Source organism: Urtica dioica, chromosome 2 (genome assembly GCF_054948205.1).
Source record: "Urtica dioica subsp. dioica isolate 48M chromosome 2, U.dioica_male_clone48M_v1_H2, whole genome shotgun sequence".
NCBI lineage: Eukaryota > Viridiplantae > Streptophyta > Magnoliopsida > Rosales > Urticaceae > Urtica > Urtica dioica.
Genome location: NC_142757.1, coordinates 11,137,344 through 11,209,032, shown reverse-complemented (window position 1 = coordinate 11,209,032; position 71,689 = coordinate 11,137,344).

The window sequence follows — 71,689 nt, the reverse complement described above, 5'->3', positions numbered from 1 at the left end:
TACTCGGCATCATGAGCTCAACCTCCACTCGGCCTCGTGAGCTCGACCTCCACGTCTCAGAGGCGTCCCTCGCCTCCAGGGCCGCCTCAGAGGCGTCCCTCGCCTCCATGGCCGCCTCAGAGGCATCCCTCGCCTCCATGACCGTCTCAGAGGAGTCCCTCGCCTCCATGGCCGCCTCAGAGGCGTCCCTCGCCTCCATGGCCGCCTCAGAGGCGTCCCTCGCCCCCATGGGCGCCTCAGAGGCGTCCCTCGCTTCCATGGCCGCCTCAGAGGCGTCCCTCGCCTCCATGGCCGCCTCAGAAGCGTCCCTTGCCTCCATGGCCGCCTCAGAGGCATCCCCTGCCTCCATGGCCGTCTCAGAGGCGTCCCCTGCCTCCATGGCCGCCTCAGAGGCGTCCCCTGCCTCCATGGCTGCCTCAGAGGTGTCCCTCGGCCAAGGGTATGCCCCTAAAGCCCCTTTGGTCGCCTATAAATACCGGGGTACCCCCCCGGTCCAGGTAATCCGAATTTGAGTACTGAAACGCTGTCGAACTCTTATCTCGCTCGTTTCTCTCAAGTCTCGACCCCTAAACACTTAAACCCTCTACAAACCACCTCAATCCTACTAATGTTGAGCATCGGAGAGGAAAACAGGGGCAACCCACCTATTTTCCCTTTGTAGTTCACACCTTCTTGCTTGCTTTTCAGGTGCCTGGACGAAATAGACATCACTAATAGCTAAGGGACGACTTGAGATATCAAGTCCGACACGCTCATGTTAAGACGAGACCACTTGGTCCGGCCTTGGGTCTAACCGCCTTTGACTCCTAAATCGTTGTCCGAAAACCTGCGACAACATTTTGGCCCTAGAAGGAGGGGCATCTCTCGACCAAAGGCTCAACTCTCGAAGGGATGCGCTCCCCGCCGAAACTCTAGGCCGGCCTCAGGCCAACGTCGTGGACCAAGCGTCCAATGAGCGCCAACCCGCAACTCCTGTGGCCCTGCTAACGGGCTTGACATGGTCACGATGATTCAGAGCCTCCAAAACCAAATCATCGAGATGAGGGAGTCAGGGAGACAAAGGCCTTACTGGGGGATCGAGGAGTCATACTCTCCATTCGCCGCTCAAATCCTCATGCAGCCTTGCGTGGGGAACTTCAAATTGCCGTCCATCCCTCCCTATGATGGACGGACTGACCCAAACTTCCACATCCAACACTACGAGACGTGGATGACAATGCAAGGGCAGACGGACGCCACTCTCTGTCAAGCCTTTAGCCTGACCCTCACAGGGTCGGGCTTTGAGTGGTTCCGAAGTTTGAGACCTGGGAGCATCCCGTCCTTCCGGGCCTTGCGAGAGGCTTTCCTTGCCCACTTCACCACGCTCATGACACAAAAGAAGTCGAAGACCCACCTCCTCTCCATTCGGCAAGGGAGAGACGAGACGTTGAGACAGTACCTCGCTCGCTTCACCGAGGAGTCTCATAAGGTCGAGGGGTTCGACGACAAGGACGCCATCATGGCGATCACCGAGGGAGTTCGCACGAGCGACTTCCTCAAGTCTATCGTTGGGAAAGTCCCGCGGGACATGGCAGAGCTAATGTCGAGGGCCCGCACATATATGGGAATCGAGGATTATCTTGATGGCCGCGACGGCCGGAAGTCAGGGGGACAAGGTAGTCGCCCCCGCGACGACCAAGACGAAGATCGTCCCGACCCCAGAAGGAAGAGGAACAAGGGAGGCCAGGCCCCTAACGGTCGCTCCATCCCCGGGCCGAGATCGTCACACATCGATAGCTTCCGAAAGTTGTCGACGTTCACCCCTCTGGACACCCCGCAAGAGCGGATCCTAGCTTTGCACCGCGACAAGCTAAGAAGTCCGACTCCTCTCACAAAGGATCCTGCGAAGAGGGATCGGAAAAAGTTCTGTGAGTACCACCAAGATCATGGGCATCTGACGTCCGAATGTTATCAACTCAAGCGTCAGATCGACGCCCTAATTCAAGACGGGAAGTTAAAAGAGTATGTCTTGAGAACGGTCGGGACGGCCGCCGCGCACGGAGAACGCCCACGGCAAGAAAGGAAGGGTCCGGCGACCGTCACAAACCAAGTGGCGAACCAACGATCGGAGAGCTCACAACTGCACGTCGTGGGCTAAATCATGGGCGGCCCAGAGTTCGGGGACTCGAGCACGCAAAGGAAGAAGTACGTGCGAGAAGTCTCCCAGGGGAAGGTAGAGCACTACATCAACCTCACATGCGAGGCTCCTTCCCCGGCCCCGTTCGAATCGATGTTCTTCACCGGCCAAGAGGCGGCACGAGTTCTCCACCCGCACAATGACGCAATAGTCGCCTCGGCCCCGGTCGCCAACAATCTCGTCCGAAGAATCCTGATTGATAACGGAAGCTCTGCCGACATTATCTTCAAATCAGCGTTGGACAGGATGAAGCTGACCGGACTGAGACCGACCCCAATCTCAACCCCACTCTTTGGCTTCTCCGGGGAGAGGGTCATGACGGAGGACACTATCGACCTCACGGTCACCTTTGGGACGCCGGGGGGGGAGGTCGAGGTCACTCGCATCGTATCATTCTTGGTCGTGGACTAACCCTCGGCGTACAACATCATCATCAGTCGCCCAACTCTCAATTGGATGAAGGCCATTACGTCCACCTACCACTTGATGATGAAGTTTCTGACTGACAAGGGAATTGCCATAATGTTGGGAGACCAATCGATGGCAGGGATGTGCTACATCCAGGGCGTGGACGAGAAAGTCAAGGGAAAGATGGTGAGCACCATCTTCCAACTCGAAAACAAGGTCGAACCTCGGCTACCCACAGAAGCCCACTCCCGTCTTCTTTATGCCTGATTGTTGTCATTTTATTTCCGGTTTTAAGACTATTTCAAATAAGGCCAATTACCTGGGAATGTAATTTTTTTTTACTATTTTGACGTGGTAATCAGGTTGCATTTTCACATCGAAACCGTTATCCAATTGCATTATAATTTCCAGTCTCCTCTACGAGTACGCAAGAAACTCGGGGGGCTAATGGGGATCAATAACCAATCAACTAAACAACTCAAAAAGAAAAAAAAAGTAAAAACATAACAAAGTCTCATGGGGCCGATGGTTAGGCCGGAGGTCCCAGAGAGAGACGGTCTACATTTCTCCTAGAGTTGAGTTTACTCCTCGAGTCGAGTACCGAGTCCATGAGTCGACTACCTACTCCTCGTGCCGACTCTAGATTTCTCCTCGAGTTGAGTTTACTCCTCGAGTCGAGTACCGAGTCCACGAGTCGACTAGCTACTCCTCGTGCCGACTCTACATTTCTCCTCGGGTTGAGTTCACTCCTCGAGTCGAGTACCGAGTCCACGAGTCGACTAGCTACTCCTCGTGCCGACTCTACATTTCTCCTCGGGTTGAGTTCACTCCTTGAGTCGAGTACCGAGTCCACGAGTCGACTAGCTACTCCTCGGGCCGACTCTACATTTCTCCTCGAGTTGAGTTCACTCCTCGAGTCGAGTACCGAGTCCACGAGTCGACTAGCTACTCCTCGTGCCGACTCTACATTTCTCCTCGAGTTGAGTTCACTCCTCGAGTCGAGTACCGAGTCCACGAGTCAACTAGCTACTCCTCGTGCCGACTCTACATTTCTCCTCGGGTTGAGTTCACTCCTCGAGTCGAGTACCGAGTCCTAGAGTCGACTAGCTACTCCTCGTGCCAACTCTACATTTCTCCTCGAGTTGAGTTCGCTCCTCGAGTCGAGTACCGAGTCCACGAGCCGACTAGCTACTCCTCTTGCCGACTCTACATTACTCCTCGAGTCAAGTACCGAGTTCATGAGTCGACTAGCTACTCCTCGTTCCGACTCTACATTTCTCCTCGAGTTGAGTTCACTCCTGGAGTCGAGTACCGAGTCCACGAGTCGACTAGCTACTCCTCGTGCCGACTCTACATTTCTCCTCGAGTTGAGTTTACTTCTCGAGTCGAGTACCGAGTCCACGAGTCGACTAGCTACTCCTCGTGCCAACTCTACATTTCTCCTCGGGTTAAGTTCACTCCTCGAGTATTGTACCGAGTCCACGAGTCGACTAGCTACTCCTCGTGCCGACTCTATATTTCTCCTCGAGTTGAGTTTACTCCTCGAGTCGAGTACCGAGTCCAAGAGTCGACTAGCTACTCCTCGTGCCGACTCTACATTTCTCCTCGGGTTGAGTTCACTCCTCGAGTCGAGTACCGAGTCCACGAGTCGACTAGCTACTCCTCGTGCCGACTCTACATTTCTCCTCGAGTTGAGTTCACTCCTCGAGTCGAGTACCGAGTCCACGGGTCAACTAGCTACTCCTCGTGCCGACTCTACATTTCTCCTCGGGTTGAGTTCACTCCTCGAGTCGAGTACCGAGTCCACGAGTCAACTAGCTACTCCTCGTGCCGACTCTACATTTCTCCTCGGGTTGAGTTCACTCCTCGAGTCGAGTACCGAGTCCTAGAGTCGACTAGCTACTCCTCGTGCCGACTCTACATTTCTCCTCGAGTTGAGTTCACTCCTCGAGTCGAGTACCGAGTCCACGAGTCAACTAGCTACTCCTCTTGCCGACTCTACATTACTCCTCGAGTTGAGTTCACTCCTCGAGTCGAGTACCGAGTCCACGAGTCGACTAGCTACTCCTCGTACCGACTCTAAATTTCTCCTCGGGTTGAGTTCACTCCTCGAGTCGAGTACCGAGTCCACGAGTTGACTAGCTACTCCTCGTGCCGACTCTACATTTTGCCTCGAGTTGAATTCACTCCTCGAGTCGAGTACCGAGTCCACGAGTCGACTAGCTACTCCTCGTGCCGACTCTACATTTCTCCTCGGGTTGAGTTCACTCCTCGAGTAGAGTACCGAGTCCACGAGTCGACTAGCTACACCTCGTGCCGACTCTACATTTCTCCTCGAGTTGAGTTCACTCCTTGAGTCGAGTACCGAGTCCACGAGTCGACTAGCTACTCCTCGGGCCGACTCTACATTTCTCCTCGAGTTCAGTTCACTCCTCGAGTCTAGTACCGAGTCCACGAGTCGACTAGCTACTCCTCGTGCCGACTCTACATTTCTCCTCGAGTTGAGTTCACTCCTCGAGTCGAGTACCGAGTCCACGAGTCAACTAGCTACTCCTCGTGCCGACCCTACATTTCTCCTCGGGTTGAGTTCACTCCTCGAGTCGAGTACCGAGTCCTAGAGTCGACTAGCTACTCCTCGTGCCGACTCTACATTTCTCCTCGAGTTGGGTTCACTCCTCGAGTCGAGTACCGAGTGCACGAGCCGACTAGCTACTCCTCGTGCCGACTCTACATTACTCCTCGAGTCAAGTACCGAGTTCACGAGTCGACTAGCTACTCCTCGCTCCGACTCTACATTTCTCCTCGAGTTGAGTTCACTCCTCGAGTCGAGTACCGAGTCCACGAGTCGACTAGCTACTCCTCGTGCCGACTCTACATTTCTCCTCGAGTTGAGTTTACTTCTCGAGTCGAGTACCGAATCCACGAGTCGACTAGCTACTCCTCGTGCCGACTCTACATTTCTCCTCGGGTTGAGTTCACTCCTCGAGTCGAGTACCGAGTCCACGAGTTGACTAGCTACTCCTCGTGCCGACTCTACATTTTGCCTCGAGTTGAATTCACTTCTCGAGTCGAGTACCGAGTCCACGAGTCGACTAGCTACTCCTCGTGCCGACTCTACATTTCTCCTCAGGTTGAGTTCACTCCTCGAGTCGAGTACCGAGCCCACGAGTCGACTAGCTACTCCTCGTGCCGACTCTACATTTCTCCTCGAGTTGAGTTTACTTCTCGAGTCGAGTACCGAGTCCACGAGTCGACTAGCTACTCGTCGTGCCGACTCTACATTTCTCCTCGGGTTGAGTTCACTCCTTGAGTCGAGTACCGAGTCCACGAGTCGACTAGCTACTCCACGTGCCGACTCTACATTTCTCATCGAGTTGAGTTCACTCCTTGAGTCGAGTACCGAGTCCACGAGTCGACTAGCTACTCCTCGGGCCGACTCTATATTTCTCCTCGAGTTGAGTTCACTCCTAGAGTCGAGTACCGAGTCCATGAGTCGACTAGCTACTCCTCGTGCCGACTCTACATTTCTCCTCGAGTTGAGTTCACTCCTCGATTCGAGTACCGAGTCCACGAGTCAACTAGCTACTCCTCGTGCCGACTCTACATTTCTCCTCGGGTTGAGTTCACTCCTCGAGTCGAGTACCGAGTCCTAGAGTCGACTAGCTACTCCTCGTGCCGACTCTACATTTCTCCTCGAGTTGAGTTCACTCCTTGAGTCGAGTACCGAGTCCACGAGTCGACTAGCTACTCCTCGGGCCGACTCTACATTTCTCCGCGAGTTCAGTTCACTCCTCGAGTCTAGTACCGAGTCCACGAGTCGACTAGCTACTTCTCGTGCCGACTCTACATTTCTCCTCGAGTTGAGTTCACTCCTCGAGTCGAGTACCATGTCCACGAGTCAACTAGCTACTCCTCGTGCCGACCCTACATTTCTCCTCGGGTTGAGTTCACTCCTCGAGTCGAGTACCGAGTCCTAGAGTCGACTAGCTACTCCTCGTGCCGACTCTACATTTCTCCTCGAGTTGGGTTCACTCCTCGAGTCGAGTACCGAGTGCACGAGCCGACTAGCTACTCCTCGTGCCGACTCTACATTACTCCTCGAGTCAAGTACCGAGTTCACGAGTCGACTAGCTACTCCTCGTTCCGACTCTACATTTCTCCTCGAGTTGAGTTCACTCCTCGAGTCGAGTACCGAGTCCACGAGTCGACTAGCTACTCCTCGTGCCGACTCTACATTTCTCCTCGTGTTGAGTTTACTTCTCGAGTCGAGTACCGAATCCACGAGTCGACTAGCTACTCCTCGTGCCGACTCTACATTTCTCCTCGGGTTGAGTTCACTCCTCGAGTCGAGTACCGAGTCCACGAGTTGACTAGCTACTCCTCCAGCCGACTCTACATTTTGCCTCGAGTTGAATTCACTTCTCGAGTCGAGTGCCGAGTCAACGAGTCGACTAGCTACTCCTCGTGCCGACTCTACATTTCTCCTCGGGTTGAGTTCACTCCTCGAGTCGAGTACCGAGTCCACGAGTCGACTAGCTACTCCTCGTGCCGACTCTACATTTCTCCTCGAGTTGAGTTTACTCCTCGAGTCGAGTACCGAGTCCACGAGTCGACTAGCTACTCCTCGTGCCGACTCTACATTTCTCCTCGAGATGAGTTCACTCCTTGAGTCGAGTACCGAGTCCACGAGTCGACTAGCTACTCCACGTGCCGACTCTACATTTCTCATCGAGTTGAGTTTACTCCTTGAGTCGAGTACCGAGTCCACGAGTCGACTAGCTACTCCTCGGGCCGACTCTATATTTCTCCTCGAGTTGAGTTCACTCCTCGAGTCGAGTACCGAGTCAACGAGTCGACTAGCTACTCCTCGTGCCGACTCTACATTTCTCCTCGAGTTGAGTTCACTCCTCGATTCGAGTACCGAGTCCACGAGTCAACTAGCTACTCCTCGTGCCGACTCTACATTTCTCCTCGGGTTGAGTTCACTCCTCGAGTCGAGTACCGAGTCCTAGAGTCGACTAGCTACTCCTCGTGCCGACTCTACATTTCTCCTCGAGTTGAGTTCACTCCTCGACTCGAGTACCGAGTCCACGAGCCGACTAGCTACTCCTCGTGCGGACTCTACATTACTCCTCGAGTCAAGTACCGAGTTCACGAGTCGACTAGCTACTCCTCGTTCCGACTCTACATTTCTCCTCGAGTTGAGTTCACTCCTCGAGTCGAGTACCGAGTCCACGAGTCGACTAACTACTCCTCGTGCCGACTCTACATTTCTCCTCGAGTTGAGTTTACTTCTCGAGTCGAGTACCGAGTCCACGAGTCGACTAGCTACTTCTCGTGCCGACTCTACATTTCTCCTCGGGTTGAGTTCACTCCTCGAGTCGAGTACCGAGTCCACGAGTCAACTAGCTACTCCTCGTGCCGACTCTACATTTCTCCTCGAGTTGAGTTTACTCCTCGAGCCGAGTACCGAGTCCACGAGTCGACTAGCTACTCCTCGTGCCGACTCTACATTTCTCCTCGGGTTGAGTTCACTCCTCGAGTCGAGTACCGAGTCCACGAGTCGACTAGCTACTCCTCGTGCCGACTCTACATTTCTCCTCGACTTGAGTTCACTCCTCGAGTCGAGTACCGAGTCCACGAGTCAACTAGCTACTCCTCGTGCCGACTCTACATTTCTCCTCGGGTTGAGTTCACTCCTCGAGTCGAGTACCGAGTCCTAGAGTCGACTAGCTACTCCTCGTGCCGACTCTACATTTCTCCTCGAGTTGAGTTCACTCCTCGAGTCGAGTACCGAGTCTACGAGCCGACTAGCTACTCCTCGCGCCGACTCTACATTACTCCTCGAGTCAAGTACCGAGTTCACGAGTCGACTAGCTACTCCTCGTTCCGACTCTACATTTCTCCTCGAGTTGAGTTCACTCCTCGAGTCGAGTACCGAGTCCACGAGTCGACTAGCTACTCCTCGTGCCGACTCTACATTTCTCCTCGGGTTGAGTTCACTCCTTGAGTCGAGTACCGAGTCCACGAGTCGACTAGCTACTCCTCGGGCTGACTCTACATTTCTCCTCGAGTTGAGTTCACTCCTCGAGTCGAGTACCGAGTCCACGAGTCGACTAGCTACTCCTCGGGCCGACTCTACATTTCTCCTCGAGTTGAGTTCACTCCTCGAGTCGAGTACCGAGTCCACGAGTCGACTAGCTACTCCTCGTGCCGACTCTACATTTCTCCTCGAGTTGAGTTCACTCCTCGAGTCGAGTACCGAGTCCACGAGTCGACTAGCTACTCCTCGTGGCGACTCTATATTTCTCCTCGGGTTGAGTTCACTCCTCGAGTCGAGTACCGAGTCCACGAGTTGACTAGCTACTCCTCGTGCCGACTCTACATTTTGCCTCGAGTTGAATTCACTTCTCGAGTCGAGTACCGAGTCCATGAGTCGACTAGCTACTCCTCGTGCCGACTCTACATTTCTCCTCGGGTTGAGTTCACTCCTCGAGTCGAGTACCGAGTCCATGAGTCGACTAGCTACTCCTCGTGCCGACTCTACATTTCTCCTCGAGTTGAGTTTACTTCTCGAGTCGAGTACCGAGTCCACGAGTCGACTAGCTACTCGTCGTGCTGACTCTACATTTCTCCTCGGGTTGAGTTCACTCCTTGAGTCGAGTACCGAGTCCACGAGTCGACTAGCTACTCCACGTGCCGACTCTACATTTCTCCTCGAGTTGAGTTCACTCCTTGAGTCGAGTACCGAGTCCACGAGTCGACTAGCTACTCCTCGGGCCGACTCTACATTTCTCCTCGAGTTGAGTTCACTCCTCGAGTCGAGTACCGAGTCCACGAGTCGACTAGCTACTCCTCGTGCCGACTCTACATTTCTCCTCGAGTTGAGTTTACTTCTCGAGTCGAGTACCGAGTCCACGAGTCGACTAGCTACTCGTCGTGCCGACTCTACATTTCTCCTCGGGTTGAGTTCACTCCTTGAGTCGAGTACCGAGTCCACGAGTCGACTAGCTACTCCACGTGCCGACTCTACATTTCTCCTCGAGTTGAGTTCACTCCTTGAGTCGAGTACCGAGTCCACGAGTCGACTAGCTACTCCTCGGGCCGACTCTACATTTCTCCTCGAGTTGAGTTCACTCCTCGAGTCGAGTACCGAGTCCACGAGTCGACTAGCTACTCCTCGTGCCGACTCTACATTTCTCCTCGAGTTGAGTTCACTCCTCGAGTCGAGTACCGAGTCCACGAGTCAACTAGCTACTCCTCGTGCCGACTCTACATTTCTCCTCGGGTTGAGTTCACTCCTCGAGTCGAGTACCGAGTCCTAGAGTCGACTAGCTACTCCTCGTGCCGACTCTACATTTCTCCTCGAGTTGAGTTCACTCCTCGAGTCGAGTACCGAGTCCACGAGCCGACAAGCTACTCCTCGTGCGGACTCTACATTACTCCTCGAGTCAAGTACCGAGTTCACGAGTCGACTAGCTACTCCTCGTTCCGACTCTACATTTCTCCTCGAGTTGAGTTCACTCCTCGAGTCGAGTACCGAGTCCACGAGTCGACTAACTACTCCTCGTGCCGACTCTACATTTCTCCTCGAGTTGAGTTTACTTCTCGAGTCGAGTACCGAGTCCACGAGTCGACTAGCTACTTCTCGTGCCGACTCTACATTTCTCCTCGGGTTGAGTTCACTCCTTGAGTCGAGTACCGAGTCCACGAGTCGACTAGCTACTCCTCGTTCCGACTCTACATTTCTCCTCGGGTTGAGTTCACTCCTTGAGTCGAGTACCGAGTCCACGAGTCGACTAGCTACTCCACGTGCCGACTCTACATTTCTCATCGAGTTGAGTTCACTCCTTGAGTCGAGTACCGAGTCCACGAGTCGACTAGCTACTCCTCGGGCCGACTCTATATTTCTCCTCGAGTTGAGTTCACTCCTCGAGTCGAGTACCGAGTCCACGAGTCGACTAGCTACTCCTCGTGCCGACTCTACATTTCTCCTCGAGTTGAGTTCACTCCTCGATTCGAGTACCGAGTCCACGAGTCAACTAGCTACTCCTCGTGCCGACTCTACATTTCTCCTCGGGTTGAGTTCACTCCTCGAGTCGAGTACCGAGTCCTAGAGTCGACTAGCTACTCCTCCTGCCGACTCTACATTTCTCCTCGGGTTGAGTTCACTCCTCGAGTCGAGTACCGAGTCCACGAGTTGACTAGCTACTCCTCGTGCCGACTCTACATTTTGCCTCGAGTTGAATTCACTTCTCGAGTCGAGTACCGAGTCCACGAGTCGACTAGCTACTCCTCGTGCCGACTCTACATTTCTCCTCGGGTTGAGTTCACTCCTCCAGTCGAGTACCGAGTCCACGAGTTGACTAGCTACTCCTCGTGCCGACTCTACATTTTGCCTCGAGTTGAATTCACTTCTCGAGTCGAGTACCGAGTCCACGAGTCGACTAGCTACTCCTCGGGCTGACTCTACATTTCTCCTCGAGTTGAGTTCACTCCTCGAGTCGAGTACCGAGTCCACGAGTCGACTAGCTACTCCTCGGGCCGACTCTACATTTCTCCTCGAGTTGAGTTCACTCCTTGAGTCGAGTACCGAGTCCACGAGTCGACTAGCTACTCCTCGTGCCGACTCTACATTTCTCCTCGAGTTGAGTTCACTCCTCGACTCGAGTACCGAGTCCACGAGTCGACTAGCTACTCCTCGTGCCGACTCTACATTTCTCCTCGGGTTGAGTTCACTCCTCGAGTCGAGTACCGAGTCCACGAGTTGACTAGCTACTCCTCGTGCCGACTCTACATTTTGCCTCGAGTTGAATTCACTTCTCGAGTCGAGTACCGAGTCCACGAGTCGACTAGCTACTCCTCGTGCCGACTCTACATTTCTCCTCGGGTTGAGTTCACTCCTCGAGTCGAGTACCGAGTCCACGAGTTGACTAGCTACTCCTCGTGCCGACTCTACATTTTGCCTCGAGTTGAATTCACTTCTCGAGTCGAGTACCGAGTCCACGAGTCGACTAGCTACTCCTCGTGCCGACTCTACATTTCTCCTCGGGTTGAGTTCACTCCTCGAGTCAAGTACCGAGTCCACGAGTCGACTAGCTACTCCTCGTGCCGACTCTACATTTCTCCTCGAGTTGAGTTTACTTCTCGAGTCGAGTACCGAGTCCACGAGTCGACTAGCTACTCGTCGTGCCGACTCTACATTTCTCCTCGGGTTGAGTTCACTCCTTGAGTCGAGTACCGAGTCCACGAGTCGACTAGCTACTCCACGTGCCGACTCTACATTTCTCCTCGAGTTGAGTTCACTCCTTGAGTCGAGTACCGAGTCCACGAGTCGACTAGCTACTCCTCGGGCCAACTCTACATTTCTCCTCGATTTGAGTTCACTCCTCGAGTCGAGTACCGAGTCCACGAGTCGACTAGCTACTCCTCGTGCCGACTCTACATTTCTTTTCGAGTTGAGTTCACTCCTCGAGTCGAGTACCGAGTCCACGAGTCAACTAGCTACTCCTCGTGCCGACTCTACATTTCTCCTCGGGTTGAGTTCACTCCTCGAGTCGAGTACCGAGTCCTAGAGTCGACTAGCTACTCCTCGTGCCGACTCTACATTTCTCCTCGAGTTGAGTTCACTCCTCGAGTCGAGTACCGAGTCCACGAGTCGACTAGCTACTCCTCGTGCCGACTTTACATTTCTCCTCGGGTTTAGTTCACTCCTCGAGTCGAGTACCGAGTCCACGAGTTGACTAGCTACTCCTCGTGCCGACTCTACATTTTGCCTCGAGTTGAATTCACTTCTCGAGTCGAGTACCGAGTCCACGAGTCGACTAGCTACTCCTCGTGCCGACTCTACATTTCTCCTCGGGTTGAGTTCACTCCTCGAGTCGAGTACCGAGTCCACGAGTTGACTAGCTACTCCTCGTGCCGACTCTACATTTTGCCTCGAGTTGAATTCACTTCTCGAGTCGAGTACCGAGTCCACGAGTCGACTAGCTACTCCTCGTGCCGACTCTACATTTCTCCTCGGGTTGAGTTCACTCCTCGAGTCGAGTACCGAGTCCACGAGTCGACTAGCTACTCCTCGTGCCGACTCTACATTTCTCCTCGAGTTGAGTTTACTTCTCGAGTCGAGTACCGAGTCCACGAGTCGACTAGCTACTTCTCGTGCCGACTCTACATTTCTCCTCGGGTTGAGTTCACTCCTTGAGTCGAGTACCGAGTCCACGAGTCGACTAGCTACTCCTCGTTCCGACTCTACATTTCTCCTCGGGTTGAGTTCACTCCTTGAGTCGAGTACCGAGTCCACGAGTCGACTAGCTACTCCACGTGCCGACTCTACATTTCTCATCGAGTTGAGTTCACTCCTTGAGTCGAGTACCGAGTCCACGAGTCGACTAGCTACTCCTCGGGCCGACTCTATATTTCTCCTCGAGTTGAGTTCACTCCTCGAGTCGAGTACCGAGTCCACGAGTCGACTAGCTACTCCTCGTGCGGACTCTACATTTCTCCTCGAGTTGAGTTCACTCCTCGATTCGAGTACCGAGTCCACGAGTCAACTAGCTACTCCTCGTGCCGACTCTACATTTCTCCTCGGGTTGAGTTCACTCCTCGAGTCGAGTACCGAGTCCTAGAGTCGACTAGCTACTCCTCGTGCCGACTCTACATTTCTCCTCGGGTTGAGTTCACTCCTCGAGTCGAGTACCGAGTCCACGAGATGACTAGCTACTCCTCGTGCCGACTCTACATTTTGCCTCGAGTTGAATTCACTTCTCGAGTCGAGTACCGAGTCCACGAGTCGACTAGCTACTCCTCGTGCCGACTCTACATTTCTCCTCGGGTTGAGTTCACTCCTCCAGTCGAGTACCGAGTCCACGAGTTGACTAGCTACTCCTCGTGCCGACTCTACATTTTGCCTCGAGTTGAATTCACTTCTCGAGTCGAGTACCGAGTCCACGAGTCGACTAGCTACTCCTCGGGCTGACTCTACATTTCTCCTCGAGTTGAGTTCACTCCTCGAGTCGAGTACCGAGTCCACGAGTCGACTAGCTACTCCTCGGGCCGACTCTACATTTCTCCTCGAGTTGAGTTCACTCCTTGAGTCGAGTACCGAGTCCACGAGTCGACTAGCTACTCCTCGTGCCGACTCTACATTTCTCTTCGAGTTGAGTTCACTCCTCGAGTCGAGTACCGAGTCCACGAGTCGACTAGCTACTCCTCGTGCCGACTCTACATTTCTCCTCGGGTTGAGTTCACTCCTCGAGTCGAGTACCGAGTCCACGAGTTGACTAGCTACTCCTCGTGCCGACTCTACATTTTGCCTCGAGTTGAATTCACTTCTCGAGTCGAGTACCGAGTCCACGAGTCGACTAGCTACTCCTCGTGCCGACTCTACATTTCTCCTCGGGTTGAGTTCACTCCTCGAGTCGAGTACCGAGTCCACGAGTTGACTAGCTACTCCTCGTGCCGACTCTACATTTTGCCTCGAGTTGAATTCACTTCTCGAGTCGAGTACCGAGTCCACGAGTCGACTAGCTACTCCTCGTGCCGACTCTACATTTCTCCTCGGGTTGAGTTCACTCCTCGAGTCAAGTACCGAGTCCACGAGTCGACTAGCTACTCCTCGTGCCGACTCTACATTTCTCCTCGAGTTGAGTTTACTTCTCGAGTCGAGTACCGAGTCCACGAGTCGACTAGCTACTCGTCGTGCCGACTCTACATTTCTCCTCGGGTTGAGTTCACTCCTTGAGTCGAGTACCGAGTCCACGAGTCGACTAGCTACTCCACGTGCCGACTCTACATTTCTCCTCGAGTTGAGTTCACTCCTTGAGTCGAGTACCGAGTCCACGAGTCGACTAGCTACTCCTCGGGCCGACTCTACATTTCTCCTCGAGTTGAGTTTACTTCTCGAGTCGAGTACCGAGTCCACGAGTCGACTAGCTACTCCTCGTGCCGACTCTACATTTCTTTTCGAGTTGAGTTCACTCCTCGAGTCGAGTACCGAGTCCACGAGTCAACTAGCTACTCCTCGTGCCGACTCTACATTTCTCCTCGGGTTGAGTTCACTCCTCGAGTCGAGTACCGAGTCCTAGAGTCGACTAGCTACTCCTCGTGCCGACTCTACATTTCTCCTCGAGTTGAGTTCACTCCTCGAGTCGAGTACCGAGTCCACGAGTCGACTAGCTACTCCTCGTGCTGACTCTACATTTCTCCTCGGGTTTAGTTCACTCCTCGAGTCGAGTACCGAGTCCACGAGTTGACTAGCTACTCCTCGTGCCGACTCTACATTTTGCCTCGAGTTGAATTCACTTCTCGAGTCGAGTACCGAGTCCACGAGTCGACTAGCTACTCCTCGTGCCGACTCTACATTTCTCCTCGGGTTGAGTTCACTCCTCGAGTCGAGTACCGAGTCCTAGAGTCGACTAGCTACTCCTCGTGCCGACTCTACATTTCTCCTCGAGTTGAGTTCACTCCTCGAGTCGAGTACCGAGTCCACGAGTCGACTAGCTACTCCTCGTGCCGACTTTACATTTCTCCTCGGGTTTAGTTCACTCCTCGAGTCGAGTACCGAGTCCACGAGTTGACTAGCTACTCCTCGTGCCGACTCTACATTTTGCCTCGAGTTGAATTCACTTCTCGAGTCGAGTACCGAGTCCACGAGTCGACTAGCTACTCCTCGTGCCGACTCTACATTTCTCCTCGGGTTGAGTTCACTCCTCGAGTCGAGTACCGAGTCCACGAGTTGACTAGCTACTCCTCGTGCCGACTCTACATTTTGCCTCGAGTTGAATTCACTTCTCGAGTCGAGTACCGAGTCCACGAGTCGACTAGCTACTCCTCGTGCCGACTCTACATTTCTCCTCGGGTTGAGTTCACTCCTCGAGTCGAGTACCGAGTCCACGAGTCGACTAGCTACTCCTCGTGCCGACTCTACATTTCTCCTCGAGTTGAGTTTACTTCTCGAGTCGAGTACCGAGTCCACGAGTCGACTAGCTACTTCTCGTGCCGACTCTACATTTCTCCTCGGGTTGAGTTCACTCCTTGAGTCGAGTACCGAGTCCACGAGTCGACTAGCTACTCCTCGTTCCGACTCTACATTTCTCCTCGGGTTGAGTTCACTCCTTGAGTCGAGTACCGAGTCCACGAGTCGACTAGCTACTCCACGTGCCGACTCTACATTTCTCATCGAGTTGAGTTCACTCCTTGAGTCGAGTACCGAGTCCACGAGTCGACTAGCTACTCCTCGGGCCGACTCTATATTTCTCCTCGAGTTGAGTTCACTCCTCGAGTCGAGTACCGAGTCCACGAGTCGACTAGCTACTCCTCGTGCGGACTCTACATTTCTCCTCGAGTTGAGTTCACTCCTCGATTCGAGTACCGAGTCCACGAGTCAACTAGCTACTCCTCGTGCCGACTCTACATTTCTCCTCGGGTTGAGTTCACTCCTCGAGTCGAGTACCGAGTCCTAGAGTCGACTAGCTACTCCTCGTGCCGACTCTACATTTCTCCTCGGGTTGAGTTCACTCCTCGAGTCGAGTACCGAGTCCACGAGATGACTAGCTACTCCTCGTGCCGACTCTACATTTTGCCTCGAGTTGAATTCACTTCTCGAGTCGAGTACCGAGTCCACGAGTCGACTAGCTACTCCTCGTGCCGACTCTACATTTCTCCTCGGGTTGAGTTCACTCCTCCAGTCGAGTACCGAGTCCACGAGTTGACTAGCTACTCCTCGTGCCGACTCTACATTTTGCCTCGAGTTGAATTCACTTCTCGAGTCGAGTACCGAGTCCACGAGTCGACTAGCTACTCCTCGGGCTGACTCTACATTTCTCCTCGAGTTGAGTTCACTCCTCGAGTCGAGTACCGAGTCCACGAGTCGACTAGCTACTCCTCGGGCCGACTCTACATTTCTCCTCGAGTTGAGTTCACTCCTTGAGTCGAGTACCGAGTCCACGAGTCGACTAGCTACTCCTCGTGCCGACTCTACATTTCTCTTCGAGTTGAGTTCACTCCTCGAGTCGAGTACCGAGTCCACGAGTCGACTAGCTACTCCTCGTGCCGACTCTACATTTCTCCTCGGGTTGAGTTCACTCCTCGAGTCGAGTACCGAGTCCACGAGTTGACTAGCTACTCCTCGTGCCGACTCTACATTTTGCCTCGAGTTGAATTCACTTCTCGAGTCGAGTACCGAGTCCACGAGTCGACTAGCTACTCCTCGTGCCGACTCTACATTTCTCCTCGGGTTGAGTTCACTCCTCGAGTCGAGTACCGAGTCCACGAGTTGACTAGCTACTCCTCGTGCCGACTCTACATTTTGCCTCGAGTTGAATTCACTTCTCGAGTCGAGTACCGAGTCCACGAGTCGACTAGCTACTCCTCGTGCCGACTCTACATTTCTCCTCGGGTTGAGTTCACTCCTCGAGTCAAGTACCGAGTCCACGAGTCGACTAGCTACTCCTCGTGCCGACTCTACATTTCTCCTCGAGTTGAGTTTACTTCTCGAGTCGAGTACCGAGTCCACGAGTCGACTAGCTACTCGTCGTGCCGACTCTACATTTCTCCTCGGGTTGAGTTCACTCCTTGAGTCGAGTACCGAGTCCACGAGTCGACTAGCTACTCCACGTGCCGACTCTACATTTCTCCTCGAGTTGAGTTCACTCCTTGAGTCGAGTACCGAGTCCACGAGTCGACTAGCTACTCCTCGGGCCGACTCTACATTTCTCCTCGAGTTGAGTTTACTTCTCGAGTCGAGTACCGAGTCCACGAGTCGACTAGCTACTCCTCGTGCCGACTCTACATTTCTTTTCGAGTTGAGTTCACTCCTCGAGTCGAGTACCGAGTCCACGAGTCAACTAGCTACTCCTCGTGCCGACTCTACATTTCTCCTCGGGTTGAGTTCACTCCTCGAGTCGAGTACCGAGTCCTAGAGTCGACTAGCTACTCCTCGTGCCGACTCTACATTTCTCCTCGAGTTGAGTTCACTCCTCGAGTCGAGTACCGAGTCCACGAGTCGACTAGCTACTCCTCGTGCTGACTCTACATTTCTCCTCGGGTTTAGTTCACTCCTCGAGTCGAGTACCGAGTCCACGAGTTGACTAGCTACTCCTCGTGCCGACTCTACATTTTGCCTCGAGTTGAATTCACTTCTCGAGTCGAGTACCGAGTCCACGAGTCGACTAGCTACTCCTCGTGCCGACTCTACATTTCTCCTCGGGTTGAGTTCACTCCTCGTGTCGAGTACCGAGTCCACGAGTTGACTAGCTACTCCTCGTGCCGACTCTACATTTTTCCTCGAGTTGAATTCACTTCTCGAGTCGAGTACCGAGTCCACGAGTCGACTAGCTACTCCTCGTGCCGACTCTACATTTCTCCTCGGGTTGAGTTCACTCCTCGAGTCGAGTACCGAGTCCACGAGTCGACTAGCTACTCCTCGTGCCGACTCTACATTTCTCCTCGAGTTGAGTTTACTTCTCGAGTCGAGTACCGAGTCCACGAGTCGACTAGCTACTCGTCGTGCCGACTCTACATTTCTCCTCGGGTTGAATTCACTCCTTGAGTCGAGTACCGAGTCCACGAGTCGACTAGCTACTCCACGTGCCGACTCTACATTTCTCCTCGAGTTGAGTTCACTCCTTGAGTCGAGTACCGAGTCCACGAGTCGACAAGCTACTCCTCGGGCCGACTCTACATTTCTCCTCGAGTTGAGTTCACTCCTCGAGTCGAGTACCGAGTCCACGAGTCGACTAGCTACTCCTCATGCCGACTCTACATTTCTCCTCGAGTTGAGTTCACTCCTCGAGTCGAGTACCGAGTCCACGAGTCAACTAGCTACTCCTCGTGCCGACTCTACATTTCTCCTCGGGTTGAGTTCACTCCTCGAGTCGAGTACCGAGTCCTAGAGTCGACTAGCTACTCCTCGTGCCGACTCTACATTTCTCCTCGAGTTGAGTTCACTCCTCGAGTCGAGTACCGAGTCCACGAGCCGACAAGCTACTCCTCGTGCGGACTCTACATTACTCCTCGAGTCAAGTACCGAGTTCACGAGTCGACTAGCTACTCCTCGTTCCGACTCTACATTTCTCCTCGAGTTGAGTTCACTCCTCGAGTCGAGTACCGAGTCCACGAGTCGACTAACTACTCCTCGTGCCGACTCTACATTTCTCCTCGAGTTGAGTTTACTTCTCGAGTCGAGTACCGAGTCCACGAGTCGACTAGCTACTTCTCGTGCCGACTCTACATTTCTCCTCGGGTTGAGTTCACTCCTCGAGTCGAGTACCGAGTCCACGAGTCAACTAGCTACTCCTCGTGCCGACTCTACATTTCTCCTCGAGTTGAGTTTACTCCTCGAGCCGAGTACCGAGTCCACGAGTCGACTAGCTACTCCTCGTGCCGACTCTACATTTCTCCTCGGGTTGAGTTCACTCCTCGAGTCGAGTACCGAGTCCACGAGTCGACTAGCTACTCCTCGTGCCGACTCTACGTTTCTCCTCGACTTGAGTTCACTCCTCGAGTCGAGTACCGAGTCCACGAGTCAACTAGCTACTCCTCGTGCCGACTCTACATTTCTCCTCGGGTTGAGTTCACTCCTCGAGTCGAGTACCGAGTCCTAGAGTCGACTAGCTACTCCTCGTTCCGACTCTACATTTCTCCTCGAGTTGAGTTCACTCCTCCAGTCGAGTACCGAGTCTACGAGCCGACTAGCTACTCCTCGTGCCGACTCTACATTACTCCTCGAGTCAAGTACCGAGTTCACGAGTCGACTAGCTACTCCTCGTTCCGACTCTACATTTCTCCTCGAGTTGAGTTCACTCCTCGAGTCGAGTACCGAGTCCACGAGTCGACTAGGTACTCCTCGTGCCGACTCTACATTTCTCCTCGGGTTGAGTTCACTCCTTGAGTCGAGTACCGAGTCCACGAGTCGACTAGCTACTCCTCGGGCTGACTCTACATTTCTCCTCGAGTTGAGTTCACTCCTCGAGTCGAGTACCGAGTCCACGAGTCGACTAGCTACTCCTCGGGCCGACTCTACATTTCTCCTCGAGTTGAGTTCACTCCTCGAGTCGAGTACCGAGTCCACGAGTCAACTAGCTACTCCTCGTGCCGACTCTACATTTCTCCTCGGGTTGAGTTCACTCCTCGAGTCGAGTACCGAGTCCTAGAGTCGACTAGCTACTCCTCGTGCCGACTCTACATTACTCCTCGAGTTGAGTTCACTCCTCGAGTCGAGTACCGAGTCCACGAGCCGACAAGCTACTCCTCGTGCGGACTCTACATTACTCCTCGAGTCAAGTACCGAGTTCACGAGTCGACTAGCTACTCCTCGTTCCGACTCTACATTTCTCCTCGAGTTGAGTTCACTCCTCGAGTCGAGTACCGAGTCCACGAGTCGACTAACTACTCCTCGTGCCGACTCTACATTTCTCCTCGAGTTGAGTTTACTTCTCGAGTCGAGTACCGAGTCCACGAGTCGACTAGCTACTTCTCGTGCCGACTCTACATTTCTCCTCGGGTTGAGTTCACTCCTCGAGTCGAGTACCGAGTCCACGAGTCAACTAGCTACTCCTCGTGCCGACTCTACATTTCTCCTCGAGTTGAGTTTACTCCTCGAGCCGAGTACCGAGTCCACGAGTCGACTAGCTACTCCTCGTGCCGACTCTACATTTCTCCTCGGGTTGAGTTCACTCCTCGAGTCGAGTACCGAGTCCACGAGTCGTCTAGCTACTCCTCGTGCCGACTCTACATTTCTCCTCGACTTGAGTTCACTCCTCGAGTCGAGTACCGAGTCCACGAGTCAACTAGCTACTCCTCGTGCCGACTCTACATTTCTCCTCGGGTTGAGTTCACTCCTCGAGTCGAGTACCGAGTCCTAGAGTCGACTAGCTACTCCTCGTTCCGACACTACATTTCTCCTCGAGTTGAGTTCACTCCTCCAGTCGAGTACCGAGTCTACGAGCCGACTAGCTACTCCTCGTGCCGACTCTACATTACTCCTCGAGTCAAGTACCGAGTTCACGAGTCGACTAGCTACTCCTCGTTCCGACTCTACATTTCTCCTCGAGTTGAGTTCACTCCTCGAGTCGAGTACCGAGTCCACGAGTCGACTAGGTACTCCTCGTGCCGACTCTACATTTCTCCTCGGGTTGAGTTCACTCCTTGAGTCGAGTACCGAGTCCACGAGTCGACTAGCTACTCCTCGGGCTGACTCTACATTTCTCCTCGAGTTGAGTTCACTCCTCGAGTCGAGTACCGAGTCCACGAGTCGACTAGCTACTCCTCGGGCCGACTCTACATTTCTCCTCGAGTTGAGTTCACTCCTCGAGTCGAGTACCGAGTCCACGAGTCGACTAGCTACTCCTCGTGCCGACTCTACATTTCTCCTCGAGTTGAGTTCACTCCTCGAGTCGAGTACCGAGTCCATGAGTCAACTAGCTACTCCTCGTGCCGACTCTACATTTCTCCTCGGGTTGAGTTCACTCCTCGAGTCGAGTACCGAGTCCACGAGTCGACTAGCTACTCCTCGGGCTGACTCTACATTTCTCCTCGAGTTGAGTTCACTCCTCGAGTCGAGTACCGAGTCCACGAGTCGACTAGCTACTCCTCGGGCCGACTCTACATTTCTCCTCGAGTTGAGTTCACTCCTCGAGTCGAGTACCGAGTCCACGAGTCGACTAGCTACTCCTCGTGCCGACTCTACATTTCTCCTCGAGTTGAGTTCACTCCTCGAGTCGAGTACCGAGTCCACGAGTCAACTAGCTACTCCTCGTGCCGACTCTACATTTCTCCTCGGGTTGAGTTCACTCCTCGAGTCGAGTACCGAGTCCTAGAGTCGACTAGCTACTCCTCGTGCCGACTCTACATTTCTCCTCGAGTTGAGTTCACTCCTCGAGTCGAGTACCGAGTCCACGAGCCGACTAGCTACTCCTCGTGCCGACTCTACATTACTCCTCGAGTCAAGTACCGAGTTCACGAGTCGACTAGCTACTCCTCGTTCCGACTCTACATTTCTCCTCGAGTTGAGAGTACCGAGTCCACGAGTCGACTAACTACTCCTCGTGCCGACTCTACATTTCTCCTCGAGTTGAGTTTACTTCTCGAGTCGAGTACCGAGTCCACGAGTCGACTAGCTACTTCTCGTGCCGACTCTACATTTCTCCTCGGGTTGAGTTCACTCCTCGAGTAGAGTACCGAGTCCACGAGTCAAGTAGCTACTCGTCGTGCCGACTCTACATTTCTCCTCGAGTTGAGTTTACTCCTCGAGCCGAGTATCGAGTCCACGAGTCGACTAGCTACTCCTCGTGCCGACTCTACATTTCTCCTCGGGTTGAGTTCACTCCTCGAGTCGAGTACCGAGTCCACGAGTCGACTAGCTACTCCTCGTGCCCACTCTACATTTCTCCTCGACTTGAGTTTACTCCTCGAGTCGAGTACCGAGTCCATGAGTCAACTAGCTACTCCTCGTGCCGACTCTACATTTCTCCTCGGGTTGAGTTCACTCCTCGAGTCGAGTACCGAGTCCACGAGTCGACTAGCTACTCCTCGTGCCGACTCTACATTTCTCCTCGGGTTGAGTTCACTCCTCGAGTCGAGTACCGAGTCCACGAGTCGACTAACTACTCCTCGTGCCGACTCTACATTTCTCCTCGAGTTGAGTTAACTTCTCGAGTCGAGTACCGAGTCCACGAGTCGACTAGCTACTTCTCGTGCCGACTCTACATTTCTCCTCGGGTTGAGTTCACTCCTTGAGTCGAGTACCGAGTCCACGAGTCGACTAGCTACTCCACGTGCCGACTCTACATTTCTCCTCGAGTTGAGTTCACTCCTTGAGTCGAGTACCGAGTCCACGAGTCGACTAGCTACTCCTCGGGCTGACTCTACATTTCTCCTCGAGTTGAGTTCACTCCTCGAGTCGAGTACCGAGTCCACGAGTCGACTAGCTACTCCTCGTGCCGACTCTACATTTCTCCTCGAGTTGAGTTTACTTCTCGAGTCGAGTACCGAGTCCACGAGTCGACTAGCTACTCGTCGTGCCGACTCTACATTTCTCCTCGGGTTGAGTTCACTCCTTGAGTCGAGTACCGAGTCCACGAGTCGACTAGCTACTCAACGTGCCGACTCTACATTTCTCCTCGAGTTGAGTTCACTCCTTGAGTCGAGTACCGAGTCCACGAGTCGACTAGCTACTCCTCGGGCCGACTCTACATTTCTCCTCGAGTTGAGTTCACTCCTCGAGTCGAGTACCGAGTCCACGAGTCGACTAGCTACTCCTCGTGCCGACTCTACATTTCTCCTCGAGTTGAGTTCACTCCTCGAGTCGAGTACCGAGTCCACGAGTCAACTAGCTACTCCTCGTGCCGACTCTACATTTCTCCTCGGGTTGAGTTCACTCCTCGAGTCGAGTACCGAGTCCTAGAGTCGACTAGCTACTCCTCGTCCCGACTCTACATTTCTCCTCGAGTTGAGTTCACTCCTCGAGTCGAGTACCGAGTCCACGAGCCGACAAGCTACTCCTCGTGCGGACTCTACATTACTCCTCGAGTCAAGTACCGAGTTCACGAGTCGACTAGCTACTCCTCGTTCCGACTCTACATTTCTCCTCGAGTTGAGTTCACTCCTCGAGTCGAGTACCGAGTCCACGAGTCGACTAACTACTCCTCGTGCCGACTCTACATTTCTCCTCGAGTTGAGTTTACTTCTCGAGTCGAGTACCGAGTCCACGAGTCGACTAGCTACTTCTTGTGCCGACTCTACATTTCTCCTCGGGTTGAGTTCACTCCTTGAGTCGAGTACCGAGTCCACGAGTCGACTAGCTACTCCTCGTTCCGACTCTACATTTCTCCTCGGGTTGAGATCACTCCTTGAGTCGAGTACCGAGTCCACGAGTCGACTAGCTACTCCACGTGCCGACTCTACATTTCTCATCGAGTTGAGTTCACTCCTTGAGTCGAGTACCGAGTCCACGAGTCGATTAGCTACTCCTCGGGCCGACTCTATATTTCTCCTCGAGTTGAGTTCACTCCTCAAGTCGAGTACCGAGTCCACGAGTCGACTAGCTACTCCTCGTGCCGACTCTACATTTCTCCTCGGGTTGAGTTCACTCCTCGAGTCGAGTACCGAGTCCACGAGTCGACTAACTACTCCTCGTGCCGACTCTACATTTCTCCTCGAGTTGAGTTAACTTCTCGAGTCGAGTACCGAGTCCACGAGTCGACTAGCTACTTCTCGTGCCGACTCTACATTTCTCCTCGGGTTGAGTTCACTCCTTGAGTCGAGTACCGAGTCCACGAGTCGACTAGCTACTCCACGTGCCGACTCTACATTTCTCCTCGAGTTGAGTTCACTCCTTGAGTCGAGTACCGAGTCCACGAGTCGACTAGCTACTCCTCGGGCCGACCCTACATTTCTCCTCGAGTTGAGTTCACTCCTCGAGTCGAGTACCGAGTCCACGAGTCGACTAGCTACTCCTCGTGCCGACTCTACATTTCTCCTCGAGTTGAGTTTACTTCTCGAGTCGAGTACCGAGTCCACGAGTCGACTAGCTACTCGTCGTGCCGACTCTACATTTCTCCTCGGGTTGAGTTCACTCCTTGAGTCGAGTACCGAGTCCACGAGTCGACTAGCTACTCCACGTGCCGACTCTACATTTCTCCTCGAGTTGAGTTCACTCCTTGAGTCGAGTACCGAGTCCACGAGTCGACTAGCTACTCCTCGGGCCGACTCTACATTTCTCCTCGAGTTGAGTTCACTCCTCGAGTCGAGTACCGAGTCCACGAGTCGACTAGCTACTCCTCGTGCCGACTCTACATTTCTCCTCGAGTTGAGTTCACTCCTCGAGTCGAGTACCGAGTCCACGAGTCAACTAGCTACTCCTCGTGCCGACTCTACATTTCTCCTCGGGTTGAGTTCACTCCTCGAGTCGAGTACCGAGTCCTAGAGTCGACTAGCTACTCCTCGTCCCGACTCTACATTTCTCCTCGAGTTGAGTTCACTCCTCGAGTCGAGTACCGAGTCCACGAGCCGACAAGCTACTCCTCGTGCGGACTCTACATTACTCCTCGAGTCAAGTACCGAGTTCACGAGTCGACTAGCTACTCCTCGTTCCGACTCTACATTTCTCCTCGAGTTGAGTTCACTCCTCGAGTCGAGTACCGAGTCCACGAGTCGACTAACTACTCCTCGTGCCGACTCTACATTTCTCCTCGAGTTGAGTTTACTTCTCGAGTCGAGTACCGAGTCCACGAGTCGACTAGCTACTTCTTGTGCCGACTCTACATTTCTCCTCGGGTTGAGTTCACTCCTTGAGTCGAGTACCGAGTCCACGAGTCGACTAGCTACTCCTCGTTCCGACTCTACATTTCTCCTCGGGTTGAGTTCACTCCTTGAGTCGAGTACCGAGTCCACGAGTCGACTAGCTACTCCACGTGCCGACTCTACATTTCTCATCGAGTTGAGTTCACTCCTTGAGTCGAGTACCGAGTCCACGAGTCGACTAGCTACTCCTCGGGCCGACTCTATATTTCTCCTCGAGTTGAGTTCACTCCTCAAGTCGAGTACCGAGTCCACGAGTCGACTAGCTACTCCTCGTGCCGACTCTACATTTCTCCTCGAGTTGAGTTCACTCCTCGATTCGAGTACCGAGTCCACGAGTCAACTAGCTACTCCTCGTGCCGACTCTACATTTCTCCTCGGGTTGAGTTCACTCCTCGAGTCGAGTACCGAGTCCTAGAGTCGACTAGCTACTCCTCGTCCCGACTCTACATTTCTCCTCGAGTTGAGTTCACTCCTCGAGTCGAGTATCGAGTCCACGAGTCGACTAGCTACTCCTCTTGCCGACTCTACATTTCTCCTCGGGTTGAGTTCACTCCTCGAGTCGAGTACCGAGTCCACGAGTTGACTAGCTACTCCTCGTGCCGACTCTACATTTTGCCTCGAGTTGAATTCACTTCTCGAGTCGAGTACCGAGTCCACGAGTCGACTAGCTACTCCTCGTGCCGACTCTACATTTCTCCTCGGGTTGAGTTCACTCCTCCAGTCGAGTACCGAGTCCACGAGTTGACTAGCTACCCCTCGTGCCGACTCTACATTTTGCCTCGAGTTGAATTCACTTCTCGAGTCGAGTACCGAGTCCACGAGTCGACTAGCTACTCCTCGGGCTGACTCTACATTTCTCCTCGAGTTGAGTTCACTCCTCGAGTCGAGTACCGAGTCCACGAGTCGACTAGCTACTCCTCGGGCCGACTCTACATTTCTCCTCGAGTTGAGTTCACTCCTTGAGTCGAGTACCGAGTCCACGAGTCGACTAGCTACTCCTCGTGCCGACTCTACATTTCTCCTCGAGTTGAGTTCACTCCTCGAGTCGAGTACCGAGTCCACGAGTCGACTAGCTACTCCTCGTGCCGACTCTACATTTCTCCTCGGGTTGAGTTCACTCCTCGAGTCGAGTACCGAGTCTACGAGTTGACTAGCTACTCCTCGTGCCGACTCTACATTTTGCCTCGAGTTGAATTCACTTCTCGAGTCGAGTACCGAGTCCACGAGTCGACTAGCTACTCCTCGTGCCGACTCTACATTTCTCCTCGGGTTGAGTTCACTCCTCGAGTCGAGTACCGAGTCCACGAGTTGACTAGCTACTCCTCGTGCCGACTCTACATTTTGCCTCGAGTTGAATTCACTTCTCGAGTCGAGTACCGAGTCCACGAGTCGACTAGCTACTCCTCGTGCCGACTCTACATTTCTCCTCGGGTTGAGTTCACTCCTCGAGTCGAGTACCGAGTCCACGAGTCGACTAGCTACTCCTCGTGCCGACTCTACATTTCTCCTCGAGTTGAGTTTACTTCTCGAGTCGAGTACCGAGTCCACGAGTCGAGTAGCTACTCGTCGTGCCGACTCTACATTTCTCCTCGGGTTGAGTTCACTCCTTGAGTCGAGTACCGAGTCCACGAGTCGACTAGATACTCCACGTGCCGACTCTACATTTCTCCTCGAGTTGAGTTCACTCCTTGAGTCGAGAACCGAGTCCACGAGTCGACTACCTACTCCTCGGGCCGACTCTACATTTCTCCTCGAGTTGAGTTCACTCCTCGAGTCGAGTACCGAGTCCACGAGTCGACTAGCTACTCCTCGTGCCGACTCTACATTTCTCCTCGAGTTGAGTTCACTCCTCGAGTCGAGTACCGAGTCCACGAGTCGACTAGCTACTCCTCGTGCCGACTCTACATTTCTCCTCGAGTTGAGTTCACTCCTCGAGTCGAGTACCGAGTCCACGAGTCAACTAGCTACTCCTCGTGCCGACTCTACATTTCTCCTCGGGTTGAGTTCACTCCTCGAGTCGAGTACCGAGTCCTAGAGTCGACTAGCTACTCCTCGTGCCGACTCTACATTTCTCCTCGAGTTGAGTTCACTCCTCGAGTCGAGTACCGAGTCCACGAGTCGACTAGCTACTCCTCGTGCCGACTCTACATTTCTCCTCGACTTGAGTTTACTCCTCGAGTCGAGTACCGAGTCCACGAGTCAACTAGCTACTCCTCGTGCCGACTCTACATTTCTCCTCGGGTTGAGTTCACTCCTCGAGTCGAGTACCGAGTCCACGAGTCGACTAGCTACTCCTCGTGCCGACTCTACATTTCTCCTCGGGTTGAGTTCACTCCTTGAGTCGAGTACCGAGTCCACGAGTCGACTAGCTACTCCTCGGGCTGACTCTACATTTCTCCTCGAGTCGAGTTCACTCCTCGAGTCGAGTACCGAGTCCACGAGTCGACTAGCTACTCCTCGGGCCGACTCTACATTTCTCCTCGAGTTGAGTTCACTCCTCGAGTCGAGTACCGAGTCCACGAGTCGACTAGCTACTCCTCGTGCCGACTCTACATTTCTCCTCGAGTTGAGTTCACTCCTCGAGTCGAGTACCGAGTCCATGAGTCAACTAGCTACTCCTCGTGCCGACTCTACATTTCTCCTCGGGTTGAGTTCACTCCTCGAGTCGAGTACCGAGTCCTAGAGTCGACTAGCTACTCCTCGTGCCGACTCTACATTTCTCCTCGAGTTGAGTTCACTTCTCGAGTCGAGTACCGAGTCCACGAGCCGACTAGCTACTCCTCGTGCCGACTCTACATTACTCCTCGAGTCAAGTACCGAGTTCACGAGTCGACTAGCTACTCCTCGTTCCGACTCTACATTTCTCCTCGAGTTGAGTTCACTCCTCGAGTCGAGTACCGAGTCCACGAGTCGACTAACTACTCCTCGTGCCGACTCTACATTTCTCCTCGAGTTGAGTTAACTTCTCGAGTCGAGTACCGAGTCCACGAGTCGACTAGCTACTTCTCGTGCCGACTCTACATTTCTCCTCGGGTTGAGTTCACTCCTTGAGTCGAGTACCGAGTCCACGAGTCGACTAGCTACTCCACGTGCCGACTCTACATTTCTCCTCGAGTTGAGTTCACTCCTTGAGTCGAGTACCGAGTCCACGAGTCGACTAGCTACTCCTCGGGCCGACTCTACATTTCTCCTCGAGTTGAGTTCACTCCTCGAGTCGAGTACCGAGTCCACGAGTCGACTAGCTACTCCTCGTGCCGACTCTACATTTCTCCTCGAGTTGAGTTTACTTCTCGAGTCGAGTACCGAGTCCATGAGTCGACTAGCTACTCGTCGTGCCGACTCTACATTTCTCCTCGGGTTGAGTTCACTCCTTGAGTCGAGTACCGAGTCCACGAGTCGACTAGCTACTCCACGTGCCGACTCTACATTTCTCCTCGAGTTGAGTTCACTCCTTGAGTCGAGTACCGAGTCCACGAGTCGACTAGCTACTCCTCGGGCCGACTCTACATTTCTCCTCGAGTTGAGTTCACTCCTCGAGTTGAGTACCGAGTCCACGAGTCGACTAGCTACTCCTCGTGCCGACTCTACATTTCTCCTCGAGTTGAGTTCACTCCTCGAGTCGAGTACCGAGTCCACGAGTCAACTAGCTACTCCTCGTGCCGACTCTACATTTCTCCTCGGGTTGAGTTCACTCCTCGAGTCGAGTACCGAGTCCTAGAGTCGACTAGCTACTCCTCGTGCCGACTCTACATTTCTCCTCGAGTTGAGTTCACTCCTCGAGTCGAGTACCGAGTCCACGAGCCGACAAGCTACTCCTCGTGCGGACTCTACATTACTCCTCGAGTCAAGTACCGAGTTCACGAGTCGACTAGCTACTCCTCGTTCCGACTCTACATTTCTCCTCGAGTTGAGTTCACTCCTCGAGTCGAGTACCGAGTCCACGAGTCGACTAACTACTCCTCGTGCCGACTCTACATTTCTCCTCGAGTTGAGTTTACTTCTCGAGTCGAGTACCGAGTCCACGAGTCGACTAGCTACTTCTTGTGCCGACTCTACATTTCTCCTCGGGTTGAGTTCACTCCTTGAGTCGAGTACCGAGTCCACGAGTCGACTAGCTACTCCTCGTTCCGACTCTACATTTCTCCTCGGGTTGAGTTCACTCCTTGAGTCGAGTACCGAGTCCACGAGTCGACTAGCTACTCCACGTGCCGACTCTACATTTCTCATCGAGTTGAGTTCACTCCTTGAGTCTAGTACCGAGTCCACGAGTCGACTAGCTACTCCTCGGGCCGACTCTATATTTCTCCTCGAGTTGAGTTCACTCCTCAAGTCGAGTACCGAGTCCACGAGTCGACTAGCTACTCCTCGTGCCGACTCTACATTTCTCCTCGAGTTGAGTTCACTCCTCGATTCGAGTACCGAGTCCACGAGTCAACTAGCTACTCCTCGTGCCGACTCTACATTTCTCCTCGGGTTGAGTTCACTCCTCGAGTCGAGTACCGAGTCCTAGAGTCGACTAGCTACTCCTCGTCCCGACTCTACATTTCTCCTCGAGTTGAGTTCACTCCTCGAGTCGAGTATCGAGTCCACGAGTCGACTAGCTACTCCTCGTGCCGACTCTACATTTCTCCTCGGGTTGAGTTCACTCCTCGAGTCCAGTACCGAGTCCACGAGTTGACTAGCTACTCCTCGTGCCGACTCTACATTTTGCCTCGAGTTGAATTCACTTCTCGAGTCGAGTACCGAGTCCACGAGTCGACTAGCTACTCCTCGTGCCGACTCTACATTTCTCCTCGGGTTGAGTTCACTCCTCCAGTCGAGTACCGAGTCCACGAGTTGACTAGCTACCCCTCGTGCCGACTCTACATTTTGCCTCGAGTTGAATTCACTTCTCGAGTCGAGTACCGAGTCCACGAGTCGACTAGCTACTCCTCGGGCTGACTCTACATTTCTCCTCGAGTTGAGATCACTCCTCGAGTCGAGTACCGAGTCCACGAGTCGACTAGCTACTCCTCGGGCCGACTCTACATTTCTCCTCGAGTTGAGTTCACTCCTTGAGTCGAGTACCGAGTCCACGAGTCGACTAGCTACTCCTCGTGCCGACTCTACATTTCTCCTCGAGTTGAGTTCACTCCTCGAGTCGAGTACCGAGTCCACGAGTCGACTAGCTACTCCTCGTGCCGACTCTACATTTCTCCTCGGGTTGAGTTCACTCCTCGAGTCGAGTACCGAGTCCACGAGTTGACTAGCTACTCCTCGTGCCGACTCTACATTTTGCCTCGAGTTGAATTCACTTCTCGAGTCGAGTACCGAGTCCACGAGTCGACTAGCTACTCCTCGTGCCGACTCTACATTTCTCCTCGGGTTGAGTTCACTCCTCGAGTCGAGTACCGAGTCCACGAGTTGACTAGCTACTCCTCGTTCCGACTCTACATTTTGCCTCGAGTTGAATTCACTTCTCGAGTCGAGTACCGAGTCCACGAGTCGACTAGCTACTCCTTGTGCCGACTCTACGTTTCTCCTCGGGTTGAGTTCACTCCTCGAGTCGAGTACCGAGTCCACGAGTCGACTAGCTACTCCTCGTGCCGACTCTACATTTCTCCTCGAGTTGAGTTTACTTCTCGAGTCGAGTACCGAGTCCACGAGTCGACTAGCTACTCGTCGTGCCGACTCTACATTTCTCCTCGGGTTGAATTCACTTCTCGAGTCGAGTACCGAGTCCACGAGTCGACTAGCTACTCCTCGTGCCGACTCTACATTTCTCCTCGGGTTGAGTTCACTCCTCCAGTCGAGTACCGAGTCCACGAGTTGACTAGCTACCCCTCGTGCCGACTCTACATTTTGCCTCGAGTTGAATTCACTTCTCGAGTCGAGTACCGAGTCCACGAGTCGACTAGCTACTCCTCGGGCTGACTCTACATTTCTCCTCGAGTTGAGATCACTCCTCGAGTCGAGTACCGAGTCCACGAGTCGACTAGCTACTCCTCGGGCCGACTCTACATTTCTCCTCGAGTTGAGTTCACTCCTTGAGTCGAGTACCGAGTCCACGAGTCGACTAGCTACTCCTCGTGCCGACTCTACATTTCTCCTCGAGTTGAGTTCACTCCTCGAGTCGAGTACCGAGTCCACGAGTCGACTAGCTACTCCTCGTGCCGACTCTACATTTCTCCTCGGGTTGAGTTCACTCCTCGAGTCGAGTACCGAGTCCACGAGTTGACTAGCTACTCCTCGTGCCGACTCTACATTTTGCCTCGAGTTGAATTCACTTCTCGAGTCGAGTACCGAGTCCACGAGTCGACTAGCTACTCCTCGTGCCGACTCTACATTTCTCCTCGGGTTGAGTTCACTCCTCGAGTCGAGTACCGAGTCCACGAGTTGACTAGCTACTCCTCGTGCCGACTCTACATTTTGCCTCGAGTTGAATTCACTTCTCGAGTCGAGTACCGAGTCCACGAGTCGACTAGCTACTCCTTGTGCCGACTCTACATTTCTCCTCGGGTTGAGTTCACTCCTCGAGTCGAGTACCGAGTCCACGAGTCGACTAGCTACTCCTCGTGCCGACTCTACATTTCTCCTCGAGTTGAGTTTACTTCTCGAGTCGAGTACCGAGTCCACGAGTCGACTAGCTACTCGTCGTGCCGACTCTACATTTCTCCTCGGGTTGAGTTCACTCCTTGAGTCGAGTACCGAGTCCACGAGTCGACTAGATACTCCACGTGCCGACTCTACATTTCTCCTCGAGTTGAGTTCACTCCTTGAGTCGAGAACCGAGTCCACGAGTCGACTACCTACTCCTCGGGCCGACTCTGTTGTCGCACGAAAATGAACAACTATTTAAAACCTCGGGTGGTTCGATCCAAGGCCGGACCAAGTGATCGCACCCGGGCCAAGAGTGTGAACTCGATAGTCTCGAGCTAGGGTTCTCTCCGATCAACCCGCCTCTCGGGAGAGGTAGGGGGTGAGGAGGATGAGTGACCGTGCCTTGGTTGTCGGTTGCCTACGTACCCGTGCGTGGGATCAGGTCAGAACGTAGTTCAAGCGTGTAGGACGCAGTATGAGGCGCGGAGCCTTGGCGGAGAAACGTGCTCGACGAAGGAGACGGGTCTCGAGGAGTCCTCGGCGGCGTCCCAGGACTTCGGAGATCGCGTATGCGAGAGAGAATGTGTGTTTTCTCTCTTTTGGAGACGTGGAAGACTCTAAGTCAAGAGTTCCTTGTTGTGGCGGAGATTCCGGACGCGTGGGCGATTCCTAGTCGGAAATGCAGGACGCGTAGGCGATTTCTTGTCAGAAATGGCGGACGCGTCTAGGGTGCTTGACGCGTAGGCGATTTTCAGTCGAAAACCGTTAGAGCACTCGTGGGCTCAAGATTAATCGCTCGATCAAGAGAGGCGGCACTCGGGAGTCCCCGGAAAGCGCTTCAGAATCTCCGAGAGCGAGAAATCGTGGAGAATCCACTTCAGGCCAAGGATGGCATCTAGAGAAGCGGAGAGAAGTCTCAAGTTCCTTGAGAAAGAATGGGATGGCTTTCCCCTCAATGGGAGGGGGTATTTATAGGTGTTTGGGGGCCTTAGAAGGCTTCTTTTTCGTCCATGTGGGACTAAGAACGCATGTGGCATCAAGTGGAGGCGCACGGCGCGCGCGGCGCACAAAGTGCGGCGCACAACGCGCGGCGCGCGGCGAGCGGGACACCAGGCGCGGCGCGCGATGCGCGGCGCTGGATGTGCGGCGCGGGATGCGCGGCGCGGGTGTGTCATCGCGCGGCGCGCGGTCTGCCTGGCGCGGCGCGCGGCCTATCTGGCGCGGCGCGCGGGTTGCTGCGCTTGGTTGGCCGGCGCGGCTGCGCGCGCGGCGCATGGCCCGTCTTGTCGGGCTCTTGCGGGCCTTCGAATACCATTCTTGCCACATGAAATATGAAGGTTTCCACTTGGCGAGAGTGACTCGATTCGAGGAGCGACTCGAGGCTCGACTCGAGGAGCGAAGCTCGACTCGAGGAGTCAAGAGTTTAGGCGAGGGCTTGAAGACCTGCCGCTCTTCAGGACCTCCGGCCTGACCATCGGCCCTTTGAGCGACGTGCCTTCTTGGCGTCTCGGGTTTTCCGAAAACGACCGACAACATTAGCCCCCCAAGTTCGTCGCTCGGGAGGCGTCCCAGCGATGAAGTTTTTGTTCTTCTAGTTGGGTGTTTGAGGAAAATAGACTTTCCAGAGCTTCACTGTTGCGAAGCCTTTGTGATTATAAAGAATACTCTCACAATTGCAAGTGCTCTTTCTCGCTTTTCCGTCTTTCTCGACACGAGTGTGTGATCGACACGTGGAGGAGGATCCAAGCGGATAAGAGACGTAGCTCGACGTGGACGAGGCAAACGCGCTTGCGTCCGTCGCTCTAGCCCCGGAGCAAATGGGATATGCATGCGCAAGTGGGGCGTGCTTTTGTGTAGAGGCGTGCCGGCGTGTCGCGACTTATTGATCTTTTGGCAATGTTACGCCCGAGTTAACCTTCGATGGCGTTTTGTTTGATAATATCATCAATCCGGAGTCCATGGGACTCGACGGTGACTAGCAGGGTGACGATTGTGTAATCGTGACCTATTAGGGGAAGATCATGGCTTCTGTCTCGGCCAGCTTGGAAGGCGACTGCGCTTTTGCATTTTGTAAAGGCGTGCTCATTCCGAGGTCTCGAAGACGGAGGTTGATGCTTCGGGCTGATACTTCGAGAAGACGGAGTGGCACCTGGTGGAAGGCTCTTCCGCACCGGAGGGCTTCGACTGCTTGGGGATAAACGCTAAAAGTTTTACCACGCATCTAGCATAAGTCGGCCTCACGGGGCATCCGCCATCCAGCTTTGGTGACGCTTCCCCGTCTGCATTCGGAAGATCGGTCCTTATTCCCCAGACGTGAGTGCGGGTCTCTGCTTTGGCTAACCTGTTCTTCAGGTTGTTACAGGTGCTTGCTCAAGGAGCGGGGCTCGACTTGAGGAGACTGACTCAAGGCTCTATTCGAGGAGCGAAGCTCGACTCGAGGAGACTGACTCAAGGCTCGACTCGAGGAGCGAAACTCGACTTGAGGAGACTGAATCAAGTCTCGACTCAAGGACCGAAGCTCAACTCGGGGAGCCGACTCAAGTCTCAACTCGAGGGGCTAGGCTCGATTCGAGGAGATTGGCTGGATTTTAAGGAATATGACTCTACTCGAGGAGCGATGCTCGACTCGAGGAGCGATGCTCGACTCGAGGAGTATGACTCGATTCGAGGAGCAAGACTCAACTCGGGGAGAATGACTTGATGAGTGATGCTCGACTCGAGAGGGATGACCCGAGGAGAGTGACTCGACTCGAGGAGCATGGCTCGACTCGAGGAGGGTGTGATTCGGCTTGAGGAGGATGTCTTGACCCGAGGAGCCGTGCTCGACTCAAGGAGAATGATTGGACTCAAGGAGCAGGACTCGACTCAAGGAGCGTGACTCGACTTTGAGGAGCGATGCTCGACTTGAGGAGAATGGTTCGATTTGAGGAGCAAGGCTCGACTCGAGGAGAATGACTCGACTCGGGGAGCGAAGCTCTACTCGAGGAGAATGACTTGTCTCGAGGAGCAAAACTCGACTCGAGGAGGTTTAGGTGCGCCTTGTGGCGGCTTCAAGTGCATTGCGATTTTAGTCACCACATGCAACACCTTGTGGCGACTCGGAGCGTGTCGTTTAGCCGTCTAGGCAAGTCGCGAGGGATGGCCTAGATATGCCATGAAGGCTTCTGAAGTGCGCCATGTAGGCGTCTTAGGGTCGTCGTGAGGGACGACTTGGTTGCGCCATGTGGGCGTCTTAAGTGCGCCATGCGGGCGTCTTAGGTTGCGCCATGTAGGCGTCTTACGTGCGCCATGTAGGCGTCTTAGGCTGCGCCATGTAGGCGTCTTACGGGCTGCGCCTTTACGCGACTTACGTGCGCCATGTAGGCGTCTTAGGTTGCGCCATGTAGGCGTCTTACGGGTTGCGCCTTTACGCGACTTACGTGCGCCATGTAGGCGTCTTAAGTTGCGCCATGTAGGCGTCTTATGGGCTGCGCCTTTACGCGACTTACATGCGCCATGTAGGCGTCTTAGGTTGCGCCATGTAGGCGTCTTACGGGCGGCGCCTTTACGCGACTTACGTGCGCCATGTAGGCGTCTTAGGTTGCGCCATGTAGGCGTCTTACGGGCTGCGCCTTTACGCGACTTACGTGCGCCATGTAGGCGTCTTAGGTTGCGCCATGTAGGCGTCTTACGGGTTGCGCCTTTACGCGACTTACGTGCGCCATGTAGGCGTCTTAAGTTGCGCCATGTAGGCGTCTTATGGGCTGCGCCTTTACGCGACTTACATGCGCCATGTAGGCGTCTTAGGTTGCGCCATGTAGGCGTCTTACGGGCGGCGCCTTTACGCGACTTACGTGCGCCATGTAGGCATCTTAGGTGTCTTACGGGCTGCGCCTTTACGCGACTTACGTGCGCCATGTAGGCGTCTTAGGTTGCGCCATGTAGGCGTCTTACGTGCGTCGCGAGGGACGACTTTAGCCTGCATCTCTGGGATGTCTCTTGGGCGCGCCGCGGGGGCGTCTTTAGCCTGCATCTCGGGGATGTCTCGTGGGCGCGCCGCGGGGGCGTCTTTAGCCTGCATCTCGGGGATGTCTCTTGGGCACGCCGCGGGGGCGTCTTTAGCCTGCATCTCGGGGATGTCTCGTGGGCGCGCCGCGAGGGCGTCTTTAGCCTGCATCTCGGGGATGTCTCGTGGGCGCGCCGCGGGGGCGTCTTTAGCCTGCATCTCGGGGATGTCTCGTGGGCGCGCCGCGGGGGCGTCTTTAGCCTGCATCTCGGGGATGTCTCGTGGGCGCGCCGCGGGGGCGTCTTTAGCCTGCATCTCGGGGATGTCTCGTGGGCGCGCCGCGGGGGCGTCTTTAGCCTGCATCTCGGGGATGTCTCGTGGGCGCGCCGCGGGGGCGTCTTTAGCCTGCATCTCGGGGATGTCTCGTGGGCGCGCCGCGGGGGCGACTTTAGCCTGCATCTTGGGGATGTCTCATGGGCGCGCCGCGGGGGCGTCTTTTGCCTGCATCTCCGGGATGTCTTATGGCGCGCCGCGGAGGCGTCTTCACCCTGCATCTCGTGGATGTCTTACGGCGCGCCGCGAAGGCGTCTTGGTTTGAACGCTCGTTCCCGTTTGTGTTCGGGTGTTTTGTTTTCGTGGAGCGTGCTTTCTGTCATGTATGACTTGGCAGACTCTGTGGGTCCCTCCCTGTTCGGGATAAGGACGTTGGCACCTTGCACTTGGGTGTCATGCGGATGTCTTCATGGACTTTGCGGAGGACCTTGGTCGACTCGACGCTATCTCTGAGCTAGGAGACTGTGTTAACCGTCTTTCTAGCAGTTTTTCCATCGATTCCTTGGATGTAGCATACTCTGGCTTGGGATTGATCTCCAGCCATGATGCCGATTCCATCCTCGGTAGGGAACTTCACCAGCAGGTGGTATGTTGAAGTGATTGCCCTTAGCTGGTTCAACGTGGGTCGCCCAACGATTACGTTGTAGGGGGACTCTTGGTCGACCACTAGGAATGGGACCATGTGAACGGCTTCAATGCCTCCGGGAGTTCCGAAGGTGACTGGTAGATCGATGATGCCTTCGGTCATGACTCTCTCCCCAGTGAACCCGAATAGAGGCGTTTGGGTCGGAGTTGGGCGTAGCCCCCCGAGCTTCATGCGCTATAGGGTGGACTTGAAGATTACGTCGGCTACACTGCCGTTGTCGATGAGAACTCTTTTCACCAAGTTATTAGCTACTTGGGCTTTGAGCACAATTGCGTCATTGTGCGGATGCACAACTCGCCGGCCTCTTTGTTGGTGAAATACATCGTCTCGTGAGGCACGAACGGACGTTCTTCATGCGCAAAGTTTAAGGCTCGACTCGAGGAGCGGAGCCCGATTCGAGGAGAGTGACTCGTCTCGAAAAGCAAGGCTCGACTCGAGGAGTGTGAATCGTCTCGAAGAGCGAAGCTCGAGTTGAAGAGAAGGACTCGACTCGAGGAGCGAGGCTCGACTCGAGGAGAATGACTCGTCTCGAGGAGCAAGGCTCGACTCGAGGAGAATGACTCGTCTCGAGGAGCAAGGCTCGACTCGAGGAGAATGACTCATCTTGAGCAGCAAGGCTCGACTCGAGGAGAATGACTCGTCTCGAGGAGCAAGGCTCGACTCGAGGAGTGTGACTCGACTCGAGGAGCGAGGCTCGACTCAAGGAGAATGACTCGTCTCGAGGAGCAAGGCCCGACTCGAGGAGAATGACCCGTCTCGAAGAGCATGGCTCGGCTCGAGGAGTATGACTCGGTTCGAGGAGCAAGGCTCGACTCGAGGAGAATGACTCGACTCGAGGAGCGATGCTCGACTCGAGGAGAATGACTCGACTCGAGGAGAATGACTCGACTCGAGGAGCAGGGCTCGACTCGAGGAGAATGACTCGACCCGAGGAGAATGACCTGTCTCGAGGAGTAAGGCTCGACTCGAGGAGGATGACTCGACTCGAGGAGCGACGCTTGACTCGAGGAGAATGACTCGACTCGAGGAGCAAGGCTCGACTCGAGGAGGATGACTCAACTCGAGGAGCGATGCTCGACTCGAGGAGAATGACTCGACTCGAGGAGCAAGGCTCGACTTGAGGAGAATGACTCGACTCGAGGAGCGATGCTCGACTCGAGGAGAATGACTCGACTCGAGGAGCAAGGCTCGACTCGAGGAGGATGACTCGACTCGAGGAGCGATGCTCGACTCGAGCAGAATGACTCGACTCGATGAGCAAGGCTCGAGTCAAGGAGAATGACTTATCTCGAGGAGCGAAGCTCGACTCGAGGAGAATGACTCGACTCGAGGAGCGATGCTTGACTCGAGGAGAATGACTCGACTCGAGGAGCAAGGCTCGATTCGAGGAGAATGACTCGGTTCGAGGAGAGCGACTCGACTCGAGGAGAATGACTCGTCTCGAGGAGCAAGGCTCGACTCGAGGAGTGTGACTCGACTCGAGGAGCGAAGCTCGACTCGAGGAGAATGTGAATCGTATCGAGGAGCAAGGCTCGACTCGAGGAGAATGACTCATCTCGAGGAGCGAAGCTCGACTCGAGGAGAATGACTCGACTCGAGAAGCAAAGCTCGACTCGAGGAGAATAGTTCGGTTTGAGGAGCAAGGCTCGACTCAAGGAGAATGACTCGGTTCGAGGAGCGAGGCTCGACTCGAAGAGAATGACTCGTCTCGAGGAGCAAGGCTCGACTCGAGGAGTGTGACTCGACTCGAGGAGCGAAGCTCGACTCGAGGAGAATGTGAATCGTATCGAGGAGCAAGGCTTGACTCGAGGAGAATGACTCGTCTCGAGGAGCGAAGCTCGACTCGAGGAGAATGACTCGACTCGAGAAGCAAAGCTCGACTCGAGGAGAATAGTTCGGTTTGAGGAGCAAGGCTCGACTCAAGGAGAATGACTCGGTTCGAGGAGCGAGGCTCGACTCGAAGAGAATGACTCGTCTCGAGGAGCAAGGCTCGACTCGAGGAGAATGACTCGACTCGAGGAGCGAGGCTCGACTTCGAGAAGAATGACTCGACTCGAGGAAAATGACTTGACTCGAGGAGCGATGCTCGACTCGAGGAGAATGACTCGACTCGAGGAGCGATGCTCGACTCGAGGAGAATGACTCGACTCGAGGAGAATGACTCGACTCGAGGAGCAGGGCTCGACTCGAGGAGAATGACTCGACCCGAGGAGAATGACCTGTCTCGAGGAGTAAGGCTCGACTCGAGGAGGATGACTCGATTCGAGGAGCGACGCTTGACTCGAGGAGAATGACTCGACTCGAGGAGCAAGTCTCGACTCGAGGAGGATGACTCAACTCGAGGAGCGATGCTCGACTCGAGGAGAATGACTCGACTCGAGGAGCGATGCTCGACTCGAGGAGAATGACTCGAGTCGAGGAGAATGACTCGACTCGAGGAGCAGGGCTCGACTCGAGGAGAATGACTCGACCCGAGGAGAATGACCCGTCTCGAGGAGCAAGGCTCGACTCGAGGAAAATGACTTGACTCGAGGAGCGATGCTCGACTCGAAGAGAATGACTCGACTCGAGGAGCGATGCTCGACTCGAGGAGAATGACTCGACTCGAGGAGAATGACTCGACTCGAGGAGGATGACTCAACTCGAGGAGCAATGCTCGACTCGAGGAGAATGACTCGACTCGAGGAGCAAGGCTCGACTCGAGGAGAATGACTCGACTCGAGGAGCGATGCTCGACTCGAGGAGAATGACTCGACTCGAGGAGCAAGGCTCGACTCGAGGAGGATGACTCGACTAGAGGAGCGATGCTCGACTCGAGGAGAATGACTCGTCTCGAGGAGCGAAGCTCGACTCGAGGAGAATGACTCGTCTCGAGGAGCAAGGCTCAACTCGAGGAGTGTGACTCGTCTCGAAGAGCAAGGCTCGACTCGAGGAGTATGACTTGACTCGAGGAGCGATGCTCGACTCGACCTTGCAGCCAGTCAGTTGTGATACCTCGCGTTCTTCGCCTTTAGTTGGCGGATACTCTCCTCCAACTCCATGATGCGGTTGTCCCTGCTATCAGGAGATGGAGATGGTGAGCGGGTCGAGCTCTCTTCGTGGAGCGACTCTTCGTCACCATGCGCTTGGGAGCGCAATAAGTATTTCTTGGTCCCGGTGACGTTTTTGGGGTTGTTAACGCCCTCAGAACGTACGGGTGGTTGGATACTCATCGTTTCTCAAGTTCGAGAAAGTTGAGATTGTAGAAGAAAAGAAGAAGATGAACAGAAGGGATTTCGGGCTGAATAGGTCGGGAGGTCCCCTCCTTCTAGCGCCAAAATGTTGTCGCACGAAAATGAACAACTATTTAAAACCTCGGGTGGTTCGATCCAAGGCCGGACCAAGTGATCGCACCCGGGCCAAGAGTGTGAACTCGATAGTCTCGAGCTAGGGTTCTCTCCGATCAACCCGCCTCTCGGGAGAGGTAGGGGGTGAGGAGGATGAGTGACCGTGCCTTGGTTGTCGGCTGCCTACGTACCCGTGCGTGGGATCAGGTCAGAACGTAGTTCAAGCGTGTAGGACGCAGTATGAGGCGCGGAGCCTTGGCGGAGAAACGTGCTCGACGAAGGAGACGGGGCTCGAGGAGTCCTCGGCGGCGTCCCAGGACTTCGGAGATCGCGTATGCGAGAGAGAATGTGTGTTTTCTCTCTTTTGGAGACGTGGAAGACTCTAAGTCAAGAGTTCCTTGTTGTGGCGGAGATTCCGGACGCGTGGGCGATTCCTAGTCGGAAATGCAGGACGCGTAGGCGATTTCTTGTCAGAAATGGCGGACGCGTCTAGGGTGCTTGACGCGTAGGCGATTTTCAGTCGAAAACCGTTAGAGCACTCGTGGGCTCAAGATTAATCGCTCGATCAAGAGAGGCGGCACTCGGGAGTCCCCGGAAAGCGCTTCAGAATCTCCGAGAGCGAGAAATCGTGGAGAATCCACTTCAGGCCAAGGATGGCATCTAGAGAAGCGGAGAGAAGTCTCAAGTTCCTTGAGAAAGAATGGGATGGCTTTCCCCTCAATGGGAGGGGGTATTTATAGGTGTTTGGGGGCCTTAGAAGGCTTCTTTTTTGTCCATGTGGGACTAAGAACGCATGTGGCATCAAGTGGAGGCGCACGGCGCGCGCGGCGCACAACGCGCGGCGCGCGGCGAGCGGGACACCAGGCGCGGCGCGCGATGCGCGGCGCTGGATGTGCGGCGCGGGATGCGCGGCGCGGGTGTGTCATCGCGCGGCGCGCGGTCTGCCTGGCGCGGCGCGCGGCCTATCTGGCGCGGCGCGCGGGTTGCTGCGCTTGGTTGGCCGGCGCGGCTGCGCGCGCGGCGCATGGCCCGTCTTGTCGGGCTCTTGCGGGCCTTCGAATACCATTCTTGCCACATGAAATATGAAGGTTTCCACTTGGCGAGAGTGACTCGATTCGAGGAGCGACTCGAGGCTCTACTCGAGGAGCGAAGCTCGACTCGAGGAGTCAAGAGTTTAGGCGAGGGCTTGAAGACCTGCCGCTCTTCAGGACCTCCGGCCTGACCATCGGCCCTTTGAGCGACGTGCCTTCTTGGCGTCTCGGGTTTTCCGAAAACGACCGACAACAGACTCTACATTTCTCCTCGAGTTGAGTTCACTCCTCGAGTCGAGTACCGAGTCCACGAGTCGACTAGCTACTCCTCGTGCCGACTCTACATTTCTCCTCGGGTTGAGTTCACTCCTCGAGTCGAGTACCGAGTCCTAGAGTCGACTAGCTACTCCTCGTGCCGACTCTACATTTCTCCTCGAGTTGAGTTCACTCCTCGAGTCGAGTACCGAGTCCACGAGTCGACTAGCTACTCCTCGTGCCGACTCTACATTTCTCCTCGGGTTGAGTTCACTCCTCGAGTCGAGTACCGAGTCCACGAGTTGACTAGCTACTCCTCGTGCCGACTCTACATTTTGCCTCGAGTTGAATTCACTTCTCGAGTCGAGTACCGAGTCCACGAGTCGACTAGCTACTCCTCGTGCCGACTCTACATTTCTCCTCGGGTTGAGTTCACTCCTCGAGTCGAGTACCGAGTCCACGAGTTGACTAGCTACTCCTCGTTCTGACTCTACATTTTGCCTCGAGTTGAATTCACTTCTCGAGTCGAGTACCGAGTCCACGAGTCGACTAGCTACTCCTCGCGCCGACTCTACATTTCTCCTCGGGTTGAGTTCACTCCTCGAGTCGAGTACCGAGTCCACGAGTCGACTAGCTACTCCTCGTGCCGACTCTACATTTCTCCTCGAGTTGAGTTTACTTCTCGAGTCGAGTACCGAGTCCACGAGTCGACTAGCTACTCGTCGTGCCGACTCTACATTTCTCCTCGGGTTGAGTTCACTCCTTGAGTCGAGTACCGAGTCCACGAGTCGACTAGCTACTCCACGTGCCGACTCTACATTTTTCCTCGAGTTGAGTTCACTCCTTGAGTCGAGTACCGAGTCCACGAGTCGACTAGCTACTCCTCGGGCCGACTCTACATTTCTCCTCGAGTTGAGTTCACTCCTCGAGTCGAGTACCGAGTCCACGAGTCGACTAGCTACTCCTCATGCCGACTCTACATTTCTCCTCGAGTTGAGTTCACTCCTCGAGTCGAGTACCGAGTCCACGAGTCAACTAGCTACTCCTCGTGCCGACTCTACATTTCTCCTCGGGTTGAGTTCACTCCTCGAGTCGAGTACCGAGTCCTAGAGTCGACTAGCTACTCCTCGTGCCGACTCTACATTTCTCCTCGAGTTGAGTTCACTCCTCGAGTCGAGTACCGAGTCCACGAGCCGACAAGCTACTCCTCGTGCGGACTCTACATTACTCCTCGAGTCAAGTACCGAGTTCACGAGTCGACTAGCTACTCCTCGTTCCGACTCTACATTTCTCCTCGAGTTGAGTTCACTCCTCGAGTCGAGTACCGAGTCCACGAGTCGACTAACTACTCCTCGTGCCGACTCTACATTTCTCCTCGAGTTGAGTTTACTTCTCGAGTCGAGTACCGAGTCCACGAGTCGACTAGCTACTTCTCGTGCCGACTCTACATTTCTCCTCGGGTTGAGTTCACTCCTCGAGTCGAGTACCGAGTCCACGAGTCAACTAGCTACTCCTCGTGCCGACTCTACATTTCTCCTCGAGTTGAGTTTACTCCTCGAGCCGAGTACCGAGTCCACGAGTCGACTAGCTACTCCTCGTGCCGACTCTACATTTCTCCTCGGGTTGAGTTCACTCCTCGAGTCGAGTACCGAGTCCACGAGTCGACTAGCTACTCCTCGTGCCGACTCTACATTTCTCCTCGACTTGAGTTCACTCCTCGAGTCGAGTACCGAGTCCACGAGTCAACTAGCTACTCCTCGTGCCGACTCTACATTTCTCCTCGGGTTGAGTTCACTCCTCGAGTCGAGTACCGAGTCCTAGAGTCGACTAGCTACTCCTCGTTCCGACTCTACATTTCTCCTCGAGTTGAGTTCACTCCTCGAGTCGAGTACCGAGTCTACGAGTCGACTAGCTACTCCTCGTGCCGACTCTACATTACTCCGCGAGTCAAGTACCGAGTTCACGAGTCGACTAGCTACTCCTCGTTCCGACTCTACATTTCTCCTCGAGTTGAGTTCACTCCTCGAGTCGAGTACCGAGTCCACGAGTCGACTAGGTACTCCTCGTGCCGACTCTACATTTCTCCTCGGGTTGAGTTCACTCCTTGAGTCGAGTACCGAGTCCACGAGTCGACTAGCTACTCCTCGGGCTGACTCTACATTTCTCCTCGAGTTGAGTTCACTCCTCGAGTCGAGTACCGAGTCCACGAGTCGACTAGCTACTCCTCGTGCCGACTCTACATTTCTCCTCGAGTTGAGTTTACTTCTCGAGTCGAGTACCGAGTCCACGAGTCGACTAGCTACTCGTCGTGCCGACTCTACATTTCTCCTCGGGTTGAGTTCACTCCTTGAGTCGAGTACCGAGTCCACGAGTCGACTAGCTACTCCACGTGCCGACTCTACATTTTTCCTCGAGTTGAGTTCACTCCTTGAGTCGAGTACCGAGTCCACGAGTCGACTAGCTACTCCTCGGGCCGACTCTACATTTCTCCTCGAGTTGAGTTCACTCCTCGAGTCGAGTACCGAGTCCACGAGTCGACTAGCTACTCCTCATGCCGACTCTACATTTCTCCTCGAGTTGAGTTCACTCCTCGAGTCGAGTACCGAGTCCACGAGTCAACTAGCTACTCCTCGTGCCGACTCTACATTTCTCCTCGGGTTGAGTTCACTCCTCGAGTCGAGTACCGAGTCCTAGAGTCGACTAGCTACTCCTCGTGCCGACTCTACATTTCTCCTCGAGTTGAGTTCACTCCTCGAGTCGAGTACCGAGTCCACGAGCCGACAAGCTACTCCTCGTGCGGACTCTACATTACTCCTCGAGTCAAGTACCGAGTTCACGAGTCGACTAGCTACTCCTCGTTCCGACTCTACATTTCTCCTCGAGTTGAGTTCACTCCTCGAGTCGAGTACCGAGTCCACGAGTCGACTAACTACTCCTCGTGCCGACTCTACATTTCTCCTCGAGTTGAGTTTACTTCTCGAGTCGAGTACCGAGTCCACGAGTCGACTAGCTACTTCTCGTGCCGACTCTACATTTCTCCTCGGGTTGAGTTCACTCCTCGAGTCGAGTACCGAGTCCACGAGTCAACTAGCTACTCCTCGTGCCGACTCTACATTTCTCCTCGAGTTGAGTTTACTCCTCGAGCCGAGTACCGAGTCCACGAGTCGACTAGCTACTCCTCGTGCCGACTCTACATTTCTCCTCGGGTTGAGTTCACTCCTCGAGTCGAGTACCGAGTCCACGAGTCGACTAGCTACTCCTCGTGCCGACTCTACATTTCTCCTCGACTTGAGTTCACTCCTCGAGTCGAGTACCGAGTCCACGAGTCAACTAGCTACTCCTCGTGCCGACTCTACATTTCTCCTCGGGTTGAGTTCACTCCTCGAGTCGAGTACCGAGTCCTAGAGTCGACTAGCTACTCCTCGTGCCGACTCTACATTTCTCCTCGAGTTGAGTTCACTCCTCGAGTCGAGTACCGAGTCCACGAGCCGACTAGCTACTCCTCGTGCCGACTCTACATTACTCCTCGAGTCAAGTACCGAGTTCACGAGTCGACTAGCTACTCCTCGTTCCGACTCTACATTTCTCCTCGAGTTGAGTTCACTCCTCGAGTCGAGTACCGAGTCCACGAGTCGACTAGGTACTCCTCGTGCCGACTCTACATTTCTCCTCGGGTTGAGTTCACTCCTTGAGTCGAGTACCGAGTCCACGAGTCGACTAGCTACTCCTCGGGCTGACTCTACATTTCTCCTCGAGTTGAGTTCACTCCTCGAGTCGAGTACCGAGTCCACGAGTCGACTAGCTACTCCTCGTGCCGACTCTACATTTCTCCTCGAGTTGAGTTTACTTCTCGAGTCGAGTACCGAGTCCACGAGTCGACTAGCTACTCGTCGTGCCGACTCTACATTTCTCCTCGGGTTGAGTTCACTCCTTGAGTCGCGTACCGAGTCCACGAGTCGACTAGCTACTCCACGTGCCGACTCTACATTTTTCCTCGAGTTGAGTTCACTCCTTGAGTCGAGTACCGAGTCCACGAGTCGACTAGCTACTCCTCGGGCCGACTCTACATTTCTCCTCGAGTTGAGTTCACTCCTCGAGTCGAGTACCGAGTCCACGAGTCGACTAGCTACTCCTCATGCCGACTCTACATTTCTCCTCGAGTTGAGTTCACTCCTCGAGTCGAGTACCGAGTCCACGAGTCAACTAGCTACTCCTCGTGCCGACTCTACATTTCTCCTCGGGTTGAGTTCACTCCTCGAGTCGAGTACCGAGTCCTAGAGTCGACTAGCTACTCCTCGTGCCGACTCTACATTTCTCCTCGAGTTGAGTTCACTCCTCGAGTCGAGTACCGAGTCCACGAGCCGACAAGCTACTCCTCGTGCGGACTCTACATTACTCCTCGAGTCAAGTACCGAGTTCACGAGTCGACTAGCTACTCCTCGTTCCGACTCTACATTTCTCCTCGAGTTGAGTTCACTCCTCGAGTCGAGTACCGAGTCCACGAGTCGACTAACTACTCCTCGTGCCGACTCTACATTTCTCCTCGAGTTGAGTTTACTTCTCGAGTCGAGTACCGAGTCCACGAGTCGACTAGCTACTTCTCGTGCCGACTCTACATTTCTCCTCGGGTTGAGTTCACTCCTCGAGTCGAGTACCGAGTCCACGAGTCAACTAGCTACTCCTCGTGCCGACTCTACATTTCTCCTCGAGTTGAGTTTACTCCTCGAGCCGAGTACCGAGTCCACGAGTCGACTAGCTACTCCTCGTGCCGACTCTACATTTCTCCTCGGGTTGAGTTCACTCCTCGAGTCGAGTACCGAGTCCACGAGTCGACTAGCTACTCCTCGTGCCGACTCTACATTTCTCCTCGACTTGAGTTCACTCCTCGAGTCGAGTACCGAGTCCACGAGTCCACTAGCTACTCCTCGTGCCGACTCTACATTTCTCCTCGGGTTGAGTTCACTCCTCGAGTCGAGTACCGAGTCCTAGAGTCGACTAGCTACTCCTCGTTCCGACTCTACATTTCTCCTCGAGTTGAGTTCACTCCTCGAGTCGAGTACCGAGTCTACGAGCCGACAAGCTACTCCTCGTGCCGACTCTACATTACTCCTCGAGTCAAGTACCGAGTTCACGAGTCGACTAGCTACTCCTCGTTCCGACTCTACATTTCTCCTAGAGTTGAGTTCACTCCTCGAGTCGAGTACCGAGTCCACGAGTCGACTAGGTACTCCTCGTGCCGACTCTACATTTCTCCTCGGGTTGAGTTCACTCCTTGAGTCGAGTACCGAGTCCACGAGTCGACTAGCTACTCCTCGGGCTGACTCTACATTTCTCCTCGAGTTGAGTTCACTCCTCGAGTCGAGTACCGAGTCCACGAGTCGACTAGCTACTCCTCGGGCCGACTCTACATTTCTCCTCGAGTTGAGTTCACTCCTCGAGTCGAGTACCGAGTCCACGAGTCGACTAGCTACTCCTCGTGCCGACTCTACATTTCTCCTCGGGTTGAGTTCACTCCTCGAGTCGAGTACCGAGTCCTAGAGTCGACTAGCTACTCCTCGTGCCGACTCTACATTTCTCCTCGACTTGAGTTCACTCCTCGAGTCGAGTACCGAGTCCACGAGTCCACTAGCTACTCCTCGTGCCGACTCTACATTTCTCCTCGGGTTGAGTTCACTCCTCGAGTCGAGTACCGAGTCCTAGAGTCGACTAGCTACTCCTCGTTCCGACTCTACATTTCTCCTCGAGTTGAGTTCACTCCTCGAGTCGAGTACCGAGTCTACGAGCCGACTAGCTACTCCTCGTGCCGACTCTACATTACTCCTCGAGTCAAGTACCGAGTTCACGAGTCGACTAGCTACTCCTCGTTCCGACTCTACATTTCTCCTCGAGTTGAGTTCACTCCTCGAGTCGAGTACCGAGTCCACGAGTCGACTAGGTACTCCTCGTGCCGACTCTACATTTCTCCTCGGGTTGAGTTCACTCCTTGAGTCGAGTACCGAGTCCACGAGTCGACTAGCTACTCCTCGGGCTGACTCTACATTTCTCCTCGAGTTGAGTTCACTCCTCGAGTCGAGTACCGAGTCCACGAGTCGACTAGCTACTCCTCGGGCTGACTCTACATTTCTCCTCGAGTTGAGTTCACTCCTCGAGTCGAGTACCGAGTCCACGAGTCAACTAGCTACTCCTCGTGCCGACTCTACATTTCTCCTCGGGTTGAGTTCACTCCTCGAGTCGAGTACCGAGTCCTAGAGTCGACTAGCTACTCCTCGTGCCGACTCTACATTTCTCCTCGAGTTGAGTTCACTCCTCGAGTCGAGTACCGAGTCCACGAGCCGACTAGCTACTCCTCGTGCCGACTCTACATTACTCCTCGAGTCAAGTACCGAGTTCACGAGTCGACTAGCTACTCCTCGTACCGACTCTACATTTCTCCTCGAGTTGAGTTCACTCCTCGAGTCGAGTACCGAGTCCACGAGTCGACTAACTACTCCTCGTGCCGACTCTACATTTCTCCTCGAGTTGAGTTTACTTCTTGAGTCGAGTACCGAGTCCACGAGTCGACTAGCTACTTCTCGTGCCGACTCTACATTTCTCCTCGGGTTGAGTTCACTCCTCGAGTAGAGTACCGAGTCCACGAGTCAAGTAGCTACTCGTCGTGCCGACTCTACATTTCTCCTCGAGTTGAGTTTACTCCTCGAGCCGAGTACAGAGTCCACGAGTCGACTAGCTACTCCTCGTGCCGACTCTACATTTCTCCTCGGGTTGAGTTCACTCCTCGAGTCGAGTACCGAGTCCACGAGTCGACTAGCTACTCCTCGTGCCGACTCTACATTTCTCCTCGACTTGAGTTCACTCCTCGAGTCGAGTACCGAGTCCACGAGTCAACTAGCTACTCCTCGTGCCGACTCTACATTTCTCCTCGGGTTGAGTTCACTCCTCGAGTCGAGTACCGAGTCCACGAGTCGACTAGCTACTCCTCGTGCCGACTCTACATTTCTCCTCGGGTTGAGTTCACTCCTTGAGTCGAGTACCGAGTCCACGAGTCGACTAGCTACTCCTCGGGCTGACTCTACATTTCTCCTCGAGTTGAGTTCACTCCTCGAGTCGAGTACCGAGTCCACGAGTCGACTAGCTACTCCTCGGGCTGACTCTACATTTCTCCTCGAGTTGAGTTCACTCCTCGAGTCGAGTACCGAGTCCACGAGTCGACTAGCTACTCCTCGTGCCGACTCTACATTTCTCCTCGACTTGAGTTCACTCCTCGAGTCGAGTACCGAGTCCACGAGTCAACTAGCTACTCCTCGTGCCGACTCTACATTTCTCCTCGGGTTGAGTTCACTCCTCGAGTCGAGTACCGAGTCCTAGAGTCGACTAGCTACTCCTCGTGCCGACTCTACATTTCTCCTCGAGTTGAGTTCACTCCTCGAGTCGAGTACCGAGTCCACGAGCCGACTAGCTACTCCTCGTGCCGACTCTACATTACACCTCGAGTCAAGTACCGAGTTTACGAGTCGACTAGCTACTCCTCGTTCCGACTCTACATTTCTCCTCGAGTTGATTTCACTCCTCGAGTCGAGTACCGAGTCCACGAGTCGACTAACTACTCCTCGTGCCGACTCTACATCTCTCCTCGAGTTGAGTTTACTTCTCGAGTCGAGTACCGAGTCCACGAGTCGACTAGCTACTTCTCGTGCCGACTCTACATTTCTCCTCGGGTTGAGTTCACTCCTCGAGTAGAGTACCGATTCCACGAGTCAACTAGCTACTCCTCGTGCCGACTCTACATTTCTCCTCGAGTTGAGTTTACTCCTCGAGCCGAGTACCGAGTCCACGAGTCGACTAGCTACTCCTCGTGCCGACTCTACATTTCTCCTCAGGTTGAGTTCACTCCTCGAGTCCAGTACCGAGTCCACGAGTCGACTAGCTACTCCTCGTGCCGACTCTACATTTCTCCTCGTCTTGAGTTCACTCCTCGAGTCGAGTACCGAGTCCTAGAGTCGACTAGCTACTCCTCGTGCCGACTCTACATTTCTCCTCGAGTTGAGTTCACTCCTCGAGTCGAGTACCGAGTCCACGAGCCGACTAGCTACTCCTCGTGCCGACTCTACATTACTCCTCGACTCAAGTACCGAGTTTACGAGTCGACTAGCTACTCCTCGTTCCGACTCTACATTTCTCCTCGAGTTGAGTTCACTCCTCGAGTCGAGTACCGAGTCCACGAGACGACTAACTACTCCTCGTTCGGACTCTACATTTCTCCTCGAGTTGAGTTCACTCCTGGAGTCGAGTACCGAGTCCACGAGTCGACTAGCTACTCCTCGTGCCGACTCTACATTTCTCCTCGAGTTGACTTCACTCCTCGAGTCGAGTACCGAGTCCACGAGTCAACTAGCTACTCCTCGTGCCGACTCTAAATTTCTCCTCGGGTTGAGTTCACTCCTCGAGTCGAGTACCGAGTCCTAGAGTCGACTAGCTACTCCTCGTGCCGACTTTACATTTCTCCTCGAGTTGAGTTCACTCCTCGAGTCGAGTACCGAGTCCACGAGCCGACTAGCTACTCCTCGTGCCGACTCTACATTACTCCTCGAGTCAAGTACCGAGTTCACGAGTCGACTAGCTACTCTTCGTTCCGACTCTACATTTCTCCTCGAGTTGAGTTCACTCCTGGAGTCGAGTACCGAGTCCACGAGTCGACTAGCTACTCCTCGTGCCGACTCTACATTTCTCCTCGAGTTGAGTTTACTTCTCGAGTCGAGTACCGAGTCCACGAGTCGACTAGCTACTCCTCGTGCCGACTCTACATTTCTCCTCGGGTTGAGTTCACTCCTCGAGTAGAGTACCGAGTCCACGAGTCAACTAGCTACTCCTCATGCCGACTCTACATTTCTCCTCGAGTTGAGTTTACTCCTCGAGCCGAGTACCGAGTCCACGAGTCGACTAGCTACTCCTCATGCCGACTCTACATTTCTCCTCGGGTTGAGTTCACTCCTCGAGTCGAGTACCGAGTCCACGAGTCGACTAGCTACTTCTCGTGCCGACTCTACATTTCTCCTCGGGTTGAGTTCACTCCTCGAGTAGAGTACCGAGTCCACGAGTCAAGTAGCTACTCGTCGTGCCGACTCTACATTTCTCCTCGAGTTGAGTTTACTCCTCGAGCCGAGTACAGAGTCCACGAGTCGACTAGCTACTCCTCGTGCCGACTCTACATTTCTCCTCGGGTTGAGTTCACTCCTCGAGTCGAGTACCGAGTCCACGAGTCGACTAGCTACTCCTCGTGCCGACTCTACATTTCTCCTCGACTTGAGTTCACTCCTCGAGTCGAGTACCGAGTCCACGAGTCAACTAGCTACTCCTCGTGCCGACTCTACATTTCTCCTCGGGTTGAGTTCACTCCTCGAGTCGAGTACCGAGTCCACGAGTCGACTAGCTACTCCTCGTGCCGACTCTACATTTCTCCTCGGGTTGAGTTCACTCCTTGAGTCGAGTACCGAGTCCACGAGTCGACTAGCTACTCCTCGGGCTGACTCTACATTTCTCCTCGAGTTGAGTTCACTCCTCGAGTCGAGTACCGAGTCCACGAGTCGACTAGCTACTCCTCGGGCTGACTCTACATTTCTCCTCGAGTTGAGTTCACTCCTCGAGTCGAGTACCGAGTCCACGAGTCGACTAGCTACTCCTCGTGCCGACTCTACATTTCTCCTCGACTTGAGTTCACTCCTCGAGTCGAGTACCGAGTCCACGAGTCAACTAGCTACTCCTCGTGCCGACTCTACATTTCTCCTCGGGTTGAGTTCACTCCTCGAGTCGAGTACCGAGTCCTAGAGTCGACTAGCTACTCCTCGTGCCGACTCTACATTTCTCCTCGAGTTGAGTTCACTCCTCGAGTCGAGTACCGAGTCCACGAGCCGACTAGCTACTCCTCGTGCCGACTCTACATTACACCTCGAGTCAAGTACCGAGTTTACGAGTCGACTAGCTACTCCTCGTTCCGACTCTACATTTCTCCTCGAGTTGATTTCACTCCTCGAGTCGAGTACCGAGTCCACGAGTCGACTAACTACTCCTCGTGCCGACTCTACATCTCTCCTCGAGTTGAGTTTACTTCTCGAGTCGAGTACCGAGTCCACGAGTCGACTAGCTACTTCTCGTGCCGACTCTACATTTCTCCTCGGGTTGAGTTCACTCCTCGAGTAGAGTACCGATTCCACGAGTCAACTAGCTACTCCTCGTGCCGACTCTACATTTCTCCTCGAGTTGAGTTTACTCCTCGAGCCGAGTACCGAGTCCACGAGTCGACTAGCTACTCCTCGTGCCGACTCTACATTTCTCCTCAGGTTGAGTTCACTCCTCGAGTCCAGTACCGAGTCCACGAGTCGACTAGCTACTCCTCGTGCCGACTCTACATTTCTCCTCGTCTTGAGTTCACTCCTCGAGTCGAGTACCGAGTCCTAGAGTCGACTAGCTACTCCTCGTGCCGACTCTACATTTCTCCTCGAGTTGAGTTCACTCCTCGAGTCGAGTACCGAGTCCACGAGCCGACTAGCTACTCCTCGTGCCGACTCTACATTACTCCTCGACTCAAGTACCGAGTTTACGAGTCGACTAGCTACTCCTCGTTCCGACTCTACATTTCTCCTCGAGTTGAGTTCACTCCTCGAGTCGAGTACCGAGTCCACGAGACGACTAACTACTCCTCGTTCGGACTCTACATTTCTCCTCGAGTTGAGTTCACTCCTGGAGTCGAGTACCGAGTCCACGAGTCGACTAGCTACTCCTCGTGCCGACTCTACATTTCTCCTCGAGTTGACTTCACTCCTCGAGTCGAGTACCGAGTCCACGAGTCAACTAGCTACTCCTCGTGCCGACTCTAAATTTCTCCTCGGGTTGAGTTCACTCCTCGAGTCGAGTACCGAGTCCTAGAGTCGACTAGCTACTCCTCGTGCCGACTTTACATTTCTCCTCGAGTTGAGTTCACTCCTCGAGTCGAGTACCGAGTCCACGAGCCGACTAGCTACTCCTCGTGCCGACTCTACATTACTCCTCGAGTCAAGTACCGAGTTCACGAGTCGACTAGCTACTCTTCGTTCCGACTCTACATTTCTCCTCGAGTTGAGTTCACTCCTGGAGTCGAGTACCGAGTCCACGAGTCGACTAGCTACTCCTCGTGCCGACTCTACATTTCTCCTCGAGTTGAGTTTACTTCTCGAGTCGAGTACCGAGTCCACGAGTCGACTAGCTACTCCTCGTGCCGACTCTACATTTCTCCTCGGGTTGAGTTCACTCCTCGAGTAGAGTACCGAGTCCACGAGTCAACTAGCTACTCCTCATGCCGACTCTACATTTCTCCTCGAGTTGAGTTTACTCCTCGAGCCGAGTACCGAGTCCACGAGTCGACTAGCTACTCCTCATGCCGACTCTACATTTCTCCTCGGGTTGAGTTCACTCCTCGAGTCGAGTACCGAGTCCACGAGTCGACTAGCTACTCCTCGTGCCGACTCTACATTTCTCCTCGACTTGAGTTCACTCCTCGAGTCGAGTACCGAGTCCACGAGTCAACTAGCTACTCCTCGTGCCGACTCTACATTTCTCCTCGGGTTGAGTTCACTCCTCGAGTCGAGTACCGAGTCCTAGAGTCGAATAGCTACTCCTCGTGCCGACTCTACATTTCTCCTCGAGTTGAGTTCACTCCTCGAGTCGAGTACCGAGTCCACGAGCCGACTAGCTACTCCTCGTGCCGACTCTACATTACTCCTCGACTCAAGTACCGAGTTCACGATTCGACTAGCTACTCCTCGTTCCGACTCTACATTTCTCCTCGAGTTGAGTTCACTCCTCGAGTCGAGTACCGAGTCCACGAGTCGACTAACTATTCCTCGTGCCGACTCTACATTTCTCCTCGAGTTGAGTTTACTTCTCGAGTCGAGTACCGAGTCGACGAGTCGACTAGCTACTTCTCGTGCCGACTCTACATTTCTCCTCGGGTTGAGCTCACTCCTCGAGTAGAGTACCGAGTCCACGAGTCAACTAGCTACTCCTCGTGCCGACTCTACATTTCTCCTCGAGTTGACTTCACTCCTCGAGTCGAGTACCGAGTCCACGAGTCAACTAGCTACTCCTCGTGCCGACTCTAAATTTCTCCTCGGGTTGAGTTCACTCCTCGAGTCGAGTACCGAGTCCTAGAGTCGACTAGCTACTCCTCGTGCCGACTTTACATTTCTCCTCGAGTTGAGTTCACTCCTCGAGTCGAGTACCGAGTCCACGAGCCGACTAGCTACTCCTCGTGCCGACTCTACATTACTCCTCGAGTCAAGTACCGAGTTCACGAGTCGACTAGCTACTCTTCGTTCCGACTCTACATTTCTCCTCGAGTTGAGTTCACTCCTGGAGTCGAGTACCGAGTCCACGAGTCGACTAGCTACTCCTCGTGCCGACTCTACATTTCTCCTCGAGTTGAGTTTACTTCTCGAGTCGAGTACCGAGTCCACGAGTCGACTAGCTACTCCTCGTGCCGACTCTACATTTCTCCTCGGGTTGAGTTCACTCCTCGAGTAGAGTACCGAGTCCACGAGTCAACTAGCTACTCCTCATGCCGACTCTACATTTCTCCTCGAGTTGAGTTTACTCCTCGAGCCGAGTACCGAGTCCACGAGTCGACTAGCTACTCCTCATGCCGACTCTACATTTCTCCTCGGGTTGAGTTCACTCCTCGAGTCGAGTACCGAGTCCACGAGTCGACTAGCTACTCCTCGTGCCGACTCTACATTTCTCCTCGACTTGAGTTCACTCCTCGAGTCGAGTACCGAGTCCACGAGTCAACTAGCTACTCCTCGTGCCGACTCTACATTTCTCCTCGGGTTGAGTTCACTCCTCGAGTCGAGTACCGAGTCCTAGAGTCGAATAGCTACTCCTCGTGCCGACTCTACATTTCTCCTCGAGTTGAGTTCACTCCTCGAGTCGAGTACCGAGTCCACGAGCCGACTAGCTACTCCTCGTGCCGACTCTACATTACTCCTCGAGTCAAGTACCGAGTTCACGATTCGACTAGCTACTCCTCGTTCCGACTCTACATTTCTCCTCGAGTTGAGTTCACTCCTCGAGTCGAGTACCGAGTCCACGAGTCGACTAACTATTCCTCGTGCCGACTCTACATTTCTCCTCGAGTTGAGTTTACTTCTCGAGTCGAGTACCGAGTCGACGAGTCGACTAGCTACTTCTCGTGCCGACTCTACATTTCTCCTCGGGTTGAGTTCACTCCTCGAGTAGAGTACCGAGTCCACGAGTCAACTAGCTACTCCTCGTGCCGACTCTACATTTCTCCTCGAGTTGAGTTTACTCCTCGAGTACCGAGTCCACGAGTCGACTAGCTACTCCTCGTGCCGACTCTACATTTCTCCTCGGGTTGAGTTCACTCCTCGAGTCGAGTACCGAGTCCTAGAGTCGACTAGCTATTCCTCGTGCCGACTCTACATTTCTCCTCGACTTGAGTTCACTCCTCGAGTCGAGTACCGAGTCCACGAGTCAACTAGCTACTCCTCGTGCCGACTCTACATTTCTCCTCGGGTTGAGTTCACTCCTCGAGTCGAGTACCGAGTCCTAGAGTCGAATAGCTACTCCTCGTGCCGACTCTACATTTCTCCTCGAGTTGAGTTCACTCCTCGAGTCGAGTACCGAGTCCACGAGCCGACTAGCTACTCCTCGTGCCGACTCTACATTACTCCTCGAGTCAAGTACCGAGTTCACGAGTCGACTAGCTACTCCTCGTTCCGACTCTACATTTCTCCTCGAGTTGAGTTCACTCCTCGAGTCGAGTACCGAGTCCACGAGTCGACTAACTATTCCTCGTGCCGACTCTACATTTCTCCTCGAGTTGAGTTTACTTCTCGAGTCGAGTACCGAGTCGACGAGTCGACTAGCTACTTCTCGTGCCGACTCTACATTTCTCCTCGGGTTGAGTTCACTCCTCGAGTCGAGTACCGAGTCCACGAGTCGACTAGCTACTCCTCGTGCCGACTCTACATTTCTCCTCGGGTTGAGTTCACTCCTCGAGTCGAGTACCGAGTCCACGAGTCGACTAGCTACTCCTCGTGCCGACTCTACATTTCTCCTCGACTTGAGTTCACTCCTCGAGTCGAGTACCGAGTCCACGAGTCAACTAGCTACTCCTCGTGCCGACTCTACATTTCTCCTCGGGTTGAGTTCACTCCTCGAGTCGAGTACCGAGTCCACGAGTCGACTAGCTACTCCTCGTGCCGACTCTACATTTCTCCTCGGGTTGAGTTCACTCCTTGAGTCGAGTACCGAGTCCACGAGTCGACTAGCTACTCCTCGGGCTGACTCTACATTTCTCCTCGAGTTGAGTTCACTCCTCGAGTCGAGTACCGAGTCCACGAGTCGACTAGCTACTCCTCGGGCCGACTCTACATTTCTCCTCGAGTTGAGTTCACTCCTCGAGTCGAGTACCGAGTCCACGAGTCGACTAGCTACTCCTCGTGCCGACTCTACATTTCTCCTCGACTTGAGTTCACTCCTCGAGTCGAGTACCGAGTCCACGAGTCAACTAGCTACTCCTCGTGCCGACTCTACATTTCTCCTCGGGTTGAGTTCACTCCTCGAGTCGAGTACCGAGTCCTAGAGTCGACTAGCTACTCCTCGTGCCGACTCTACATTTCTCCTCGAGTTGAGTTCACTCCTCGAGTCGAGTACTGAGTCCACGAGCCGACTAGCTACTCCTCGTGCCGACTCTACATTACTCCTCGAGTCAAGTACCGAGTTTACGAGTCGACTAGCTACTCCTCGTTCCGACTCTACATTTCTCCTCGAGTTGATTTCACTCCTCGAGTCGAGTACCGAGTCCTAGAGTCGACTAGCTACTCCTCGTGCCGACTCTACATTTCTCCTCGAGTTGAGTTAACTCCTCGAGTCGAGTACCGAGTCCACGAGCCGACTAGCTACTCCTCGTGCCGACTCTACATTACTCCTCGAGTCAAGTACCGAGTTTACGAGTCGACTAGCTACTCCTCGTTCCGACTCTACATTTCTCCTCGAGTTGATTTCACTCCTCGAGTCGAGTACCGAGTCCACGAGTCGACTAACTACTCCTCGTGCCGACTCTACATCTCTCCTCGAGTTGAGTTTACTTCTCGAGTCGAGTACCGAGTCCACGAGTCGACTAGCTACTTCTCGTGCCGACTCTACATTTCTCCTCGGGTTGAGTTCACTCCTCGAGTAGAGTACCGATTCCACGAGTCAACTAGCTACTCCTCGTGCCGACTCTACATTTCTCCTCGAGTTGAGTTTACTCCTCGAGCCGAGTACCGAGTCCACGAGTCGACTAGCTACTCCTCGTGCCGACTCTACATTTCTCCTCAGGTTGAGTTCACTCCTCGAGTCCAGTACCGAGTCCACGAGTCGACTAGCTACTCCTCGTGCCGACTCTACATTTCTCCTCGTCTTGAGTTCACTCCTCGAGTCGAGTACCGAGTCCTAGAGTCGACTAGCTACTCCTCGTGCCGACTCTACATTTCTCCTCGAGTTGAGTTCACTCCTCGAGTCGAGTACCGAGTCCACGAGCCGACTAGCTACTCCTCGTGCCGACTCTACATTACTCCTCGACTCAAGTACCGAGTTTACGAGTCGACTAGCTACTCCTCGTTCCGACTCTACATTTCTCCTCGAGTTGAGTTCACTCCTCGAGTCGAGTACCGAGTCCACGAGACGACTAACTACTCCTCGTTCGGACTCTACATTTCTCCTCGAGTTGAGTTCACTCCTGGAGTCGAGTACCGAGTCCACGAGTCGACTAGCTACTCCTCGTGCCGACTCTACATTTCTCCTCGAGTTGACTTCACTCCTCGAGTCGAGTACCGAGTCCACGAGTCAACTAGCTACTCCTCGTGCCGACTCTAAATTTCTCCTCGGGTTGAGTTCACTCCTCGAGTCGAGTACCGAGTCCTAGAGTCGACTAGCTACTCCTCGTGCTGACTTTACATTTCTCCTCGAGTTGAGTTCACTCCTCGAGTCGAGTACCGAGTCCACGAGCCGACTAGCTACTCCTCGTGCCGACTCTACATTACTCCTCGAGTCAAGTACCGAGTTCACGAGTCGACTAGCTACTCTTCGTTCCGACTCTACATTTCTCCTCGAGTTGAGTTCACTCCTGGAGTCGAGTACCGAGTCCACGAGTCGACTAGCTACTCCTCGTGCCGACTCTACATTTCTCCTCGAGTTGAGTTTACTTCTCGAGTCGAGTACCGAGTCCACGAGTCGACTAGCTACTCCTCGTGCCGACTCTACATTTCTCCTCGGGTTGAGTTCACTCCTCGAGTAGAGTACCGAGTCCACGAGTCAACTAGCTACTCCTCATGCCGACTCTACATTTCTCCTCGAGTTGAGTTTACTCCTCGAGCCGAGTACCGAGTCCACGAGTCGACTAGCTACTCCTCATGCCGACTCTACATTTCTCCTCGACTTGAGTTCACTCCTCGAGTCGAGTACCGAGTCCACGAGTCAACTAGCTACTCCTCGTGCCGACTCTACATTTCTCCTCGGGTTGAGTTCACTCCTCGAGTCGAGTACCGAGTCCTAGAGTCGACTAGCTACTCCTCGTGCCGACTCTACATTTCTCCTCGAGTTGAGTTCACTCCTCGAGTCGAGTACTGAGTCCACGAGCCGACTAGCTACTCCTCGTGCCGACTCTACATTACTCCTCGAGTCAAGTACCGAGTTTACGAGTCGACTAGCTACTCCTCGTTCCGACTCTACATTTCTCCTCGAGTTGATTTCACTCCTCGAGTCGAGTACCGAGTCCTAGAGTCGACTAGCTACTCCTCGTGCCGACTCTACATTTCTCCTCGAGTTGAGTTAACTCCTCGAGTCGAGTACCGAGTCCACGAGCCGACTAGCTACTCCTCGTGCCGACTCTACATTACTCCTCGAGTCAAGTACCGAGTTTACGAGTCGACTAGCTACTCCTCGTTCCGACTCTACATTTCTCCTCGAGTTGATTTCACTCCTCGAGTCGAGTACCGAGTCCACGAGTCGACTAACTACTCCTCGTGCCGACTCTACATCTCTCCTCGAGTTGAGTTTACTTCTCGAGTCGAGTACCGAGTCCACGAGTCGACTAGCTACTTCTCGTGCCGACTCTACATTTCTCCTCGGGTTGAGTTCACTCCTCGAGTAGAGTACCGATTCCACGAGTCAACTAGCTACTCCTCGTGCCGACTCTACATTTCTCCTCGAGTTGAGTTTACTCCTCGAGCCGAGTACCGAGTCCACGAGTCGACTAGCTACTCCTCGTGCCGACTCTACATTTCTCCTCAGGTTGAGTTCACTCCTCGAGTCCAGTACCGAGTCCACGAGTCGACTAGCTACTCCTCGTGCCGACTCTACATTTCTCCTCGTCTTGAGTTCACTCCTCGAGTCGAGTACCGAGTCCTAGAGTCGACTAGCTACTCCTCGTGCCGACTCTACATTTCTCCTCGAGTTGAGTTCACTCCTCGAGTCGAGTACCGAGTCCACGAGCCGACTAGCTACTCCTCGTGCCGACTCTACATTACTCCTCGACTCAAGTACCGAGTTTACGAGTCGACTAGCTACTCCTCGTTCCGACTCTACATTTCTCCTCGAGTTGAGTTCACTCCTCGAGTCGAGTACCGAGTCCACGAGACGACTAACTACTCCTCGTTCGGACTCTACATTTCTCCTCGAGTTGAGTTCACTCCTGGAGTCGAGTACCGAGTCCACGAGTCGACTAGCTACTCCTCGTGCCGACTCTACATTTCTCCTCGAGTTGACTTCACTCCTCGAGTCGAGTACCGAGTCCACGAGTCAACTAGCTACTCCTCGTGCCGACTCTAAATTTCTCCTCGGGTTGAGTTCACTCCTCGAGTCGAGTACCGAGTCCTAGAGTTGACTAGCTACTCCTCGTGCCGACTTTACATTTCTCCTCGAGTTGAGTTCACTCCTCGAGTCGAGTACCGAGTCCACGAGCCGACTAGCTACTCCTCGTGCCGACTCTACATTACTCCTCGAGTCAAGTACCGAGTTCACGAGTCGACTAGCTACTCTTCGTTCCGACTCTACATTTCTCCTCGAGTTGAGTTCACTCCTGGAGTCGAGTACCGAGTCCACGAGTCGACTAGCTACTCCTCGTGCCGACTCTACATTTCTCCTCGAGTTGAGTTTACTTCTCGAGTCGAGTACCGAGTCCACGAGTCGACTAGCTACTCCTCGTGCCGACTCTACATTTCTCCTCGGGTTGAGTTCACTCCTCGAGTAGAGTACCGAGTCCACGAGTCAACTAGCTACTCCTCATGCCGACTCTACATTTCTCCTCGAGTTGAGTTTACTCCTCGAGCCGAGTACCGAGTCCACGAGTCGACTAGCTACTCCTCATGCCAACTCTACATTTCTCCTCGGGTTGAGTTCACTCCTCGAGTCGAGTACCGAGTCCACGAGTCGACTAGCTACTCCTCGTGCCGACTCTACATTTCTCCTCGACTTGAGTTCACTCCTCGAGTCGAGTACCGAGTCCACGAGTCAACTAGCTACTCCTCGTGCCGACTCTACATTTCTCCTCGGGTTGAGTTCACTCCTCGAGTCGAGTACCGAGTCCTAGAGTCGAATAGCTACTCCTCGTGCCGACTCTACATTTCTCCTCGAGTTGAGTTCACTCCTCGAGTCGAGTACCGAGTCCACGAGCCGACTAGCTACTCCTCGTGCCGACTCTACATTACTCCTCGAGTCAAGTACCGAGTTCACGATTCGACTAGCTACTCCTCGTTCAGACTCTACATTTCTCCTCGAGTTGAGTTCAGTCCTCGAGTCGAGTACCGAGTCCACGAGTCGACTAACTATTCCTCGTGCCGACTCTACATTTCTCCTCGAGTTGAGTTTACTTCTCGAGTCGAGTACCGAGTCGACGAGTCGACTAGCTACTTCTCGTGCCGACTCTACATTTCTCCTCGGGTTGAGTTCACTCCTCGAGTAGAGTACCGAGTCCACGAGTCAACTAGCTACTCCTCGTGCCGACTCTACATTTCTCCTCGAGTTGAGTTTACTCCTCGAGCCGAGTACCGAGTCCACGAGTCGACTAGCTACTCCTCGTGCCGACTCTACATTTCTCCTCGGGTTGAGTTCACTCCTCGAGTCGAGTACCGAGTCCTAGAGTCGACTAGCTATTCCTCGTGCCGACTCTACATTTCTCCTCGACTTGAGTTCACTCCTCGAGTCGAGTACCGAGTCCACGAGTCAACTAGCTACTCCTCGTGCCGACTCTACATTTCTCCTCGGGTTGAGTTCACTCCTCGAGTCGAGTACCGAGTCCTAGAGTCGAATAGCTACTCCTCGTGCCGACTCTACATTTCTCCTCGAGTTGAGTTCACTCCTCGAGTCGAGTACCGAGTCCACGAGCCGACTAGCTACTCCTCGTGCCGACTCTACATTACTCCTCGAGTCAAGTACCGAGTTCACGAGTCGACTAGCTACTCCTCGTTCCGACTCTACATTTCTCCTCGAGTTGAGTTCACTCCTCGAGTCGAGTACCGAGTCCACGAGTCGACTAACTATTCCTCGTGCCGACTCTACATTTCTCCTCGAGTTGAGTTTACTTCTCGAGTCGAGTACCGAGTCGACGAGTCGACTAGCTACTTCTCGTGCCGACTCTACATTTCTCCTCGGGTTGAGTTCACTCCTCGAGTCGAGTACCGAGTCCACGAGTCGACTAGCTACTCCTCGTGCCGACTCTACATTTCTCCTCGGGTTGAGTTCACTCCTCGAGTCGAGTACCGAGTCCACGAGTCGACTAGCTACTCCTCGTGCCGACTCTACATTTCTCCTCGACTTGAGTTCACTCCTCGAGTCGAGTACCGAGTCCACGAGTCAACTAGCTACTCCTCGTGCCGACTCTACATTTCTCCTCGGGTTGAGTTCACTCCTCGAGTCGAGTACCGAGTCCACGAGTCGACTAGCTACTCCTCGTGCCGACTCTACATTTCTCCTCGGGTTGAGTTCACTCCTTGAGTCGAGTACCGAGTCCACGAGTCGACTAGCTACTCCTCGGGCTGACTCTACATTTCTCCTCGAGTTGAGTTCACTCCTCGAGTCGAGTACCGAGTCCACGAGTCGACTAGCTACTCCTCGGGCCGACTCTACATTTCTCCTCGAGTTGAGTTCACTCCTCGAGTCGAGTACCGAGTCCACGAGTCGACTAGCTACTCCTCGTGCCGACTCTACATTTCTCCTCGACTTGAGTTCACTCCTCGAGTCGAGTACCGAGTCCACGAGTCAACTAGCTACTCCTCGTGCCGACTCTACATTTCTCCTCGGGTTGAGTTCACTCCTCGAGTCGAGTACCGAGTCCTAGAGTCGACTAGCTACTCCTCGTGCCGACTCTACATTTCTCCTCGAGTTGAGTTCACTCCTCGAGTCGAGTACTGAGTCCACGAGCCGACTAGCTACTCCTCGTGCCGACTCTACATTACTCCTCGAGTCAAGTACCGAGTTTACGAGTCGACTAGCTACTCCTCGTTCCGACTCTACATTTCTCCTCGAGTTGATTTCACTCCTCGAGTCGAGTACCGAGTCCACGAGTCGACTAACTACTCCTCGTGCCGACTCTACATCTCTCCTCGAGTTGAGTTTACTTCTCGAGTCGAGTACCGAGTCCACGAGTCGACTAGCTACTTCTCGTGCCGACTCTACATTTCTCCTCGGGTTGAGTTCACTCCTCGAGTAGAGTACCGATTCCACGAGTCAACTAGCTACTCCTCGTGCCGACTCTACATTTCTCCTCGAGTTGAGTTTACTCCTCGAGCCGAGTACCGAGTCCACGAGTCGACTAGCTACTCCTCGTGCCGACTCTACATTTCTCCTCAGGTTGAGTTCACTCCTCGAGTCCAGTACCGAGTCCACGAGTCGACTAGCTACTCCTCGTGCCGACTCTACATTTCTCCTCGTCTTGAGTTCACTCCTCGAGTCGAGTACCGAGTCCTAGAGTCGACTAGCTACTCCTCGTGCCGACTCTACATTTCTCCTCGAGTTGAGTTCACTCCTCGAGTCGAGTACCGAGTCCACGAGCCGACTAGCTACTCCTCGTGCCGACTCTACATTACTCCTCGACTCAAGTACCGAGTTTACGAGTCGACTAGCTACTCCTCGTTCCGACTCTACATTTCTCCTCGAGTTGAGTTCACTCCTCGAGTCGAGTACCGAGTCCACGAGACGACTAACTACTCCTCGTTCCGACTCTACATTTCTCCTCGAGTTGAGTTCACTCCTGGAGTCGAGTACCGAGTCCACGAGTCGACTAGCTACTCCTCGTGCCGACTCTACATTTCTCCTCGAGTTGAGTTCACTCCTCGAGTCGAGTACCGAGTCCACGAGTCAACTAGCTACTCCTCGTGCCGACTCTAAATTTCTCCTCGGGTTGAGTTCACTCCTCGAGTCGAGTACCGAGTCCTAGAGTCGACTAGCTACTCCTCGTGCCGACTTTACATTTCTCCTCGAGTTGAGTTCACTCCTCGAGTCGAGTACCGAGTCCACGAGCCGACTAGCTACTCCTCGTGCCGACTCTACATTACTCCTCGAGTCAAGTACCGAGTTCACGAGTCGACTAGCTACTCTTCGTTCCGACTCTACATTTCTCCTCGAGTTGAGTTCACTCCTGGAGTCGAGTACCGAGTCCACGAGTCGACTAGCTACTCCTCGTGCCGACTCTACATTTCTCCTCGAGTTGAGTTTACTTCTCGAGTCGAGTACCGAGTCCACGAGTCGACTAGCTACTCCTCGTGCCGACTCTACATTTCTCCTCGGGTTGAGTTCACTCCTCGAGTAGAGTACCGAGTCCACGAGTCAACTAGCTACTCCTCATGCCGACTCTACATTTCTCCTCGAGTTGAGTTTACTCCTCGAGCCGAGTACCGAGTCCACGAGTCGACTAGCTACTCCTCATGCCGACTCTACATTTCTCCTCGGGTTGAGTTCACTCCTCGAGTCGAGTACCGAGTCCACGAGTCGACTAGCTACTCCTCGTGCCGACTCTACATTTCTCCTCGACTTGAGTTCACTCCTCGAGTCGAGTACCGAGTCCACGAGTCAACTAGCTACTCCTCGTGCCGACTCTACATTTCTCCTCGGGTTGAGTTCACTCCTCGAGTCGAGTACCGAGTCCTAGAGTCGAATAGCTACTCCTCGTGCCGACTCTACATTTCTCCTCGAGTTGAGTTCACTCCTCGAGTCGAGTACCGAGTCCACGAGCCGACTAGCTACTCCTCGTGCCGACTCTACATTACTCCTCGAGTCAAGTACCGAGTTCACGAGTCGACTAGCTACTCCTCGTTCCGACTCTACATTTCTCCTCGAGTTGAGTTCACTCCTCGAGTCGAGTACCGAGTCCACGAGTCGACTAACTATTCCTCGTGCCGACTCTACATTTCTCCTCGAGTTGAGTTTACTTCTCGAGTCGAGTACCGAGTCGACGAGTCGACTAGCTACTTCTCGTGCCGACTCTACATTTCTCCTCGGGTTGAGTTCACTCCTCGAGTAGAGTACCGAGTCCACGAGTCAACTAGCTACTCCTCGTGCCGACTCTACATTTCTCCTCGAGTTGAGTTTACTCCTCGAGCCGAGTACCGAGTCCACGAGTCGACTAGCTACTCCTCGTGCCGACTCTACATTTCTCCTCGGGTTGAGTTCACTCCTCGAGTCGAGTACCGAGTCCTAGAGTCGACTAGCTATTCCTCGTGCCGACTCTACATTTCTCCTCGACTTGAGTTCACTCCTCGAGTCGAGTACCGAGTCCACGAGTCAACTAGCTACTCCTCGTGCCGACTCTACATTTCTCCTCGGGTTGAGTTCACTCCTCGAGTCGAGTACCGAGTCCTAGAGTCGAATAGCTACTCCTCGTGCCGACTCTACATTTCTCCTCGAGTTGAGTTCACTCCTCGAGTCGAGTACCGAGTCCACGAGCCGACTAGCTACTCCTCGTGCCGACTCTACATTACTCCTCGAGTCAAGTACCGAGTTCACGAGTCGACTAGCTACTCCTCGTTCCGACTCTACATTTCTCCTCGAGTTGAGTTCACTCCTCGAGCCGAGTACCGAGTCCACGAGTCGACTAACTATTCCTCGTGCCGACTCTACATTTCTCCTCGAGTTGAGTTTACTTCTCGAGTCGAGTACCGAGTCGACGAGTCGACTAGCTACTTCTCGTGCCGACTCTACATTTCTCCTCGGGTTGAGTTCACTCCTCGAGTCGAGTACCGAGTCCACGAGTCGACTAGCTACTCCTCGTGCCGACTCTACATTTCTCCTCGACTTGAGTTCACTCCTCGAGTCGAGTACCGAGTCCACGAGTCAACTAGCTACTCCTCGTGCCGACTCTACATTTCTCCTCGGGTTGAGTTCACTCCTCGAGTCGAGTACCGAGTCCTAGAGTCGACTAGCTATTCCTCGTGCCGACTCTACGTTTCTCCTCGAGTTGAGTTCACTCCTCGAGTCGAGTACCGAGTCCACGAGCCGACTAGCTACTCCTCGTGCCGACTCTACATTACTCCTCGAGTCAAGTACCGAGTTCACGAGTCGACTAGCTACTCCTCGTTCAGACTCTACATTTCTCCTCGAGTTGAGTTCACTCCTCGAGTCGAGTACCGAGTCCACGAGTCGACTAGCTACTCCTCGTGCCGACTCTACATTTCTCCTCGGGTTGAGTTCACTCCTTGAGTCGAGTACCGAGTCCACGAGTCGACTAGCTACTCCTCGGGCTGACTCTACATTTCTCCTCGAGTTGAGTTCACTCCTCGAGTCGAGTACCGAGTCCACGAGTCGACTAGCTACTCCTCGTGCCGACTCTACATTTCTCCTCGAGTTGAGTTCACTCCTCGAGTCGAGTACCGAGTCCACGAGTCGACTAGCTACTCCTCGTGCCGACTCTACATTTCTCCTCGAGTTGAGCTTACTCCTCGAGTCGAGTACCGAGTCCACGAGCCGACTAGCTACTCCTCGTGCCGACTCTACATTACTCCTCGAGTCAAGTACCGAGTTCACGAGTCGACTAGCTACTCCTCGTTCCGACTCTACATTTCTCCTCGAGTTGAGTTCACTCCTCGAGTCGAGTACCGAGTCCACGAGTCGACTAGCTACTCCTCGTGCCGACTCTACATTTCTCCTCGGGTTGAGTTCACTCCTTGAGTCGAGTACCGAGTCCACGAGTCGACTAGCTACTCCTCGGGCTGACTCTACATTTCTCCTCGAGTTGAGTTAACTCCTGGAGTCGAGTACCGAGTCCACGAGTCGACTAGCTACTCCTCGTGCCGACTCTACATTTCTCCTCGGGTTGAGTTCACTCCTTGAGTCGAGTACCGAGTCCACGAGTCGACTAGCTACTCCTCGGGCTGACTCTACATTTCTCCTCGAGTTGAGTTCACTCCTCGAGTCGAGTACCGAGTCCACGAGTCGACTAGCTACTCCTCGTGCCGACTCTACATTTCTCCTCGAGTTGAGTTCACTCCTGGAGTCGAGTACCGAGTCCACGAGTCGACTAGCTACTCCTCGTGCCGACTCTACATTTCTCCTCGAGTTGAGTTTACTCCTCGAGTCGAGTACCGAGTCCACGAGCCGACTAGCTACTCCTCGTGCCGACTCTACATTACTCCTCGAGTCAAGTACCGAGTTCACGAGTCGACTAGCTACTCCTCGTTCCGACTCTACATTTCTCCTCGAGTTGAGTTCACTCCTCGAGTCGAGTACCGAGTCCACGAGTCGACTAGCTACTCCTCGTGCCGACTCTACATTTCTCCTCGGGTTGAGTTCACTCCTTGAGTCGAGTACCGAGTCCACGAGTCGACTAGCTACTCCTCGGGCTGACTCTACATTTCTCCTCGAGTTGAGTTCACTCCTGGAGTCGAGTACCGAGTCCACGAGTCGACTAGCTACTCCTCGTGCCGACTCTACATTTCTCCTCGGGTTGAGTTCACTCCTTGAGTCGAGTACCGAGTCCACGAGTCGACTAGCTACTCCTCGGGCTGACTCTACATTTCTCCTCGAGTTGAGTTCACTCCTCGAGTCGAGTACCGAGTCCACGAGTCGACAAGCTACTCCTCGTGCCGACTCTACATTTCTCCTCGAGTTGAGTTCACTCCTGGAGTCGAGTACCGAGTCCACGAGTCGACTAGCTACTCCTCGTGCCGACTCTACATTTCTCCTCGAGTTGAGTTTACTCCTCGAGTCGAGTACCGAGTCCACGAGCCGACTAGCTACTCCTCGTGCCGACTCTACATTTCTCCTCGGGTTGAGTTCACTCCTCGAGTAGAGTACCGAGTCCACGAGTCAACTAGCTACTCCTCGTGCCGACTCTACATTTCTCCTCGAGTTGAGTTCACTCCTGGAGTCGAGTACCGAGTCCACGAGTCGACTAGCTACTCCTCGTGCCGACTCTACATTTCTCCTCGAGTTGAGTTTACTCCTCGAGTCGAGTACCGAGTCCACGAGCCGACTAGCTACTCCTCGTGCCGACTCTACATTTCTCCTCGGGTTGAGTTCACTCCTCGAGTCGAGTACCGAGTCCTAGAGTCGACTAGCTATTCCTCGTGCCGACTCTACGTTTCTCCTCGAGTTGAGTTCACTCCTCGAGTCGAGTACCGAGTCCACGAGCCGACTAGCTACTCCTCGTGCCGACTCTACATTACTCCTCGAGTCAAGTACCGAGTTCACGAGTCGACTAGCTACTCCTCGTTCAGACTCTACATTTCTCCTCGAGTTGAGTTCACTCCTCGAGTCGAGTACCGAGTCCACGAGTCGACTAGCTACTCCTCGTGCCGACTCTACATTTCTCCTCGGGTTGAGTTCACTCCTTGAGTCGAGTACCGAGTCCACGAGTCGACTAGCTACTCCTCGGGCTGACTCTACATTTCTCCTCGAGTTGAGTTCACTCCTCGAGTCGAGTACCGAGTCCACGAGTCGACTAGCTACTCCTCGTGCCGACTCTACATTTCTCCTCGAGTTGAGTTCACTCCTCGAGTCGAGTACCGAGTCCACGAGTCGACTAGCTACTCCTCGTGCCGACTCTACATTTCTCCTCGAGTTGAGCTTACTCCTCGAGTCGAGTACCGAGTCCACGAGCCGACTAGCTACTCCTCGTGCCGACTCTACATTACTCCTCGAGTCAAGTACCGAGTTCACGAGTCGACTAGCTACTCCTCGTTCCGACTCTACATTTCTCCTCGAGTTGAGTTCACTCCTCGAGTCGAGTACCGAGTCCACGAGTCGACTAGCTACTCCTCGTGCCGACTCTACATTTCTCCTCGGGTTGAGTTCACTCCTTGAGTCGAGTACCGAGTCCACGAGTCGACTAGCTACTCCTCGGGCTGACTCTACATTTCTCCTCGAGTTGAGTTAACTCCTGGAGTCGAGTACCGAGTCCACGAGTCGACTAGCTACTCCTCGTGCCGACTCTACATTTCTCCTCGGGTTGAGTTCACTCCTTGAGTCGAGTACCGAGTCCACGAGTCGACTAGCTACTCCTCGGGCTGACTCTACATTTCTCCTCGAGTTGAGTTCACTCCTCGAGTCGAGTACCGAGTCCACGAGTCGACTAGCTACTCCTCGTGCCGACTCTACATTTCTCCTCGAGTTGAGTTCACTCCTGGAGTCGAGTACCGAGTCCACGAGTCGACTAGCTACTCCTCGTGCCGACTCTACATTTCTCCTCGAGTTGAGTTTACTCCTCGAGTCGAGTACCGAGTCCACGAGCCGACTAGCTACTCCTCGTGCCGACTCTACATTACTCCTCGAGTCAAGTACCGAGTTCACGAGTCGACTAGCTACTCCTCGTTCCGACTCTACATTTTCCTCGAGTTGAGTTCACTCCTCGAGTCGAGTACCGAGTCCACGAGTCGACTAGCTACTCCTCGTGCCGACTCTACATTTCTCCTCGGGTTGAGTTCACTCCTTGAGTCGAGTACCGAGTCCACGAGTCGACTAGCTACTCCTCGGGCTGACTCTACATTTCTCCTCGAGTTGAGTTCACTCCTGGAGTCGAGTACCGAGTCCACGAGTCGACTAGCTACTCCTCGTGCCGACTCTACATTTCTCCTCGGGTTGAGTTCACTCCTTGAGTCGAGTACCGAGTCCACGAGTCGACTAGCTACTCCTCGGGCTGACTCTACATTTCTCCTCGAGTTGAGTTCACTCCTCGAGTCGAGTACCGAGTCCACGAGTCGACAAGCTACTCCTCGTGCCGACTCTACATTTCTCCTCGAGTTGAGTTCACTCCTGGAGTCGAGTACCGAGTCCACGAGTCGACTAGCTACTCCTCGTGCCGACTCTACATTTCTCCTCGAGTTGAGTTTACTCCTCGAGTCGAGTACCGAGTCCACGAGCCGACTAGCTACTCCTCGTGCCGACTCTACATTTCTCCTCGGGTTGAGTTCACTCCTCGAGTAGAGTACCGAGTCCACGAGTCAACTAGCTACTCCTCGTGCCGACTCTACATTTCTCCTCGAGTTGAGTTTACTCCTCGAGCCGAGTACCGAGTCCACGAGTCGACTAGCTACTCCTCGTGCCGACTCTACATTTCTCCTCGAGTTGAGTTCACTCCTCGAGTCGAGTACCGAGTCCACGAGTCGACTAGCTACTCCTCGTGCCGACTCTACATTTCTCCTCGAGTTGAGTTCACTCCTCGAGTCGAGTACTGAGTCCACGAGTCGACTAGCTACTCCTCGTGCCGACTCTACATTTCTCCTCGGGTTGAGTTCACTCCTTGAGTCGAGTACCGAGTCCACGAGTCGACTAGCTACTCCTCGGGCTGACTCTACATTTCTCCTCGAGTTGAGTTCATTCCTCGAGTCGAGTACCGAGTCCACGAGTCGACTAGCTACTCCTCGTGCTGACTCTACATTTCTCCTCGAGTTGAGTTCACTCCTGGAGTCGAGTACCGAGTCCACGAGTCGACTAGCTACTCCTCGTGCCGACTCTACATTTCTCCTCGAGTTGAGTTTACTCCTCGAGTCGAGTACCGAGTCCACGAGCCGACTAGCTACTCCTCGTGCAGACTCTACATTACTCCTCGAGTCAAGTACCGAGTTCACGAGTCGACTAGCTACTCCTCGTTCCGACTCTACATTTCTCCTCGAGTTGAGTTCACTCCTCGAGTCGAGTACCGAGTCCACGAGTCGACTAGCTACTCCTCGTGCCGACTCTACATTTCTCCTCGGGTTGAGTTCACTCCTAGAGTCGAGTACCGAGTCCACGAGTTGACTAGCTACTCCTCGGGCTGACTCTACATTTCTCCTCGAGTTGAGTTCACTCCTGGAGTCGAGTACCGAGTCCACGAGTCGACTAGCTACTCCTCGTGCCGACTCTACATTTCTCCTCGAGTTGAGTTTACTCCTCGAGTCGAGTACCGAGTCCACGAGCCGACTAGCTACTCCTCGTGCCGACTCTACATTACTCCTCGAGTCAAGTACCGAGTTCACGAGTCGACTAGCTACTCCTCGTTCCGACTCTACATTTCTCCTCGAGTTGAGTTCACTCCTCGAGTCGAGTACCGAGTCCACGAGTCGACTAGCTACTCCTCGTGCCGACTCTACATTTCTCCTCGGGTTGAGTTCACTCCTTGAGTCGAGTACCGAGTCCACGAGTCGACTAGCTACTCCTCGGGCTGACTCTACATTTCTCCTCGAGTTGAGTTCACTCCTCGAGTCGAGTACCGAGTCCTAGAGTCGACTAGCTACTCCTCGTGCCGACTCTACATTTCTCCTCGAGTTGAGTTCACTCCTGGAGTCGAGTACCGAGTCCACGAGTCGACTAGCTACTCCTCGTGCCGACTCTACATTTCTCCTCGAGTTGAGTTTACTCCTCGAGTCGAGTACCGAGTCCACGAGCCGACTAGCTACTCCTCGTGCCGACTCTACATTACTCCTCGAGTCAAGTACCGAGTTCACGAGTCGACTAGCTACTCCTCGTTCCGACTCTACATTTCTCCTCGAGTTGAGTTCACTCCTCGAGTCGAGTACCGAGTCCACGAGTCGACTAGCTACTCCTCGTGCCGACTCTACATTTCTCCTCGAGTTGAGTTTACTTCTCGAGTCGAGTACCGAGTCCACGAGTCGACTAGCTACTCCTCGTGCCGACTCTACATTTCTCCTCGGGTTGAGTTCACTCCTCGAGTAGAGTACCGAGTCCACGAGTCAACTAGCTACTCCTCGTGCCGACTCTACATTACTCCTCGAGTCAAGTATCGAGTTCTAGAGTCGACTAGCTACTCCTCGTTCCGACTCTACATTTCTCCTCGAGTTGAGTTCACTCCTGGAGTCGAGTACCGAGTCCACGAGTCGACTAGCTACTCCTCGTGCCGACTCTACATTTCTCCTCGAGTTGAGTTTACTTCTCGAGTCGAGTACCGAGTCCACGAGTCGACTAGCTACTCCTCGTGCCGACTCTACAATTCTCCTCGGGTTGAGTTCACTCCTCGAGTAGAGTACCGAGTCCACGAGTCAACTAGCTACTCCTCGTGCCGACTCTACATTTCTCCTCGAGTTGAGTTTACTCCTCGAGCCGAGTACCGAGTCCACGAGTCGACTAGCTACTCCTCGTGCCGACTCTACATTTTTCCTCGGGTTGAGTTCACTCCTCGAGTCGAGTACCGAGTCCACGAGTCGACTAGCTACTCCTCGTGCCGACTCTACATTTCTCCTCGACTTGAGTTCACTCCTCGAGTCGAGTACCGAGTCCACGAGTCGACTAGCTACTCCTCGTGCCGACTCTACATTTCTCCTCGGGTTGAGTTCACTCTTCGAGTCGAGTACCGAGTCCTAGAGTCGACTAGCTATTCCTCGTGCCGACTCTACATTTCTCCTCGAGTTGAGTTCACTCCTCGAGTCGAGTACCGAGTCCACGAGCCGACTAGCTACTCCTCGTGCCGACTCTACATTACTCCTCGAGTCAAGTACCGAGTTCACGAGTCGACTAGCTACTCCTCGTTCCGACTCTACATTTCTCCTCGAGTTGAGTTCACTCCTCGAGTCGAGTACCGAGTCCACGAGTCGACTAGCTACTCCTCGTGCCGACTCTACATTTCTCCTCGAGTTGAGTTTACTTCTCGAGTCGAGTACCGAGTCCACGAGTCGACTAGCTACTCCTCGTGCCGACTCTACATTTCTCCTCGGGTTGAGTTCACTCCTCGAGTAGAGTACCGAGTCCACGAGTCAACTAGCTACTCCTCGTGCCGACTCTACATTACTCCTCGAGTCAAGTATCGAGTTCTAGAGTCGACTAGCTACTCCTCGTTCCGACTCTACATTTCTCCTCGAGTTGAGTTCACTCCTGGAGTCGAGTACCGAGTCCACGAGTCGACTAGCTACTCCTCGTGCCGACTCTACATTTCTCCTCGAGTTGAGTTTACTTCTCGAGTCGAGTACCGAGTCCACGAGTCGACTAGCTACTCCTCGTGCCGACTCTACAATTCTCCTCGGGTTGTGTTCACTCCTCGAGTAGAGTACCGAGTCCACGAGTCAACTAGCTACTCCTCGTGCCGACTCTACATTTCTCCTCGAGTTGAGTTTACTCCTCGAGCCGAGTACCGAGTCCACGAGTCGACTAGCTACTCCTCGTGCCGACTCTACATTTTTCCTCGGGTTGAGTTCACTCCTC